Source organism: Papio anubis, chromosome 11, assembly GCF_008728515.1.
Source record: "Papio anubis isolate 15944 chromosome 11, Panubis1.0, whole genome shotgun sequence".
In the NCBI taxonomy this organism is placed as follows: Eukaryota; Metazoa; Chordata; class Mammalia; order Primates; family Cercopithecidae; genus Papio; species Papio anubis.
Genome location: NC_044986.1, coordinates 89,517,107 through 89,589,195, shown reverse-complemented (window position 1 = coordinate 89,589,195; position 72,089 = coordinate 89,517,107). Strand labels below are relative to the sequence as shown.

Below are 72,089 nucleotides of genomic sequence, written 5' to 3'. Positions count from 1 at the left end.
TGGTTACAATGAGATGCTAGGCCTCTCATCTAACCACCTGCTGCCTGTTGATCATCTTCCTTAATCCCTTTAATTCCTGTCTGTATAAACTCCTAGGTTTAGTTGGGAGAGAGACAGATTTGACGGTTAGACTGACAGTATCCACAATAAAGCTCTTCCCTGGCAATACTCGTCTTAGTGACTAGCTTTCTGTGTAGTGAGCAACCACACCTAGGCCAAACTCCTGGTGTTCAGCAACAATACATTTGTTCTACTTTATCCTCTGAGCTAATATCTTTGCCTTATTAAAACCTGCCTTACAGCCACTCAGGTCAGGGGATGCTCAATGAGGAAGAAACCGTTAAAGAACTATGTTATCCAATTTTGTCTGGGGCTGCTGTGATCGGGCCGTTCACTGTGCAGTGAGAAGCCTCCAGAGCAACATGCAGCAGCCCTGTCATCACCCTGTTTTCCTCCTCCATCTAGCAGAAATCTTCGCACATCTGTGAAGCCAACTATAGCCATAACTGCAGCCCAGGCCGAAGCTTTGTGCTAATAACCAATGAGCTAGAAAGGTGGGGTTGGCCTATTTCTCTGTGCATTGTATCTAAGCCCTGTAGTTTGGGCCCTAGAAAAGAGCTCTACCTAACAATGAGCTATTCTGCCAAACAGTCAACTGGGGATTTCAAAACTTGGACTTCTAGGGACTTTCAGTATTGTCTAATAAATATGCACTCTATGTCCATATCTTTTCATATTTTCAAGTGCAAAAAGTCAACATTTTTGCTCAAATATTCTAGTTACCAAATAATTCATATGACGGTATTGGATTGACCCCCAAATAAATGTAAGCTGAGAAACTGGGCAAGGCTGATATGTTCACCTCCTTCCATGTTCATGGAATGGGAGATGTACCTAGTGAGATTTGTACTTGTATGGATCTTGCTGCTGGCTTTTTTTGGACTAGTTTGAGACACTCAAGCCCTAGAATCCTTTAATAATCAATAAGGTCCAGATTGAGGACCCTCAGAATGTATGCTCTTTTCATTTTTTCACTTATGCCAACCACTTTCTTCACTGATGATAAGCACTCAAATTGCATTTCTCTCTTTAATACTAATATACATGTGTTAGAAATGAAAAATAGAAAACAAAACGTGTATATAATGTGTGTGATACTTGGTTTTAAGTGAAACTAGTAATGTTCCAACTAAGGATGTGCTTTCCTAGTGTTACACAGCTCATTCAGGTGGTGCATTTCTCTAAGTACACTGCTGGTATATGATGAGTATTTGCAAGGGGCCAGTTAGTAGAACACCTGGGTTAGAGGCTCTCCCACTTCCTCCTACATCTGTCTCTGGTTCTCCAGTTTATTTCAGGACCCCTTTCCTCACCTTCTCTAACACACCAAGCCTGCATCTACTGTCAGCAGGATGCCATTAACACAGAGTCAAATTCATGACTTAACAGAATTTGAGCTGAAGTAAATGTTTGCAGAAGTATAACAAACTCAATATAATGCATGCCAAAAAAGGTATGGCCGTAGTGCCAAGGAAGCAGAATGAAAGAACTGCATTTTCAGGTAGAACAAGAGCAAGAAAGTTACATGAAAGAAGTGACAATTTAAGCTGATTTTGATACTTGGGTATAATTCTAGTGGGCAGAAAAACACATGGGCAGTTGAAACTGAGAGACGGTGGTTATGTAATGTAATGGTTAGGGGATGTTTGGGGCTAATGTGAGTCATGCAGTTTGGCTGATGAGTGGGGAGAAAATGTAAGATCTATGTGGAGAATCTAGAAATTTGTGGTTGGAAACAAACTACTGAAGAACAGGGAAAGATATTCCCACTAAAGTGCGGGATGTAATTGTGTTTTAGAAACTAATCAGAAGATTTTAATATGCAATGAGCAATAAGAGTCTAGGGGTGAGGAAGTCTGATAGGAGATGTGAGAAGGGGGTTAATATAATAGGAGGGAGGATGCAGAGGACCTAACAGGCTTAACTAATTCATTAATTTATGTTGAGCCCTGGGGTTGTGTTGGTAAGCAAAAATAGCCATATTACAATCAAATGCAGTGGAAGAAATTAAGTAATTGCACACGGCTGAGCATAATCACGGCAGAGATGTGTACTCAATAGAAGCAATCTCAATCTAGGAAAATTTGAATACTCAGTCCTAGTACTTACTAGGAGTGACTGAGAATATTATACTTTCTGTCACAAATGATTCCCTGTTAAAAAGTTTGGGTTTTGTCTTTTCAATAATGAGACACCATTGAAAATTTTGGGTCAGGAACTAAAATTTAAAAAGTCATTTTTTCCATATTTCTTCCAATCATGTTTTCTTGTTTCTAAAGATGTGCATTACATGATGTGCACCATAACATTCTGGAAGCTGAGTCAGAGAGAGCAAATCGCATAAGTGCCTCTTCTATCCTGAGTTTACGTCCAGTGGGCATGAAGTGTTCTACTTTCATTCAATGAAATCCTTTTTTGAGACAGAGTCTAGCTTTATCACCCAGGCTGGAGTTCAGTGGCATGATCTTGGCTCACTGCAATCTCCCCCTCCCGGGTTCAAGCGATTCTCCTGCCTTAGCCTCCCGAGTAGATAGGATTGCAGGCACCAACTACCATGCCCAGCTAATTTTTGTATTTTTAGTAGAGATAGGGTTTCACTCTGTTGGCCAGGCTGGTCTCGAACTCTTGACCTCGTGACATGCCCGCCTCAGCCTCCCAGAGTGCTGGGATTACAAGCGTGAGCCACCACATCTGGCCAATGAAATTCTTTAAATAATGCTTCTGTGAGCACACCATAACTCATCCATAACAGTATAGAAACTCAACTTACATTGTAGCTTTCTAGATAGGGGACTTTTCCTTCCCTACATTGCATTGTTCAATTTTCTAGAGTTATAATTAGGCATATTTGGTTATATTTGTTGGCTGGTAAAAAGTCAAAATAAGAAGAGACATAGTGATCTTAAGAACTCCAGCCTGGGCTACAGAGCAAGACTGTCTCAAAAAAAAAAAAAAAAAAAAAAAAGAAAAGAAAAAGAAAAGAAAAAGAAAAAAAAAAAAAAAAGGAAAACATCTAACTTTGTTTTAGTTTTTATTTTTAATTTTTATTTTAGGTTCAGGGGTATACGTGCATGTTTATTATATAGGTAAATTGTGTGTTGCAGGGCTTCTTGTACAGACGGCCACCTTAAGTAGGCCCTGGTGTCTGCTGTTCCCTTCTTTGTGTCCATGTGTACTCATTGGCTTTCACTTATAAGTGAGAGCATGAGGCATTTAGTTTTCTGTTTCTGTGTTAAAAAAACTATAACTTGGCTACTCTGCCTATGGAGTAGCCATTCTTTTTCCTTTACTATCTCAATAAATTGCTTTCACTTAAAAGAAAAAAAACTATAACTTTAAAACATGTTTCTATGCATCTCATGAAATGGCCATTAGAGATTTCATGTATTAGGTTTATAATTTCCCACTATATTTAGGTACAATTTAAGTACTTGCCTTCAAATTTGTTGCCAAAAACCCCTTATCCCAACTAACATAAAAATCAGTATTCTTACTTATTCCATCCTGATTTCAAAATTGTGAGGATGATTTACTTTGATAAAACACACATAAACAATATCATTTAATCTATTTGTAAGTGTACAATTCAATGGCATCAAATACATTCACAAAGTTATATAACCATCAATACTATCTATACCTAAAATTTTTTCACTTTCCCAAGAAAAACTTGATCTACTCAACCGTAATCTTTCCTTCTGTCCTCCCCGTCCCTGGTCACTTCTATTCTACTTTCTGTCTTTATGGATTTGCCTATTCCAGGTATGGCATGATAGGGAGAATCATGAGATATGTGTCACTCTGTGTCTAGATTATTTCTCTAAGCATAACATTTTCGTGGTCCATCCATGTTTAGCATATGTTTAAAAATTAATTTTTATGGCTGAGTAATGTTCCTTTGCATGTTCATACTTTGATTTGTTTACCCATTCATCTGTTCATGGGCACATGGGTGATTTGTACCTTTTGGCTATTGCAAATGATGTGCCTGTGTACATTGATGTACATATGCCTGTTCAGATCTCTATTTTCAGGTTTTTATATGTACATCTTACAGCAGAATTGGCACTTTTATGTTAAAACTTCTGAGAAAACACCACACTATTTTCTTTTTTTTTCTTTCTTTCTTTCTTTCTTTTTTTTTTTTTTTTGAGACAGAGTCTTGCTCTGTCACCCAGGCTGGAGTGCAGTGGCATGATCTCAGCTCACTGCAACCTCTGCCTTCAGGGTTCAAGTGATTCTCCTGCCTCAGCCCCCCTCCCCCGCTCCAGGTAGCTGGGATTACAGGGGTGCACCACCATGCCAAGCTAAGTTTTTGTTTTTGTTTTTTTTTTAGTACAGACTGGGTTTCCCCATGTTAGGTAGGCTGGTTTCGAATTCCTGTCCTCAAGTGATCCACCTGTCTCCCCCTCCCAAAGTGCTGGGATTACAGGTGTGAGGCATCATGCCTGGCCCGCCACACTATTTTCAACAGCAGCTGCACCATTTTACATTACCACAAGCAAAGCACAAGTGTTCTGATTTCACCACTTTCTTGTCACCTCATGCTTTTTTCCATTTTTTTGTTAGCATACACATTTTACTAAGTAGAAAGGGGTATCTAATTGTGATTGATATTTGTACTTCTCTAATGACTAATGATGTTAAGCATCTTTTCAACTGCTTGTTTGTCATTTTTGTATATTCTTTGAGTAATGTCAAAGAATTTTCAAGTCCTTTTCTTGCTTTTAATTAGGTTATCTCTTTGAATGTGGTGGTGTTATTCGTGTTCCTTATATATTTTGGATATTACTATCCTGTCAGACGTATGATTGGCAATTATTTTATCATATTCATCTTTCTGAAGATTGTTTTAGCTATTTGGTACCCTCTGTAATTTTATATTAATTTGAAAATTAGCTTTTCCTTTTCTGTTAAAAGTGTTACTGAAATGTTAAAAGAAATTACATTGAATTTTGTAGCTCTCTTTGGGGAGTACTGGCATCTTAACAGTGTTAAGTCTTCCTATACACAAACAGGGATGTCTGCCCATTTATTTGTTTCTTCTTTAATTTCTTTCAGCAGCAGTTTATCATTTTTAGTATATAAGTCTTTAACCTCCTTAAATAAATATATTGCAAAGTATTTTTCTTTTTAGGTGCTGTTGTAAATGGAGTCACTTCCTAATTGTCTTTTTGGATTTTTCATCAATGGTATAGGAAACAAAATTGCTCATCTTGTACCCATAATCTTGCTGAGTTTGTTTATTAACTATGGTGGTTTTCTTTGGATTCTTTGGAATACTCTACATATAGGTTCATGTCATCTGCAAATAGAGATATTTTTACCTCTTTCTTTCTATTTTGGATGTTTTTATTTTTCTATCTAATAGCTCTGGCTAGAACATCCTGTTAAATAGCAGCAGTAAAAAGGAGTATCCTTGCCTTGTTCTTAGTGGGAAATCTTTTTAGTTTTTCACCACTGATTATGGTGTTAGCCGTGGGTCTTTCATAAATACCCTTTGTCATGTAGAGGAATTATTCCTTTATTCCTAGTTTTATGAAGGTCTATCATGAAATAGTGTTGGAATTTTTCAAATGCCTTTTCTGTGTCAACTGAAACGATCATGTATAGGTTTTTCCCCCTTTCTTCTATTAATAATATGTATTGCATTTGTTGATATATTTGTGTTGAACTACCCTTGCATTCCTGGGATAAATGCTATTCACTCATAATGAATAATTCTTTTAACAGACTATTGAATTCAATTTACTAATATTTTGTTTAAAACTTTTGCATTTATAATTGTAAGAATTTTGAGTTTCAGTACAATATTTAATAAATAAAGATAATTAACACTTTATTATAAAATAGGCTTTGTGGTAGATGATCTTGCCTTCCTGTAGGTTAATGTAAGTCTTCTGACCATGTTTATATGGGCCAGATAAGCCATGATGTTTTGTGGATCAGGTACATCAAATTCATTTTCAACTTATATTTTCAACTCTCCTTATGGAGATGTAACCCCATGGTAACTCAATGTGCATCTGTAGTTGGTTAATGTATTGTTCAACCTTTTTTTTTTTTTTTTTTAACTTTTCATCTATATGATTGATGTATTTGTGATTGTAAGTAGGGCACTGAAGTCACCAACTATAATCACAGAATTGTTTATTTCTCCCTTCCATTCTGTCAATTTTATGTGATATATTTTGAGGGTTTTTCATTAGGAGCATAAATGCTTATAACTTTTATTGCTCTATTGACTCTGTTAGTGATATAGTCTCATTGATCTCTTTTAAGCTTTAAGATTTAAAGTTTATTTTGTTTTAATATTATTATAGCCACTCAGATTTATTTTGCTTACTATTTGCATGTAATACATTTTACTATCCTTTTACTTTCAAATTATTTTTGTCTTTAGACATACAGCGAGTCTCCTGTAGATTTTGTATTAGTATTGTTGTATCGTTTCTTAAAAATTAATTCTGCCTATTGTTCTTTGATTGGAACCGATAATCTGTTCAGATTTAAAGTAATTGCTGGTGAGACGGGGCTTAATTTTGCCACTTTGTTGCTTGTTTATTATTATTATTTATTATTTTAAATTATACTTTAAGTTCTAGGGTACATATGAACAATGTGCAGGTTTGTTACATATGTATACGTGTGCCATGTTGGTGTGCTGCACCCATTGACTCATCATGCTATCCCTCCCCCTTCTCCTCACCCCATGACAGGCCCCAGTGTGTGATGTTCCCCGCCCTGTGTCCAAGTGTTCTCACTGTTCAATTCCCACCTATGAGTGAGGACATGTGGTGTTCGGTTTTCTGTCCTTGTGATAGTTTGCTCAGAATGATGGTTTCCAGTTTCATCCATGTCCCTACAAAGGACATGAACTCATCCTTTTTTATGGCTGCATAGTATTCCATGGTGTACATGTGCCACAATTTCTTAATCCAGTCTATCATTGATGGATATCTGGGTTGGTTCCAAGTCTTTGCTATTGTAAATAGTGCCGCAATAAACATACGTGTGCATGTGTCTTTATAGCACCATGATTTATAATCCTTTGAGTATATACCCAGTAATGGGATGGCTGGGTCAAATGGTATTTCTAGTTCCAGATCCTTGAGGAATTGCCACACTGTCTTCCACAGTGGTTGAACTAGGTACACCAGTGAGACATAGATTTGGTCTTTTCACATAGTCCCATATTTCTTGGAGGCGTTGTTCATTTCTTTTTACCCTTTTTTCCCTAAACTTCTCTTCTTGCTTCATTTCATTCATTTGATCTTCAGTCACTGATACCCTTTCTTCCACTTGATCAGATTGGCTACTGAAACTTGTGCATGCACCACGTAGTTATTGTGTCATGGTTTTCAACTCCATCATGTCATTTAAGGTCTTCTCTACACTGTTTGTTCCAGTTAGCCATTTGTCTAATCTTTTTTCAAGGTTTTTAGCTTCTTTGTGATGGGTTCAAACATCCTCCTTTAGCTCAAAGAAGTTCGTTATTACCGATTGTCTGAAGCCTTCTTCTCTCAACTCGTCAAATTTATTCTCTGTCCATCTTTGTTCAATTGCTGGCCTGGAGCTGTGTTCCTTTGAAGGAGTAGAGGTGCTGTGATTTTTAGAATTTTCACCTTTTCTGCTCTGGTTTCTCCCCATCTTTGTGGTTTTATCTACTTTTGGTGTTTGATGATGGTGACATACAGATGGGGTTTTGGTGTGGATGTCCTTTCTGTTTGTTAGTTTTTCTTCTAACAGTCAGGACCCTCAGCTGCAGGTCTGTTGGAGTTTGCTGGAGGTCCACTCCAGACCCTATTTGCCTGGATAACACCAGCAGAGACTGCAGAATAGCAAATATTGCAGAACAGCAAATGTTGCTGCCTGATCCTTCCTCTGGAAGCTTCATCTCAGAGGGGAACCGGGCCGTGTGAGGTGTCAGTCTTCCCCTACTGGGAGGTGCCTCCCAGTTAGGCTACTCGGGAGTCAGGGACACACTTGAGGAGGCAGTCTGTCCATTCTCAGATCTCCAACTCCGTGCAGGGAGGACCACTACTGTATTCAAAGCTGTCAGACAGGGATGTTTAAGTCTGCAGAAGTTTCTGCTGCCTTTTGTTCCTGTTGCTGGTTTTTGATATGTGTTGTAAGTTTTTTTCCCTTACTTCCTTCATTACTGCCTTTTTACATAATTTTTAGTTGTGAAAATTTGATTCTTATCTCATTTACTTCTGTGTATATTCTTTAGATATCTACTTGGTAGTTAGTATAGGGATTACATCTAGCATCCTAAAGTTATAAAAATATAATTTGAATTGATACCACTTATGTAAAATACAAAAACTGTTTCTCAGCTGGGTGCAGTAGCTCTTGCCTATAATCCCAGCACTTTGGGAGGCTGAGGCAGGCGGATCACAAGATCAAGAGATTGAGACCATCTTGGCCAACATGGTGAAACCCTGTCTCTACTAAAAATACAAAAATTAGCTGGGTGTGGTGGTGCACACCTGTAGTCCCAGCTACTCAGGAGGCTAAGGCAGGAGAATCATCTGAACTTGGGAGGCGGAGGTTGCAGTGAGCTGAGATCATGCCACTTGCACTTCAGCCTGGTGCCAGAGTGAGACTCTATCTCAAAAAAATGAAGAAAACAAAACTGTTTCTCTACAGTTTCATCCTACTTTCTGTTATTAATGATACAGACTGCATCTTTATTCATTGTGTGCTTAATAATATAGATTACTAATTATTTTTACACATTTGTCTATTAAATTTTATAGAAAAGAGAAAGATTACAAATCAAAATCAGAAAATAAAATTATTATTTGTAACTGTCCATGTATTTACTTTCACCTTACTTTTATTAAAAAAAAAAAACAAAAAACAAAAACATGGTGTATTAGTCTGTTCTCAAATTGCTATTAAGGAGGTATCTGACACTGGGTAATTTATAAAGAAAAGAGGTTTAATTGACTTACAGTTCCACATGGCTGGGAAGGCCTCAGAAATCTTAAAATCATGGCAGAAGGCACCTCCTCACAGGCAGCAGAGGCTAGAATGAGAGCCAGCAGGGGAAATGTCAGAAGTTTATAAAACCATCAGAGCTCATGAGAAATCACTCTCACAAGAACAGCATGGGGAAAACCACCCCCATGATTCAATTACCTCTCACCAATCCCTCTCACAGCACATGGGGATCATGGGGATTACAATTCAAGATGAGATTTGGGTGGAGACACAGCCAAACCATATCAGAGGCTTCAGGTTACTGCCTAACTTTCTTTCATTTCAACCTGAAAGAATCTCTTTAGCATATATTGCAGGGCAGGCCTAGGGAAAAATGAACACCTTTAACTTTAAAAACTTTTGTTGAAAGTGTCTTCATTTATCTCTCATTCATGAGATAAAATGGTTTTTCTGAATATAAAATCATCAAGTAAAAATTTTTCAAAGCGTTTTTTTTTTTAGATGGAGTTTTGCTCTTTATTGCCCAGCCTGGAATGCATGGTGCGATCTTTGCTCACTGCAATCTCCACCTCCTGGATTCAAGAGATTTGCCTTCCTCAGCCTCCAGAGTAGCTGGGATTATAGGCACCTCCACCACACCTGGTTAATATTTTTTTTGTATTTTTAGTAGAAACAGGGTTTCACAGATTCACCATGTTGGCTACACTATTCTGTTAATAACTAACTCCTGACCTCAGGCAATCCACCCGCCTTGGCCTCCCAAAGTGCTGGGATTACAGGTGTGAGCCACCACACCCAGCCTCAAAGAATTTTAAATATATTCAACCACTAACTTCTGGCCTCTTAAGGTTTTTTTATGAGGAATGGGCTGATAATGTTACTGATGGTTTGTTGTATGCAATGAGTCACTTCACTTTTGTTGCTTTTAGTATTCTCTCTCTGTCTTTTAATATTTTGATTATAATGCATCACAGTATGAGTAATATTGAGTTTATCCTATCTGGGGTTTGTTAAGCATCTTTGATTTGTAGATTCATCTTTTTGCATAAAATCTGGGAAATTTTAAGGCATTATTTATTCAAATATTCTTTTAATTCCAGTGTATCTCTCTTCTCCCAATGGGATTCCCATAAGCATGTTTTTGCTTGATGGTATCTCACATATTCTCTATGCTCTCTTCAGTTTTTATTACTTTTCTCCTTTCTTTTCCTCAGAGTCAATAATTTGAATGGTTCCTTCTTCAAGTTTATTTTTATTATTTTTGGCTTGCTTAAATCTGCTCTTAAACTCCTCTAGGCATTTTCAGTTAATGTACTTTTTATCTCTAGAATTTCTTGGCTCTCTTTTTATAATTCTTTTGTAACTCATACTTAAGTTCTAGGGTACATAGCAATGTGCAGGTTTGTTACATATGTATACATAAAGCTAGGTTGGTGTAAGCAAACACCCATTAACTCTTTCATTTACATTAGGTATGTCTCCTAATGCTATCCCTGCCTCTACCCTCCCTCACAGGCCCCAGTGTGTGATGTTCCCTTCCAGTCCAAGTGATCTCATTGTTCAACTCCCACCTATGAGCAGAATACGCGCCTGTTTGGTTTCGGTTCTTCTGATAGTTTGCTGAGACGATGGTTTCCAGCTGCATCCATGTCCCTACAAAGGACACTAACTCATCCTTTTTTACGGCCGCATAATATTCCATGGTGTATATATACCCCATTTCTTAATCCAGTTCGCTGTCACTGATGGACATTTGGGGTGATTCAGCAGTGCCTGCTATTAGAATAGTGCTGCAATAAACATGGTGTGCCTGTGCTCCTTTATAGTGTACACGGCAATCCTTTGGGTATATGCCTGTACGGGATGGCGGGGTCAAATGATATTTCTAGTTCTAGGATCTTTTGAGGAATCAGCCACACTGCTTTTCCACACAATGGTTGAACTATTTACAGTCCCACCAACAGTGTAAAGTGCCCTATTTCTCCAACTCCAGAACCTGTTGTTTCGATTTTAACATCTATTCTAACTGGTGTGAGATGGTATCTCATTGTGGTTTTGATTTGCATTTCTGATGGTGAGTGATGATGAGCATTTTTTCATGTGTCAGTTGACTGTATGAATGTCTTCTTTGAGAAGTGTCTGTTCATACCTCTTTTGCCCACTTTCTGATGGTTTTTTTTTTTTTTTTTTTTGCAACTGTATGCAGATCTGAAAGGTCCTATTTTCTTCTTCTTTTTTTTTTTTTTATTATACTTAAATTTTAGAACATGTGCACAACGCGTGTGTCATATATGCATACTCTTGCTGTGTTGTTGTAATTGCACCCATTAATCCTGCCATTTACATTAGGGTTTATTCTTAATGTTACTCCGCCCACAATAAGACCCAGTGTGTGATTCTCCTTCCTGTATCCAAGTGATTACTAATTCAGTTCCCACCCCAAGGGAGTGAGAACATGTGCTGTTTGGTTTTCTGTTCTGCCATAGCTTGCTGGAGAATGGTTTCCAGCTGTATCCATGTCCCACAAAGGACCTCTTTATGGCTGCATAGTAATCTCATGGTGTGTATGTGCCACATTTTCTTAATCCAGTCTGGTCACTAAGGGACATTTGGGTTGATTCCAAGTCTTTGCTATTGTGAATAGTGCCCTCAATAAATATAATACGCGGTGCATTTGTCTTTATAACAGCGTATAATCCTTTGAGTATATCCCCAGTAATGGAATAGCTGGGTCAAAATGGTATTTCTAGTTCTGATCCTTGAGGAATTGCCACACTGTTTCCACATATGGCTGAAACTAGTTTACAGTCCCACCAGCAGTGTAAAAGTGTTCCCATTTTTCTACATCCCTCCAGCACCTGTTGTTTCCTGATTTTTAACAATGATTGCCATTCTAACTGGGTGTGAGATGTCATCATGGTTTTGATTTGCATTTCTCTGATGGCCAATGATGATCTAGCATTTTTCATGTGTCTGTTGGCTGCATGAATGTCTTTGAGAAGTGTCTGTTCATATCCTCGCCCACTTTGATAGGGTTGTTTGTTTTTTTCTTGTAAATGGATTGAGTTCATATAGGTTCTGGATATTAGCCCCTTGTAGATGAGTAGATTGCAAAATATTCTCCCATTCTGTAGGTTGCCTGTTCACTCTGATAGTAGTTTATCTTTGCTGTGCAGCTCTTTTAGTTTAACAGATCTCATTTATTATCAATTTTGGCTTTGTTGTCATTGCTTTTGGTGTTTTGAAGATGAAGTCCCTCATCCATGCCTATGTCCTGAATGGTATTACCTAATTTTTCTTCTAGAGTTTTTATGGTTTTAGGTCTAATGTTTAAGTCTCTAATCCATCTTGAATTAATTTTCATATAAGGAGTAAGGAAAGGCTCCAGTTTGAGCTTTCTACTTATGGCTAGCCAATTTTCCCAGCACCATTTATTAAATTGGGAATCCTTTCCCCATTTCTTGTTTTTCTGAGATTTGTCAAAGATCAGATGGCTGTAGATGTGTGATATTATTTCTGAGGACTCTGTTCTGTTCCATTGATCTATATCTCTGTTTTGGTACCAGTACCATGCTGTTTTGGATACTGTAGCCTTGTAGTGTAGTTTGAAGTCAGGTAGCGTGATGCCTCCAGCTTTGTTCTTTTGACTTAGGATTGTCTTGGCAATGCAGGCTCTTTTTTGGTTCTGTATGAACGTTAAAGCAGTTTTTTCCAATTCTGTGAAGAAAGTCATTGGTAGCTTGATGGGGATGGCATTGAGTCTATAGATTACCTTGGGCAGTATGGCCATTTTCACGATACTGATTCTTCCTATCCATGAGCATGGTATGTTCTTCCGTTTGTTTGTGTCCTCTTTTATTTCACTGAGCAGTGGTTTCTAGTTCTCCTTGAAGAGGTCCTTTACATCCCTTGTAAGTTGGATTCCTAGGTATTTTATTCTCTTTGAAGCAATTGTGAATGGAAGTATATTCATGATTTGGCTCTCTGTGTGTCTGTTACTGGTGTATAAGAATGCTTGTGATTTTTGCACATTAATTTTGTATCTTGAGACTTTGCTGAAGTTGCTTATCAGCTTAAGGAGATTTTGGACTGAGACGATAGGGTTTTCTAAATATACAATCATGTCATTGGCAAACAGGGACAATTTGACTTCTTCCTTTCCTAACTGAATACACTTGATTTCTTTCTCTTGCCTGATTGCCCTAGCCAGAACTTCCAACACTCTGTTGAATAGGAGTGGTGAGAGAGGACATCCCTGTCTTGTGCCAGTTTTCAAAGGGAATTTTTCCAGTTTTTGCCCATTCCGTATGATATTGGCTGTGGGTTTGTCATAAATAGCTTTTATGATTTTGAGATATGTTCCATCAATACCGAATTTATTGAGAGTTTTTAGCATGAAGGGCTGTTGAATTTTGTCAAAGGCCTTTTCTGCATCTATTGAGATAGTCATGTGGTTTTTGTCTTTGGTTCTGTTTATATGCTGGATTATGTTTATTGATTTGCATATGTTGATCCAGCCTTGCATCCCAGGAATGAAGCCCACTTGATCATGGTAGATAAATTTTTTGATGTGCTGCTGGATCCCGTTTGCCAGTATTTTATTAAGGATTTTTGCATCGATGTTCATCAGGGATATTGCTCTAAAATTCTCTTTTTTTGTTGTGTCTCAAGGTGGCTTGTATCAGGATGATGTTGGCCTATAAATGAGTTAAGAGGATCTCTTTTCATTGATTGGAATAGTTTTTGTATGAATGTACCAGCCTTCTCTTGTAATTTCTGGTAGAATTCAGCTGTGAATCCATCTGTCCTGGAATTTTTGTTGGTAGGCTATTAATGTTGCCTCACTTTTGTTCGCTATTGGCATATTATTCAGGAATTCCACTTTCCTGGTTTAGTCTGGGAGAGTGTGGGTGTCCAGGAAATTATCCATTTTCTTCTAGATTTAGCTTATTGGCGAGAGGTGTTTATAGTATTCTCTGATGGTAGTTTGTTTCTATGGGGTCAGTGTGATATCCCCTTTTATCATTTTTATTGAGTCTATTTGATTCTTCTCTTTTCTTTCTTTATTAGTGCTAAGCATGGCCCATCATCAATTTGTTGATAAGCTTTCAAACCAACTCCTGATCTATTGATTTTTGGAGGGTTTCTTGTGTCTCTATCTCCTTCAGTTCTGCTCTGGATTCAGTTATTTCTTGCCTTCAGCTTTTTGAATGTGTTTACTCTTTTGGGTTTCTAGTCTTTTAATTGTGATGTTAGAGTATCAATTTTAGATCTTCCAGCTTTCTTTGTGGGCATTTATGCTCTAAATTTCCCTACACACTGCTTCAAATGTGTCCTACAGATTCTGGTATGTTGTATCTTTGTTCTAATTCGTTGGTTTCAAAACATCTTGCTTCTCTGTCTTCATTTCTGTTATGTACCCAGTAGTCATTCAGGAGCAGGTTATTCAGTTTCCAAGTGTAGTTGAGGGTTTGATTGAGTTTCTTTCCTGAGTTCCAGTTTCTGATTGCACTGTGGTCTGGAGAGAGTATTTGTTATAATTTGCTCCATATATTTGCTGAGGAGTAAGCCATCTCTCCACTATGTGACTACTTGGGAATAAGTGATGTGGGTGCTGAGTAGAATATATAATCTGTTGATTTGGGGTGGAGAGTTCTGTAGATGTCTATTAGTCTGCTTGTTGCAGAGGCAAGGGGAGTTCAATTCCTGGATATCCTTGTTAACTTTCTGTCTCCTGATCTGCCTAATGTTGACAGGGGTGCTGTGCCTCCCATATTGCATGGGTTCAAGTCTCTTTGTGGTGTCTCTAAGGACTTGCTTTATGAATCTGGGTACTCCTGTATTGGGTGCATATATATTTAGGATAGTTAACTCTTCCTGTTGAATTGATCCTTTGTTCATTATGTAATGGCCCCTTTTGTCTTTTTGATCTTTTGATGGTTTAAATTGTTTTATCAGAGACTAGTATTGCAACCCCTGCTTTTTGTTCTCTATTTGCTGAGAAGATCTTTCCTCCATCCCTTTATTTTGAGCCTATGTATGTCTCTGCATGGGAGATGGGTCTCTGAATATTACAGCACACTGATGGGTCTTGACTCTTTATCCTGTCAAGGTCTGTGTCTTTTTAATCAGAGTATTTAGTCCATTTACATTTAAGGTTAATATTGTTATAGCGTGAACTTGATCCTGCCATTATGATGTTAACTGTTATTTGCTCAAGAAGATGCAGCTTCTTTCCTAGCCTTGATGGTCTTTACATTTTGGCATGTTTTTGCAATGGCTGGTAACCGCTGTTCCTTTCTTTCCATGTTTAGTGCTTCCTTCAGGATGTCTTGTAAATGCAGGCCTGGTGGGTAGACAAAATCTTAAGCATTTGCTATCTGTAAAGGATTTTATTTCTCCTTCACTGATGAAACTTATAGTTTGGCTGGATATGAAATTCCCAATAAATTCTTTTCTTTTAAGAATGTTGAATATTGGCCCTCACTCTCTTCTGGCTTGTAGAGTTTCAGTTTAGAGATCTGCTGTTAGTCTTGTAGGCTTCCTTGTGGGGTAACCTGACCTTCTCTGTGGCTGCCCTAAGATTTTTCCTTCATTTCAACTTTGATGAATCTTGGCAATTATGTGCCTTGGAGTTGCTCTTTCTTGGAGGAGTATCTTTTGTGGTGTTCTCTGTATTTCCTGAATTTCAATGTTGGCCTGTCTTACTAGGTTGTGGGGAAGTTTCTGATGATATCCTGTAGAGTGTGCCTAACTTGGTTCCATTTTTCCTCCTCACTTTCAGGCACCGAGAATCAGACGAGATTTGGTCATTTTACATAAAACCCATACTTCTTTTGGGTATATTTTGTCTACTTTTTCTTCTTTTTCTTGTCTCTCTTCTCGCTTCATTTCATCTATTTGATCCTCTGAATTGCTGACACCTTTCTTCCACTTGATCGGTAGGTTACTGAAGCTCGTGCATTTGTCACGTATCTCTCGTCATGGTTTTCATCTCTGTCGAATTCGTTTATGGCCTTCTGCATTAATTATTCTATTATCAATTTTCCACTCTTTTTCAAGATTTTTAGTTTCTTGCACTGTACATAATTCCTCCTTAGCTCTCAGAAGTTTGATGGACTAGAGCCTTCTTCTCATCTCATCAAAGTCATTCTCCATCCAGCTTTGATCCGTTGCTGGTAATGACCTTGCATTCCTTTGAAGGGGGAGATGCGCCTATTTTTGAATTTCCAGCTTTCCCAGCTCCAAGCTTTTCCCCATCTTTGTGGTTTTATCTGCCTCTGTCTTGATGGCTGGTTATGTACTGATGGGGTTTTCGTGTGGGTGCCCTTCTTGTTTGTTAGTTTTCCTTCATACTGTAGACCTCAGCTGTAGTTCTGCTGGGAGATTGCTTGAGGTCCTACCCAGACCTGTTTCTGCATCAATAGCAGAGGCTGCAGAAGATAGAATATTGCTGAACAGCTAGTGTACCTAATCTGGATTCTGCTTTTGAAGCTTCCTCTCGGGGTATACTCCACCGTGTGAGGTGGGGTGTCGGTCTGTCTCCTAGTGGGGTATGTCTCCCAGTTAGGGCTACCTAGGGTCAGCCAGTGACCCACTTGAGCAGGCAGTCTGTCCGTTCTCAGATCTCAACCTCCGTGTTGGGAGATCCGTTGCTCTCTTCAAAGCTGTCACTGTCAGAGTCATTTGCGTCTGCAGAGGTTTCAGCTGCTTTTTTTTTTATTGTTGTTGTTGTTTAGCTGTGCCCTGTCCCCAGAGGTGGAGTCTACAGAGACAAGCAGGACTCCTTGAGCTGCTGTGAGCTCCACCCAGTTGGAGCTTCCCAGCCTCTTTGTTTATCTACTTAAGCCTCAGCAATGGCGGGCGCCCCTCCCCCAGCCTTGCTGCTGCCTTGCCGGGAGATCGCAGACTGCTGTGCCAGCAATGAGGGAGGCTCCGTGGGCATGGGACCCTCCCAGCCAGGTGTGGAATATAATCTCCTGGTGTGCCCGTTTGCTAAGATCCTTGGTAGATCACAGTATTGGGGTGGGAGTTACCCGATTTTCCACGTGTTGTGTGTCTCAGTTCCCATGGCTAGGAAAAGGGATTCCCTTCCCCCTTGAGCTTCCCAGGTGAGGCAGTGCCTCTCCCTGCTTCAGCTCTCGCTGGTCGGGCTGCAGCAGCTGACCAGCACCCACTGTCCCGCACTCCCTAATAAGATGAACCCAGTACCTCAGTTGAAAATGCAGAAATCACCTGTCTTCTGTGTCACTGGTGCTGGGAGTTGGAGACTGGAGCTGTTCCTATTCGGCCATCTTGCTCCGCCAATTTTTTTTTTTTTTAAATAAAGGCAGGTGTCACTATGTTACCCATGCTGGCCTCAAATTCCTGACCTGGGCTCACGGGATTTTCCCATCTCAGCCTCGTGAGTAGCTGGGACTACAGGCATGTGCCATCTTGCCTGGCTTCATCTTATGTCTATACATTCATTTCAGTGGATGAGAATAAAAGTAGAGGTAGGTAAATAGCCTAAATGCAGCAGTCAAATAAATGAGTTGATATATTTTTATAAATGATCACATCTTTTTTTCTTCTCTCCCTCTATAGATATACCTTTGGAGTCCAACCCTTCTGACCATCCAGAGGCAAGCAATAATATTCCTGAGAAAATCTCCAACAGATGGTGATGACAACATTGTCTTTTCTACAAGAAATAGAGAAAACTTTGTTGTTTGGATCAGATGGTGGCATGATAGAAAGTGTTTTAGAAACTCGTATTGGTTTGATTTTTTCAACTTTTCACATATTTACTTGTCTTATTTTAATGTGTTATATACTTTTCCTTAATTGTTACTGTGTCAATGAAATCATGTAAACTTTTTATCTCCACATTTTGCCATCTTTTTATCAACACAATTTGTCATGTGATGGAGGAGTCACAGATTTATCTTTATTTATAATTCTTTGCCCCTTCTGCCTTGCTCCAAAGAGTACATTTTAAAGATAGAACTTAGGCTTCAGCTTGGTTTCCATTTAAACAAATAAAAAAACATAGTTACTCATCAACAGAGATTGAGTCTGTGATTTTGGCCTCCTCTTGCACAGTCTCCTGATCACATGAGTTTATCACATCCAAGTTTATGCTTCCCGAAACTTTTAAGTTATTAACCTTTTCATCTGATGTAATTTTAAACATGCCCTACTTCTGCTTATTTTCCTTAATGTTATGTTAAATCCTCATTTGTTTGCTAAAAAGCCATACACAGCCAAGTTTTCCATTTGATTTAAGCAGCAAGAATACAAGTGAGGATCTATAATAAAATGGGAAGTAATGCAGCACAGTAAAATAGGGGAGTTTGTAATCTTTCTTTTTGTAGTTTGAGTACACTTTGCCTGTCTTGAGTCAGGTATTTCTGGTTAGAATTTGTGTTCATTTTTGCATTACTATAAAGAGATACCTAAGGCTGGGTAATTTATAACAAAAATAGGTTTAATCGGCTCATAGATCTTCAGGCTGTACAAACATGGCTTCAACATCTGCTTCTGGTGAGGGCCTCAGCAAACTTACAATCATGATGGAAGGCAAAGGGGAAGGAGGTGGTTCCACATGGTGAGAGAGGGAGGGAGAGGCAGGTAGAGGGAAGGTGTCACACTCTTTTAAACTACCAGAATGAGAATTTGCTTATTACCATGGGTATGGCACCAAGCCATTCATAAGGAATCCACCGCCATTACCCAAACACCTCCCACTAGGTCCTGTCTCCAATATTTAAGGGTCACATTTTAACATGAGATTTGGAGGGGGGGGGAAATATCCAAACCATATCAGAGTTGTTTTTCCCAGTTCCTTCCAGAGCTGTAGGCTTCTCCCACATGGAGAGCATGGAAGAGGTAAACAAAAGGTATTCCATGTCCCTCACTCTTCAGTGGTAGGAATGTTTGCCTGCAAGACCTTTCCACCATCAAAGGTGGAGGCAGTGTAGGAAACAAAGCATAACCCAATTCCTCTTAGACCTTTTATTATGCTGGCCTGTTTTTTGTTTTTTGGTTTTTTTTTTAGAAAAAAAAATGATTTTTTGTGCTGCGGACACCATGTCCAATCGGGGTTTGTATAGTCATTTTAAAATTTAAATTTAAGATCGGTTACTTTCCAGTTGTTTTGTTTTTAGTGACATATTAGTAGATAACCACTAAGTGTGGTTTGAGATGCTCACAGGGATTTTGGTGCATCTAGAGATATGTGCCTGGCCAGAAAGTAGTTCTTAGAGCTGTTAACTCTTAGATTCTGGTAAATGAGAAAATACTCATGGCTCATATATGCAACAGTTAAACTGCTTCATTAGCTAACTTTTTTATCTGGCCTCATTTTCTTTGCCCTTTCCTTTTGTACACAAGGATTCTTTCATGTGTATGTAATAGAAACAAAAAGTAAACTAGGTCAAGAAGTAAAACTAAGTTTTTAGATTTTACTTTATGAGATTTATCATGCCAGATAATTTAAATATAAATTGTTGAAAGTATTTTTAAATAGAATTTTTCCTCATTTAGGAGTGTTTAGTAAGACATTACTACTCTTATTTTATGGTATTTGTATCATAAGTGAACATGTTTTTTCATTCTTAGTACAAGAGAAAAAAAGCAACTATACAAATCATGTACGTAAACAGTCAAAACGTTAAGAAATTGATAGTTTGATATAAAAATATGTCTCTCTTGATTCCTTTAAATTATAATGGGGACTCAGTGGTAATAGCATGGACCTCTTTTTGTATTTTCCTAGGTATCAAATTTATTCAGAGAAAAGTCTGCAGCTTAGTGTGTCCACCTTTTAAGAGTTTCTGACATTTAAATTAAATTTCAATAGTCTGGTTGTGGTATAAAGATCTGCCTTAAATATTTAATCATATTTTTAATCAAATAACAAAAATAGAATAGCTAAGAAATAACAAAGAACAAAATAACAAATACAGAATAATAAATAACAAAAATAGGATAGCTATCAGCACTGTCTATTGACTTTGTCATAGCAGGTGAAAGCATACCTTCCTCACTACACCATGACCTTATTTTTCTCCCTCTGTTTCTTCCAACTGTAGCACACTTTTAAATTAAATCAGTAATATTTACATGATTATGACTATGCAAATTCTATTCACTGCTAAGTCATATGGTGTTTTCACTATGCCTCTGCATTATATGTCCTTCATTCTTTCTCTGAAACAGTTCTGAAATCTGAGCATTTCTGCACTTATTCTGGATCATCTCTTTCTTCCTATCCTATGTTACTTTACCCGGCCAAATGCTGTAAGTAGCCCCTGGCTGGTCTGTTTTCTTTCACATCCATTATTTTTTAGCATGAAGCTAATTTTCTGACTATATTCGTTTGCCTGTTTTATGACAGCTGTTTTCCCCCCAGGTGTTGTAGCATTTATCCCATGCCTTTCAAAGATACTTTCCATCTGCTAAAACACATCTGTTCCATTATTATTATTATTATTATTTTTATTTTTTTTTTTTTTGCCGTGGGTGGGGGAGCAACTTTCTTTGACATTTTGTCATCCCAGTTCAATATGGAGTGGCTTTCCCTAGATATGCTCTATGTCTGCTTTTCTGTGCTAGCTCCTTAAAGTCTTTTGGGATCTCACATAGCTGCCATCTTGTGTGGGATCACCTGAGTCCTAGATTCTGTTTCCTGCTGTCCTGTTATCCTCTCTAGTTGTACTTGAGCACATGTTCCTGGCCAGAGATGTTTAGGGATCTGGCTAGTCTTAAAATCCCTCCTTTTTGATAGAGAGTAAACTTCTAGGTTGAATCTAAACTTTAGGGTTCTGAAGATATTTCACAATTGTGCCCTCATTACAGTGTTGTTCTTGACTCTATTGCCATTGTGAGATATATTATTTATAACCAGGTTTTATGTACCTGTGGAAGCTTTTAGAAGCTTCTCGCTCACTGAGCTTCTGAAATTTCATAATAACAGCTTGGTGGGAATCTTTTCATTTTATTGAGGCTACTAAGTCTGAAGACTATCTCTTCTTGAGAATTTTTGTATTTTCTCTATTCCTTTTTTTCTGACAATCTTGTTATTCAGACACTCAGCTGCTTAGGCCAGTATACTTGCATTGGTTTTTAATTTTTCCCCTTTGATTTTTCAGTTTCTGTGACTTTGTACTCTAATATTTCTATTGAATTGTATATCTTTTTCAGTGTGTTTTTAGGTTTTCTTTTAAAGTTTTGCTCCTAATTTTGACTTGTCTATGAATTCCTTTTTTTCTGTTGTTTTGATCTCTCTTGTTGGAGGCTTCCCTCGAATGTGTGGTGTTCCCTGGTTTTATTTGGAAGCAGGACTTCTGTTAACTGGTGGCACTCAGTGTGTGGTTTTGGAAGCCAAACTAGCTTTTCATTTGCGGGACTTCGGTGTATTATCTGGGGATCTTTACTCGAGTCAGTTCAGTTTCTTCTGAGAAAGGATCTCCCAATTTTCCTGACTGGGAAGTAAAAGAATGTCTACTTGCTTTCCAAAAGCAGAGTTAGGGAAGCAAGTTGGAGTTCTATTTTTCCTGCACAGTTTTCTTTATATCTCAGGTTTAAGTCTTGGTATTTCTGAACCTAGAAATTCTCAGGTTTGGTATATCCAGAAAACACACATCTAAATTTCTTATCAGATGGGAGGACAGCTGGACTTGGGGCTCTAACCACAAATTTTCTGACATTGCTGGCTTTTATTTTACATTTTACCCTACTTTCCAAAGTTCTATTTGCCGGTAAGTTCACAGCCTGCCTTTAGTTCTACAAGACAAACTGGCTTGCTTCTCTTCCAGTCACTTTCTGTAGGGACCAAAGTTGTGCTTCTGTGTTATTTACCACTCCTTTATGTGCTTTTTATGTCCCAGCATTTATTAAAAATCATCTCTGTCAACCTTCTCTCCTGATCCTATTTGTAACCAGTATTTTATATATGACTAACGAGACTTCCAGAGGCAGAGGAAATACATTTGTGGTCAATCTATTGTATTTAATCCAAATTTAGGACCTATATTTACATGTGAATCAAAGTTTAATTTCAATATAATTAATGGTATTACCCCAGACATTTTTTTTGTGATGTATCTGTAATAAGCATATTATACTTTTCTCCTAAGGCCTTGTTTAATATTCTTATTCAAAGTTACACTGCCATATTATCCCATTACCTCACAACATAGATGGAGCTGTTTTCATGAATGCCCAATAGATGGAGCTGTATTCATGAATGCCCAAAATGTTAGAAATATTTAAATTAATTAAAATTTGTTTATTTTAAGCCTGGTCAACATAGCAAGAGCTCATCTCTACAGAAAGGTTAAATAACAAATTAGCCAGGCATGGTGGCATGTGCCTTTAGTTTTACCTACTCATGGGGCTGAGACAGAGGACCACTTGAGCTCAGGAGTTTGAGGCTGTAGTTAACTATAACTGCACCACTGCACTCCAGCTTGGGTAACAAAGGGAGATCGATCCTGTCTCAGAAAAAGAAAAAAGTTATTATTTAAAAACATATCTAAAATTTGTCCTGCCAAAAGGAGAGAGGAAAATGTAAACTTGAGTTTTCATTTTATTTTATATTTGCTGGGAAGAATGCCATAGTTTATTTATTTATTTATTTACTTTTATTTCCATAGGTTTTGGGGAAAACAGGTGGTATTTGGTTACATGAGTAAATTATTTAGTGGTGATTTGTGAGATTTTGGTGTACCCATCACTTGAGCAGTATCCACTGAACCCAATTTGTAGTCTTTTATCCCTCACCCCCTTCCCACCCTTTTCCTTGTGTCCCCAAAGTCCATTGTATCATTCTTATGCCTTTGCATCCTCATAGCTTAGCTCCTATGTATGAATGAGAGCATATGATCTTTAGTTTTCCATTCCTGAGTTACTTCACTTAGAATAATAGTCTCCAATTCCATCTGGGTTGCTGGGAATGCCATTAATTTATTCCTTATTATGACTGAGTGGTATTTCTTAATTCACTTGTTGATTGATGGGCATTTGGGCTGGTTCCACATTTTTATAATTGCAAATTGTGCTGCTGCAAACATACATGTGCAAGTGTCTTTTTTGCATAATGTCTTCTTTTCCTCTGAGTAGATACCCAGTAGTGGGATTGCTGGATTGAATGGTGGTTCTACTTTTAGTTTTTTAAGGAATCTCCACACTGCTTTCCGTAGTGGTTGTACTAGTTTCCATTTTTACCAGCGTTGTAGAGAAGTGTTTTCACCCCATCCAAACCAACATCTATTATTTTTTGATTTTTTGATTATGGCCATTCTTGCAGGAGTAAGGTGGTATGGCATTGTGGTTTTGATTTTCATTTTCCTGATCATTAGTAATGTTGAGCATTTTTTCATATGTTTTTTGGCCAGTGGTATATCTTTTGTTTTTTTGTTTTTGTTTTGTTTTTGAGACGGAGTTCGCCGTCGCCTAGGCTGGAGTGCAGTGGCTGATCTCAGCTCACTGCAAGCCTCGGCCCCGGTTCACGCCATTCTCCTGCCTCAGCCCCTGGGACTACAGGCCCCACCTCCGGCCTGCTAGATTTTTTGTATTTTTTAGTAGAGACGGGTTTCACCGTTAGCCAGATGGTCTCCTTAACTCCTGACCTTGTGATCCGCCTGCCTTGGCCTCCCAAAGTGCTGGGATTACAGGCTTGAGCCACCGCTACCGCCATCTTCTTAAGAATTGGTGTATTTATATCCTAGTCCACTTTTTTTTTTTTTTTTTAATTTATTTTATTATTATATTTTAAGTTGTAGGGTACATGTGCATAACGGTGGCGGGTTTGTTACATATGTATACTCTTGTGCCATGTTGGTGCTGCACCCATCAACTGTCATTTACATCAGGTGGTATAACTCCCACGTAATCCCTCCCTCCCTCCCCCATGATAGGCCCCCGTGTGTGATGTTCCCCTTCCTGAGTCCAAGTGATTCATTGTTCAGTTCCCACCTATGAGTGAGGAACATGCGTGTTTGGTTTTCAGTTCTTGTGGATAGTTTGCTAAGAATGATGTGAGTTTCAGCTGCATCCATGTCCCTAAAAAAGGACACAAACTCATCCTTTTTATGGCTGCATAGTATTCCATGGTGTATATGTGCCACATTTTCTTAATCCAATCTGTCACTGATGGACATTTGGGTTGATTCCAAGTCTTTATTAGAATAGTGCTGCAATAAACATAATGTGTGCATGTGTCTTTATAGCAGATAATTTATATCCCTACCTTATGGGATTGTTTGTTTTTTCCCTTGCCCATCTGTTAGAATTCTTGTAGATTCTGTGTATATTAGTCCTTTGTCAGATGTATAGATTGTGAAGATTTTCTCCCATTCTGCAGGTTGTCTGTTTACTCTGATGATTGTTCCTTTTCCTGTGCAGAAGCTCTTTAGTTAAGTCTCACCTGTTTATCTTTTTGTTTTGTTGTAATTTGCTTGGGTTCTGGTTATGAAGTCTCTTTGCCAGTTTCAATGTCTAGAAGGTTTTTCATAATATCTCTACACCTTGTCTCAGGTCAGTTTTATGTCCCTGATCCCATCTTGAGTTGATTTTGTGTAATGTGAGAGTTGAGGATCCAATTTCATTCTCCTGCACGTGGCTTTGCCAATTATCCCAGCACCATTTGTTGAATAGGGTTTATGTTCTTCTCTTTTTGTTTTAGTTGGCATTGTTGAAGATAAGTTGGCTGTAGGTATTTGAGTTTATTTCTGGGTTTTCTATTCAGTTTATTGGTGTTCTATTCTGACTTTTTGAGACAGAGTCTCATTTGTCCCCAGGCTGGAGGCAGTGGCGCCATCTCGGCTCACTGCAAGCTCCGGCCCCTGGGTTCACGCCCATTCTCCTGCCTCAGCCTACCGAGTAGCTGGGACTACAGGCTTCACCACAGCCGCCCAGCTAATTTTTGTATTTTTAGTAGAGACGGGTTTCACTGCGATCTCATCTCCTGACCTTGTGATCCGCCCACCTCGGCCTCCCAAAGTGCTGGGATTACAGGCGTGAGCCACCGCACCCAGCCTATTCTGACTATTTTTATACCAGTACCATGCTGTTTTGGTGACAATGGTCTTATTTTATAGTGTGAAGTCAGATAATGTGATGGCTCCAGATTTGTTGTTTTTGTTTAGTTTTGTTTCGGCTATGTGTCATCTTGTTTGGTACCGTATTTTAGGATTGCTTTTTCTAGTTCTGTGAAAAATGATGATGGTATTTTGATAGGAATTGCATTGAATTTGTAGATTGCTTTTGGCAGTATGGTCATTTTCACAATAGTGATTCTACCCATTCATGAGCATGGGATGTCTTTCCATTTGTTTGTCATCCATGATTTCATGCAGCAATGTTTTGTAGTTCCCAATGGCATATCAAAAAGATAATGCACCATGACCAAGTGGGTTTCATACCACAAATGCAGGGATGGTTTAACATATGCAAGTCAATAAATGTGATACACCACAGAAACAGAATTGAAAACAAAAATCACATGATCATCTCAATAGGTGCAGAAAAAGCATTTGACAAAATCCAGCATCCTTTTATGATTAAAACCCTCAGCAAAATTGTCATACAAGGGACATACCTCAATGTAATAAAAGCCATTCATTACAAACCCACAGCCAACATAATATTGAGTGGCAAAAAGTTGAAAGCATTCCCCCTGAGAACTGGAACAAGACAAGGATACCCACTCTCACCACTCCTATTCACTATAGTACTGGAAGACCTAGCCAGAGCAATCACACAAGAGAAAGAAATAAAGGCATGCAGATCAATAAAGTCAAACTGTCACTGTTTGCTGATGATATGATCGTATACCTAGAAAACCCTAACGACTCTTCCAAAAAAAAGCTCCCAGAACTGACAAAATGACTTCAGAAAAGTTTCAGGATACAAAATTAATGTACACAAATCAGTAGTTCTCTTATGCCCCAACAGCGACCAATCTGAGAATCAAACCAATAACACAACCCCTTTACAATAGCTGCAAAACAACAACAACAGCAAAACCCTTAGAAATATACCTAAGCAAAGAGGTGAAAGACCTCTACAAGGAAAACAGCTTTAGTGTTTTTAATGTGTTAAAATGAGAGGCAGCAGGTACAGTGGAATAAGTCAGTGGTTGGGCATTGGTGTCCAATGGGTACTGGACCTTTGATAGTAAGGCTTTGGTTTTGACTTACTAAAATAGGAGGTATGATTGTTTTCTAGTTTTTGTCATTAAACTTTAAAAGAAGTAAGTCATCCCTTCCATTTCTCATTAAAGACTATAAAATTTCATACTCAGATTTATGCTGACTGAAGTTAGATTTGTTTCTATTTTGTGGCTACCTTAAATAATACCTGTGAACAGTAATCTGTTAGTAGTGTTTTTGCTGTAATTAAATGTAATATAAGACTTACTTACCTTCGAAATTATAACTGAATTAATTTGTCAAATACTTGTTGAACTTTTTGATTTATTCAAAATTTTATGCTGAGCAGCTGGAGGTAGGAACAGTTAGGGCACTCCCTTACTCTTAGGGAGAGGCGTACTTTCTCATGAGGAGAATACTCTGCTAGAATTAGTATCTTGTATCTTGTAACTAGTTAGTGTAAAAAAATGTGTTTTGGTGAGGCTACTGGCAAAGAGATCCAAGAAGGTAGACACAGTCAAGCTCGCTGAAACAAGGAAGGAGAAAAGCATTATTCCAGTCAGAGAACAGGGGTAGAGCAGGAAAATGCCTAGGTGCAGGCCAAATGATTTATAGAATAAAATTAATTAAGTTTTGAAATGAATGGAAAGTATTTTCTGAGAGTCTTATTTGAGTCATGTCATGGCAGTCTTGTTTAAACATGAAGTGAAAGTTAAATTTTTTAAGTTGTCATCTGTTTTCAGGGTGTGAGAGAATATTTAAGTGTTACTCTTTTTATCCTCCACATAAGAAAACAGGACTAGAGAAAACTATGTCTTCCTCACTTTGAAATGATACATTTAGGATTAGTAACTTAGTAAATGCATTAGTCTTGTATTCATTGCAGTAAATGGTCTTGTACCAATATTATTTAATACATTACATTTTACTGTAGTAAATAAATAACAGAAATAGAAATTCTCAGCTGTTTTATGTCACTATAGAAAAAAACAATGAAATCTTATTTTAAACTTTTCTCATTATTTATAAAGGTAATTCATAAAATCCTTGTGAGGTTTGATGATAGGTACCATGTTAAAAGCAGCATTTTATAACCCATATCTCAAACATCATCTGTGGAAGTTAAGAGCCTCCAATGAGTTTTTTATAGAGTGCATATGATACCATACTTAGGCAGTTTATGGAGTGTAAGAAATATCATAGTGCTTTGAAAAATTTGACATTTTAACCAATGAAAAGGTACACTTTGATAAGTTTAACTTATACTTCCCTTCCCGTCAGGTATCTACTGAGCATTTTACTCAACAATACAGTTTATATTTGACAATATTCCTTGATGACAGCACAGCCAGTCAACCTCATCTTACAATGATACTAAAATCATGAGTACAACTATATTGCCAAGGGACAGACTCCTTTATTCAAAAATTATTTTAGCCATTTGGTTGTACTCTTCAGCAATCAGTTTAACAAATTGGAGTCAACTATATATTGATATCCAGATTCTAAATATTAAGTATCAATTTCTCTTTTAATCTTAGATGTTATGGTGGAAGGAAAAATCAGCAAGTAAGCAATCCAAGAAAAATGTAGCTATTTATTTGATGCCTTCGTGCCTTAATACAATATTGAATGCAATGAGAAGGATAGATTCCTTTTATTGAATGATTTTTGTAAAATATTAGTTTTTCAGTGCATTGCAGGCCTAAATCAATGTGTACTACTTTGGACATTAGTCTTGGAAGAAGGCACAGCTTTTTCTCTTCTGACACCACAGTGTATCTACATTTGATTTTCTCCCATTGTGCATGAGCACCTCATGGGCCACAAAAATGCATTTTGAGAGTATCCTGAGATGAACTTTATTTTAAAAGGAACTACAACTAACACCACCACCAGCTCCATTGGGTTTGTCTAGTGTACATCATTATCACCTCCTTGGGTTATGAGTATTGATTTTTAGAACACAATTTGGAAAGTGCTAATTTAGAATATTAATATCTTTAACTTTACTTTTCATTCTATAAACATAACTAGCTTATAAACAATTTTATTTCAAATGTTCTAGCATTTTTAGCTAATTCAATTGTCAGTAACTTTTACTTTAATTAAAAATGGCAGCTGGCTCCTGACTTGGAGACACCTCCCAGCAGGGTTCGATAGACACCTCATACAGGAGAGCTGGCATTTGGTGGGTGCCCCTCTGGGATGAAGCTTCCAGAGGAAAGAGCAGGCAGCAATCTTTGCTATTCTGGAGACTCCGCTGGTGATACCCAGGCAGATGGTCTGGAGTGGACCTCCAGCAAACTCCAGCAGACCTACAGAAGAGGCCTCTGAGTGTTAGAAGGAAAACTAGCAAACAGAAAGCGGTAACATCAACACCCAACAAAAAGGACAACAATCCAAAAATCCCATCAACTTCAAAAGGTCATCAACAACAAAGATCAAAGGTAGATAAATCCATGAAGATGAGAAAAAAAACCAGCATAAGAACGCTGAAAATGCCCCAAACCGGAATGCCTCTTCTCCTCCAAAGGGTCACAACTCCTCACTAGCAAGGGAACAAAACTAGATGGAGAATGAGTTTGTCAAATTGACAGAAGTAGGCTTCAGAAGGTGGGTAATAACTAGCTCCTCCAAGCTAAAGGAGCATGTTCCTACCCAATGCAAGGATGCTAAGAATCTTGATAAAAGGTTACAGGAACTGCTAACTAGAATAAAGAGTTTAGAGAACATAAACGACCTGATGGAGCTGAAAAACACAGCATGAGAACTTCGTGAAGCATACACAGGTATCAATAGCCGAATTGATGAAGCAGAAGAAAGGATATCAGAGATTGAAAATCACCTTAATGGAATAAAGTGTGAAGACAAGATTAGAGGAAAAAAAAGAATGAAAAGGAACAAAGCCTCCAAGAAATATGGGACTATGTGAAAAGATCAAACCTATGATTGATTGGTGTACCCGAAAGTGATGGGAAGAATGGAGCCAAGTTGAAAAACACTCTTCAGGATATTATCCAGGAGAAGGTCCCCAAACTAGCAAGACAGGCCAACATTTAAATTCGAGAAATACAGAGAACATCACTAAGATACTCCTTGAGAAAAGCAATCCCAAGACACATAATTGTCAGATTCAGCAAGGTTGAAATGAAGGAAAAAATGTTAAGGGCAGCCAGAGAGAAAGGTCAGGTTACCTACAAAGGGAAGCCCATCAGACCAACAGCAGATCTCTCTGCAGCAACCCTACAAGCCAAAGAGAGTGGGGGCCAATATTCAACATTCTTAAAGAATTTTAAACTCAGAATTTCATATCCAGCCAAACTTAGCATCATAAGTGAAGGAGAAATAAAATCCTTTACAGACAAGCAAATGTTAAGGGATTTTATCACCACCAGGCCTGCCTTACAAGAGTTCCTGAAGGAAGCACTAAATATTGAAAGGAAAAACTGGTACCAGCCACTGCAAAAACATAGCAAAATATAAAGATCAACCACACTATGAAGAAACTGCATCAACTAATGTGCTAAATAACCAGGTAGCATCATGATGACAGGATCAAATCCACACATAATAATATTAACCTTAAATGTAAACAGGTTAAGTGCCCCAATTAAGAGACACAGACTGACAAATTGGAAAAAGAGTCAAGACCCATCGGTGTGCTATATTCAAGAGACCCATCTCATGTGCAGTGACACACGTGGGCTCAAAATAAAGGGATAGAGGAATATTTACCAAACAAATGGAAATCAAAAGGAGGGGTTGCAATTCTACTCTCTGATAAAACAGACTTTGAACCAACAAAGATCAAAAAAGACAAAGAAGGGTATTACATATGGCAAAGGGATCAATGCAATAAGAAGAGCTAACTACCCTAAATATATATGCACTCAATACAGGAGCACCCAGATTCATAAAACAAGTTCTTACAGACCTACAAAGAGACTTAGACTTCCACACAATAATAGTTGAAGACTTTAACACCCCTCTGTCAATATCAGAGAGATCAGTGAGACACAATATTAACAAGGATATTCAGGACTTGAACTCAACTCTGGACCAAGCAGATCTAATAGACATCTACAGAACTCTCCATCCCAAATCAACAGAATATACATTCTTCTCAGCACTTATTCGAAAATGGACCACTTAAATGGAAGTAAAACACTTCTCAGCAAATGCAAAAGAATGGAAATCATAACAGTTTCTCAGATTACAGTGCAATGAAATTAGAACTCAAGATTTAGAAACTCACTCAAAACCGCACAACCACATGGAATCTGAACAACCTGCTCCTGAATGACTATGAACAACAACCTGCTCCTGAATGACTACTGAGTAAATAATGAAATTAAGGTAGAAATAAAGAAGTTCTTTGAAACCAATGAGAACAAAGGCACAACTTACCAGAATCTCTGGGACACAGCTAAAGCAGTGTTTAGAGGGAAATTTGTAGCACTAAATGTCCAGATCAGAAAGTGGGAAAGATCTAAAATTGACACCCTAACATCACCGTTAAAAGAACTAGAGAAGCAAGAACAAACAAATTCAAAAGCTAGCAGAAGAAAAGAAATAACTAAGATCAGAGCAGAACTGAAGGACATAGAGACCCAAAAATCCTCTCAAAAAAATCGATGAATCCAGGAGCTGGTTTTCCAAAAAGATTAACAAAATAGATAGACTGCTAACCAGATGAATAATGAAGAAAAGATAGAAGAATCAAATAGATGCAATAAAAAATGATAAAGGGGATATGACCACCAATTCCACAGAAATACAGACTACCATCAGAGAATACTATAAACACCTCTATGCAAATAAACTGGAAAATCTAGAAGAAATGGATAGATTCCTGGACACATACACCCTCCCAAGACTAAACCAGGAAGAAGTCGAATCCATGAATAGACCAATAACAAGTTCTGAAATTGAAGCAGTAATTAATACCCTAACAACTAAAAAAAGTCCAGGACCAGACAGATTCTCAGTTGATTTCTACCAGAGATACAAAGAGGAGCTAGTACCATTCTGAAACTATTCTAAACAATAGTAAAAGAGGGACTCCTCCCTAACTCATTTTATGAGGCCAGCATCATCCTGATACCAAAACCTGGCAGAGACACAGTAGGAAAAGAAAATCTCAGACCAATATCCCTGATGAACATCGACATGAAAATTCTCATTAAAATACTGGCAAACTGAATGCAGCAGCACATCACAAAGCTTACCCACCATGATCCAGATGGCTTCATCTTTGGGATGCAAGTCTGGTTCAACATATGTAAATCAATATATGTAATCCATCACATAAACAGAACCAATGAGAAAAACCACATGATTATCTCAATAGATGCAGAAAAGGCCTTTGACAAAATTCAACAGCCCTTCATGCTAAAAACTCTCAATAAATTCGGTATCGATGGAATGTATCTCAAGATAATAAGAGCTATTTATGGCAGACCCACAGTCAATATCATACTGAATGGGCAAAAGCTGGAAGCATTCCCTTTGAAAACCAGCACAAGGCAAGGTTGCCCTCTCTCACCACTCCTTTTCAACATAGTATTGGAAATTCTGGCCAGGACAATCAGGCAAGAGAAAGAAATAAAGCATATTTGAATAGGAAGAGAGGAAGTCAAATTGTCTCTATTTGCAGATGATATGATTATATATTTAGAAAACCCCAACGTCTCAGCTCAAAAACTCCTTAAGCTGATAAGCAACTTCAGTAAAGTCTCAGGATACAAAATTAATGTGCAAATATCACAACAAATCCTATACACCAATAATAGACAGAGAGTCAATTCATGAGTGAACTCCCATTCACAGTTGTTACAAAGAGAATAAAATACCTAGGAATACAATTTAAAAGGGACATGAAGGACCTCTTCAAGGAGAACTACAAAACATGCTCAAGGAAACAAGAGAGGATATAAACAAATAGAAAAATATTCCATGCTTATGGATAGGAAGAATCACTGTCATGAAAATGGCCACACTGGCCAAAGTAATACATAGATTCAATGCTATTTCCATCAAGCTACCACTGACTTTCTTCACAGAATTAGAAATACTACTTTAAATTTCGTATGGGAGCTCGTATTAGCCAAGAAATTCCTAATCAAAAAAGAACAAAGCTGGAGGCATCACGCTACCTTACTTCAAACTATACCACAAGGCTACAATAGCCAAACAGCATGGTACTGGTACCAAAACAGATGTATAGGCCAATGGAACAGAACAGAGGCCTCAGAAATAATGACACACATCTACAACCATCTGATCTTTGACAAACCTGACAAAAACAAGCAATGAGGAAAGGACCCCCTATTTAATAAATGGTGTTAGGAAAACTCGCTAGCCATAAGCAGAAAACTGAAACTAGAGCCCTTCCTTACACCTTATACAAAAATTAACTCAAGATGGATTAAAAACTTAAACCTAAGACCTAGAACCATAAAATCCCTAGAAGAAAACCTAGGCAATACCATTCAGGACATAGGTGTGGGCAATGACTTCGTGACTAAAACACCAAAAGCAATGGCAACAAAAGCCAAAATTGACAAGTGGGATCTAATTAAACTAAAGAGCTTCTGCACAGCAAAAGAAATTATCATCAGAGTGAACAGGCAACCTACAGAACGGGAGAAAATTTTTGCAATCTATCCATCTGACAAAGGCCTAGTATCCAGAGTCTACAAGGAACTTAAACAAATTTACAAGAAAAAAACAACCCCATCAAAAAGTGAGTGAAGGATATGAACAGACACCTCTCAAAGGAAGACATTTATGCAGCCAACAAACTTATGAAGAAAAGCTCATCATCACTGGTCATTAGAGAAATGTAAATCAAAACCACAACGAGATACCATCTCATGTCAGTTAGAATGGTGAGCGTTAAAAAGTCAGGAAACAACAGATGCTGGAGAGGAAGTGGAGAAATAGAAATGCTTTTACATTGCTGGTGGGAGTGAAAATTAGTTCAACCATTGTGGAGACAGTGTGGTGATTCCTCAAGAATCTAGAACCAGAAATACCATTTGACCCATCCATCCCATTATTGGGTTTATACCCAAAGGATTATAAATCATTCCACTATGAAGACACATGAACATGTATGTTTATTGTTGCACTATTTACAATAGCAAAGAGTTGGAACCAACCTAAATGCTCATCAATGATAGACTGGATAAAGAAAATGTGCCACATATACACAATGGAATACTATGCAGCTGTAAGAAAGAATGAGTTCCTGTCCTTCGCAGGGACATGGATGAAGCTGGAAACCATCATTCTCAGCAAACTAACACAGGAACAGAAAACCAAACACCGCATGTTCTCGCTCATAAGTGGATGTTGAACAATGAGAGCACGTGGACACAGGGAGGGGAATTTCAAACACCAGGGCCTGTCAGGGGGTCAGAGGCAAGGGGAGGAATAGCATTAGGAGAAATACCTAATGCACGTGGGGCTTAAAACCTAGATGATGGGTTGATGGGTGCAGCAAACCACCATGGCACACATATACATATGTAACAAACCTGCACCTTCTGCACATGTATCCCAGAACTTAAAGTATAATTTAAAAAAACATGGTGGCCAGGCATGGTGGCTCACGCCTGTAATCCCAGCCGTTCAGGAGGCCAACGCAGGCTGATCACTTGAGTGCAGGAGTTCGAGACCAGCCTGGCTAACATGACAAAACTCCGTCTCTACTAAAAATACAAAAATTAGCTGGTCGTGATGGCGGCTGCCTGTAATTCCACCTACTTGGGAGGCTGAGGCAGGAGGATCGCTTGAACCCAGGAGGCAGAGATTGCAGTGAGCCGAGATCGCACCATTGCACTCCATCCTGGGCAACAAGAGCGAAACTCTGTTTCTAAAATGAATAACAACAACAACAACATAGAGGCAAGTTTACACTCATAATAATGTCACTTCCCTCTCTCCCTTATCACAGTAGTAGTGATGAAATTGTGTTTCAGTAAAAATTGGATTCAAGTCCTGTATCAAGTCCTAAGCTTTGGGACCTATTGAGTAATCACTAAATGTCTGTATTCAGCCAAGCGTCTAAATCCTTCAGAAAAAAAAAAAAAAAAAAAAAAAAAAAGGCACTCTGGCTCATGTCCCTGGCTTCTTTTGAATTCAGAAGTTTTGATGTGTTAGCATACAATTTAAAAGGAGTTTTAAATATTAATCCATTAATCTTGCTCAAACAAATTTCATGTTTTTTTCCTCGTTATTCTAATATTTAGAAGTCTACTTCTGAAAGTAAAGTAAGTTTTAATTTCCCATCAAGTTTGAGAAATTATCATATGATATATTCACTATCAGTGAAATAAAAGTTTATTGAGCAAATTAATAGGGCAAATTGGCTTCAAGAAAAGATTTTGAAAAAATGTTTATTATAGGTTAGTAGTGCACTGTTGTCAATGGGGTAGATGAAACTCATTGGGATCACTTTTGCAGGTTTATTTTTCAAAATACGTGTCTGCAAACATTTGTATCTTCCCACCTCAACACTCTATTTCTAGGCACTATTTTTAGGAAAATAGGAATGGATGTGAGGCATCTTTATGTGAAGAAAAGCATCCCAGAAGATTCTGATTTTCACCCCAACTCAATCATTCCAAATTTGCTGCACCTTGAAATCACCAGGGAAATTTTTAACAACAACCCTGATGGCCAAAGTCCTACCCAATGCTAATTAATTAAATCAAAAAGCCTCAAGTTGAAAATGAGGCAGTTATTAAAGCTCCTCAGTTGATTTTAAGGTGCAGTAAAGTTTGAGAGAAACTGCTCCTATTTGGTGGGACCTTGGGCAAGTCAGTTTTAGGGTTTGTTTTCCTGATAGGCAAAATGAATGTTGGATTAAATGTTGCGGTCTTTGGTCCTTTCCAACATATAACTTCAAATTCTGTGATTTCAAAATGATTTTAGAGATGAAAACTACTTGAAGCACTATAGAAATATATACCTTAAATGCTAATGTTACAGGCTTTTTGAAAAGTGCTAATATTGTATAGACCTATTATTAAAATTCAGATTTACCTTCCCTCAGTTATTCTGAGCCTCATTCTAGATGCCGAGGGCAAATGGAAGCACATAACTTAGGTAAGAGAACCTCTTGTTTTGTGATGCGCAGAATCTGTGAGTAACTTAGGAATACAGTTACATATATCTGAAGAGGTGTATCTGTTCATAAATATTTTAGTTAAACTAATTGAAGGTACCTACCATTCACATTAGACTGTGTCCTGTTACACTGCCTTGTCAGCATGGCTCATTTTAGGATCACTGCACCTATCATTGATTTCCTGTGTGCTTATGTTTACTAATATATTTTTAATAATTATGCAAAATTGATTTCAAATAATGTTATTATAAAGCACTTTCATTATGTATTTTTAGGGAAATAATTAAAAATGGGTTATAGGAGATAGTGAACTAAACTAAAATGCAGGGCCTAACATCTTAAAAAAAGAAAACACTACTGTATGGCTTAAACATATGGACACGATTTATAGTCCTTTGGGGAGTTGATGGGTGCAGCACACCAACATGGCACAAGTATACATATGTAACAAACCTGCACATTGTGCACGTGTACCCTAGAACTTAAAGTATAATAAAAAAGAAAAGAAAACATATGGACACATAGATGTAAACTGCATGAGGCTGTGTGCGGTGGCTCATGCCTGTACTCCCAGCATTTTAGGAGTTCCGAGGCAGGCAGATCACTTGAGGCCAGGAGTTTGAGACCAACCTGGCCATCATGGTGAGACCCTGTCCCTACTAAAAATACAAAAATTAGCTGTGCATAGTGGCTCAAACCTGTAGTTCCAGCTACCTGGGGGGCTGAGGCATGAGAATTGCTTGTACTTGTGAGGTGGAAGTTTTGGTGAGCCAAGATCGCGCCACTGCACTCCAGTCTGGGTGACAGAGTGAGACTCTGGGTCAAAAAATTAATAAATGCATAAAATAAATTACAGGGGATGAAAGATTTTATGGGTAGAAGAGCACATAACAGGGAAATATGTTATTATTTATATATTATGATCATCAACAGAAACATGTCTTCTAAAACGTACTACCTTACATTTTGGTTCTCATATTTTTGCTAAAAGTCAAGAAATAAAAATAAGAAAGTGCCCTTATGGTACTGTCCTGAACTATAAGATTTGAATTTCAGAGCTGCTAGGAGTGTTTCCTCTACCCCTGTTTTAAAAAATGTCTTCAAGCCTAACAAATAACATTTATTGTTATGAATTTTTTTTCCTTCCACAGTGAGACCTTGGCGATATATTATCATATCAAGCAAAGGTGAGCATTTTTAAAACCTGTCTTGTTATTCTGGCTAATTACTTTGCATGATATCAAGCTCAGTGTTACGTCCTGGCTCTAGACATCATAAGCTGTATTGTGCCTACTAAAATATTGAAGCAAATTATTTGTGTTTTCTTTGGTCCTTGAGACTTTTTAAATTCTTAAATGATAGAGTATCCCAGTGAGTATGATTTTATATTGATTACATTGATATTTACTGTGATAGAAATATAAAATTGAGATTTTTGTCAAAATCTATTTTTAGTTTAGATTTCACAACCTTAACACTATTGGTATTATGAGCTAGATAATACTTTGTGAGGACTGTCCTGTGCATTACAGAAAGTTTAGCAATATTGATGGCCTCCACCAACTAGATATCAGTAGTAACCCATGACCCATGTTGTGACAATAGAAAATATTCCTTGAGAACAATATTGTTAACATAAATTTTTAAATGAAAATATAACTTTTCTATGATAAAAGATGGAGTAAAAAAGTGTCATGTATTTATATTATTGAAAATCTGTAGTGTTGAACTTAATAGAAGGCAGCTGGATTCTCTATCTCTTTCTTTGCAATTTGCTTTAAGGAAGCAATAAGATGACCTAGCCTCATGCAAATATGTAGTTGGTAAAAGGTGTATTTTTAAAACTTTGAGACAATTGTGGGTATTCTTTAATACTAAATCAAAGCTTCATAAGTGCTAGTTTCTTAAATTAGTTACAGTGGCATTTTACATATTAGCAAATGTATTCCATCAGTACTCACCGATCTTTCTTGAACAATAAATGGTTTTTTCCCCACATACTTGCATTTATAATATGCATTAGTTATTTGGAAAATATTGATGTATGTTTTATTGTATCAAAAATCACTTGTTTAATTTAACCACCCATCTTATTTTACAACGTCTTTAAGTACTGAGAAGCTGTCAAGCATACAGTAGCAGAAACAAGTTTTTCAAAGTTCTCAAGAAAGCTTAAATGCTATCTTTGGAAACAAGTACTTATTTTCCAGACATGAGTGATTACTCTGTGGAATGAGTGACAACTTCATTTATTTTTGAGAATGATAGTGGTAATTCTTTTTAGACTTGAGTTTTCACTCTGTCACTTTGGCTGAGTTCATTGGTATGATCTCAGCTCAAGCAATTTCCCCACCTCAGGCTCTGAGTAGCTGGGACCAGATGTGTTTCAAGTACGCCTGGATAATTTTTGTTGTTGTTGTATTTTGGTAGAGACAGGGTTTTGTCATGTTGCCCAGGCTGGTCTCGAACTCCTAAAGGAGCTCCAGTAATCTGCCTGTTTTGGCCTCCCAAAGTGCTGGGATTTTACAAGCGTGAGCCACTGCACCAGGAGGTTGTATTTTTAAATGAAATTGATGTTTTTCTTTAGTTCTCTGTAGTATATTCTCATGATGTATTTATTATTTTCAGTAATTTAAATTAAAGGAAGCTAGCAAAACTGAATCACATTTACATTTATTAAAGTTCTAAAGAGATTATTGCCCACCACTACTGCTTTGTAAAACGTTCTTGTGTTTCAGTGTGTGGTTAGAGGAGTGAAAATATGTTTGGTTTATTGTCATTGCCTTTTAGGGAGGGTCAATACTTACAGGCAGTTCTGACTGGTTATGGTATAAAAGACTTCACAGTACAGGAGAGGCTGTGCTGAGGAAGAGGAGGTCAGGAAACCCTCTGCAAGTCGGTATCAAGGAGAATTTGTAAAAACCGTTTGCTTCAGTGAAGTAAACACCAAAGCACATAGGCACATAGGAGGCATTATTTTACTAAACAGATATTATACTAAGATATTAACAGTTTTTAAAGTAATACACATTCTTATTTTATAGAGATGTAGATAGATCTTTGGACATTTTTTATGAATGGTTACACCCACTTACAATAAGTGTTATTTATTTATTTATTTATTTGTTTGTTTGTTTGTTTGTTTGTTTGTTTCTGAGATGGATTTTCACTCTTGTTGCCCAGGATGGAGTGCAATAGTGCCATCTTGGCTCTCTCGAACCTCCGCCTCCCAGGTTCAAGCAATTCTCCTGCCTCAGTCTCCCAAGTAGATGGGATTACAAGTGCCCACCACCACGCCTGGCTAATTTTGTATTTTTAGTAGAGATAGGGTTTCATCATGTTAGCCAAGCTGGTTTTCAATGCCTGACCTCGTCCTCCCAAAGTGCTGGGATTACAGGCATGAGCCACCGCACCTGGCCCAGGAAGTGTCACTTTTATTGAGTTCATATTTTCTTTCTTCTTCTTCTTCTTTTTTTTTTTTTTTTTTTTTTTTTTTTTTTTTTGAGATGGAGTCTCGCTCTGTTTCCCAGACTGGAGTGCCATGGTGCGATCTCTGCTCACTGCAAGCTTCACCTCCTGGATTCATGCCATTCTCCTGCCTCAGCATCCCAAGTAGTTGGGACTACAGGTGCCCACCACTACACCTGGCTAATATTTTGTGTTTTTAGTAGAGCTAATGGAGTTTCACCATGTTAACCAGGATGGTCTTGATCTCCTGACCTTGGGATCTGTCCGCCTCAACCTCCCAAAATGCTAGGATTACAGGCATAAGCCACCATGCTCAGCCTGAGTTTGTATTTTCATCATAGATTTGTATCTGTTTCATGCCCGTAGTCAAAGGCATCTTTCTTTAAGTCTTGTTCCCCATTTTGTGTGGCATCTCGTCATCTTATTTTAAAAGTGTTGTAAAGAGAACATGCTGGAATAAGAACTGATCTGCAGGTATGTTTAATTAGTGAGCTAATATGAGTAAATATACTATCCAAATAACAGAAAATGTATCTTTTTAAAAGATGATTGTCAGTAGTATCAAGCAATATAAGTATATGTAAATACTTTTAACACAGAAGCATGATTTTTATGAAGAGGGATAAAAATAATTTAAGTTCACTGGGTGCAATGCCTCACACCTTTGTAATCACAGCACTTTGGGAGGCCAAGGTGGAGGGATCACTGGGGGTCAGGAGTTTGAGACCAGCCTGACCAATATGATGAAACCCTGTCTCTACTAAAAATACAAAAATTATCCGGGCATAATGGCACGTGCCTGTAATCCCAGCTACTTGGGAGGCTGAGATAGAAGAATCGCTTGAACCCAGGAGGCAGAGCTTGCAGTGAGCCAAGATCACACCATTGCACTCCAGCCTGGGCAACAAGAGTGAAAATCCATCTCAAAAAAAAAAAAAAAAAAAAAAGGAAAAAGAAAAATTTAAGTTTAAATCAACTTACATGGCATAAAAACGTAAAAATATACTTCCTCAGGTACCTAATAGCCACATGTGGCTAGTGACTATTGTATCTATCAACACAGGCTTAGAGCCTCATGGTTACAGGAAACTATATTTTTTCAAAGTTTATTGCAGAGAAGAATGACATACAGTCAGTAAGACATTAAACCCTACTAGTAGCTTACATTTGGATGGAATTATGTGGGGGAAAGGGTTAAAAAAGAACGTAAATATTTTCTGAGCTTAAGCTCATATTATTACCCTCTCTTTTTCTTTTTTAATTATACTCTCCCGCTCCTGGTACATGTGCACAACGCAGGTTTGTTACATATGTATACTTGTGTTATGTTGCTGTGCTGCACCCATCAATTGCCAGCACCCATCAACTCGGCCATATTTACATCAGGTATAACTCTCAGTGCAATCCCTCTCTGCCTCCCATAATAGGCCCCGTGTGATGTTCCCTTCCGAGTCCAAGTGATCTCATTGTTCAGTTCCCACCTATGAGTGAGAACATGTATTTGGTTTTCTGTTCTTATGAGTAGTTTGCTGAGAATGGTGGTTTCCAGCTGCATCCATGTCCCTACAAAGGACACAAACTCATCCTTTTTTATGGCTGCATAGTATTCCATGGTGTATATGTGCCACATTTTCTTAATTTAGTATGTCACTGATGGACATTTGGGGTGATTCCAAGTCTTTGCTGTTGTGAATAGTGCCGCAATAAACATATGTGTCATGTGTCTTTATAGCAGCATGATTTATAATCCTTTGGGTATATACCCAGTAATGGCATGGCTGGGTCATATAGTATTTCTAGTTCTAGATTCTTGAGGAATTGCCATACTGTTTTCCACAATGGTTGAACCAGTTTACAATCCCACCAACAGTGTAAAAGTGTTCCTATTTCTCCACATCCTCTCCAGCACCTGTTGTTTCCTGACTTAATGATTGCCATTCTAACTGGTGTGAGATGGTATCTCATTGTGGTTTTGATTTGCATTTCTCTGATGATCAGTGATGACGAGCATTTTTTCATGTGCCTGGTGGCTGTATGCATGTCTTCTTTTGAGAAATGTCTGTTCATATTCTTTGCCCACTTTTTGATGGGGTTGTTCGTTTTTTTCTCGTAAATTTGTTTGAGTACTTTGTAGGTTCTGGATATTAGCCCTTTGTCAGATGAATAGATTGAAAAAGTTTTCTCCCATTCTGTAGGTGACCTGTCCACTCTGATGGTAGTTTCCTTTGCTGTGCAGCAGCTCTTTAGTTTAACTAGATCCCATTTGTCAATTTTGGCTTTTGTTGCCATTGCTTTTGGTGTTTTAGACATGAAGTCCTTGCCCATGCCTATGTCCTGAATGGTATTACCTAGGTTTTCTTCTAGGGTTTTTATGGTTTTAGGTCTAACATTTAAGTCTCTAATCCATCTTGAATTAATTTTCATATAAGGAATAAGGAAAAGATTCAGTTTGAGCTTTCTCCTTATGGCTAGCCAATTTTCCCAAGACCATTTATTAAATAGGAAATTCTTTCCCCATTTCTTGTTTTTCTGAGGTTTGTCAAAGATCAGATGGCTGTAGATGTGTGGTATTATTTGAGGACTCTGTTCTGTTCCATTGGTCTATATGTCTGTTTTGGTACCAGTACCATGCTGTTTTGATTACTGTAGCCTTGTAGTCTAGTTTGAAGTCAGGTAGCATGATGCCTCCAGCTTTGTTCTTTTGACTTAGGATTGTCTTGGCAATTTGGGGTCTTTTTCAGTTCCATATGAACTTTAAAGCAGTTTTTTCCAATTATGTGAAGAAAGACATTGGTAGTTTGATGGGAATGGCATTGAATCTATAAATCACCCTGGGCAGTATGGCCATTTTTATGATATTGATTCTTCCTATCCATGAGCATGGTATGTTCTTCCATTTGTTTGTGTCCTTTTTTATTTCACTGAGCAGTGGCTTGTACTTGTCCTTGAAGAGGTCCTTTACATCCCTTGTAAGTTGGATTCCTAGGTGTTTTATTCTCTTTGAAGCTATTGTGAATTGGAGTTCATTCATGATTTGGCTCTCTGTTTGTGTGTTACTGGTGTATAAGAATGCTTGTGATTTTTGCACATTGCTTTTGCATCCTGAGACTTTGCTGAAGTTGCTTATCAGCTTAAGGAGATTTTGCACTGAGACAATGGAGTTTTCAAAATATACAATCATGTCATCTGCAAACAGGAACAATTTGACTTCTTCTTTTCCTAACTGAATACCCTTTATTTCTTTCTCTTGCCTGATTGCCCTAACCAGAAATTCCCACACTATGTTGAATAGGAGTGGTGAGAGATGGCATCCCTGTCTTGTGCCAGTTTTCAAAGGGAATGCCTCCAGTTTTTGCCTATTCAGTATGATATTGAGTGTGGGTTTGTCATAAATAGCTCTTATGATTTTGAGATACGTTCCATCAATACCGAATTTATTGAGAGTTTTTAGCATGAAGCGCTGTTGAATTTTGTCAAAGGCCTTTTCTGCATCTATTGAGATAATCATGTGGTTTTTGTCTTTGGTTCTGTTTATATGCTGGATTACATATATTGATTTGCGTATGTTGAACCAGCCTTGCATCCCAGGAATGAAGCCCACATGATCATGGTGGATAAGCTTTTTCATGTGCTGCTGGACTTGGTTTGCCAGTATTTTATTAAGGATTTTTGCATCGATGTTCATCAGGGATATTGGTCTAAAATTCTCTTTTTTGCGTGTGTTTCTGCCAGGTTTTGGTATCAGGATGATGTTGGCCTCATAAAATGAGTTAGGGAGGATTCCTTCTTTTTCTATTGATTGGAATAGTTTCAGAAGGAATGGTACCAGCTCCTCCTTGTACCTCTGCTAGAGATCAGCCGTGAATCTATCTGGTCTTGGACTTTTTTTGGTTGGTAGGCTATTAATGGTTGCCTCAATTTCAGAGACGGCTATTGGTCTACTCAGGGATTCAACTTCTTCCTGGTTTAGTCTTGGGAGAGTGTAAGTGTCTAGGAAATTATCCATTTCTTCTTGGTTTTCTAGTTTATTTGCATAGAGCTGTTTATAGTATTCTCTGATGGTAGTTTGTATTTCTGTGGGGTTGGTGGTGATATCCCCTTTATCATTTTTTATTGCATCTATTTGATTCTTCTCTCTTTTCTTCTTTCTTAGTCTTGCTAGAAGTCTATCAATTTTGTTGATCTTTTCAAACAACCAGCTCCTGGATTCATTGATTTTTGGAGGGTTTTATGTGTCTCTATCTCCTTCAGTTCTGCTTGGATCTTAGTTATTTCTTGCCTTCTGCTAGCTTTTGAATGTGTTTGCTCTTGCTATCTAGTTCTTTTATTTGTGATGTTAGGGTGTGAATTTTAGATCTTCCCAGCTTTCTCCTGTGGGCATTTAGTGCTATAAATTTCCCTCTACATAGTGCTCTAAATGTGTCCCAGAGATTCTGGTATGTTATATCTTTGTTCTCATTGGTTTCAAAGAACATTTTTATTTCTGCGTTCATTTTGTTATGTATCCAGTAGTCATTCAGGAACAGGTTGTTCAGTTTCCATGTAGTTGAGCAGTTTTGATTGATTTTCTTAGTCCTGAGTCCTACTTTGATTGCACTGTGGTCTGAGAGACAGTTTGTTATAATTTCTGTTCTTGTACATTTGCTGAGGAGTGCTTTACTTCCAACTATGTGACCAAGTTTGGAATAAGTGTGATGTGGTGCTGAGAAGAATGTATATTCTGTTGATTTGGGGTGGAGAGTTCTTGTAGATGTCTATTATGTCCGTTTGGTACAGAGTTGAGTTCAATTCCTGATATCCTTGTTAACATTCTGTCTCGATCTGTCTAATGTTGACAGTGGGGTGTTGAAGTCTCCCATTATTAATGAAAGGGAGTCTCAGTCTCTTTGTAAGTCTCTAAGGACTTGCTTTATGAATCTGGGTGCTCCTGTATTGGGTGCATATATATTTAGGATACTTAGCTCTTTCTGTTGAATTGATCCCTTTACCATTATGTAATGGCCTTCCTTGTCTCTTTTGATCTTCGATGGTTTAAAGTCTGTTTTATCAGAGACTAGGATTGCAACCTCTGCCTTTTTTTTGTTCTCCATTTGCTTGGTAGATCTTCCTCCATCCCTTTATTTTGAGCCTATGTGTGTCTCTGCATGTTAGGTGGGTCTCCTGAATACAGCAAACTGATGGGTCTTGACTCTTTATCCAGTTTGCCAGTCTGTGTCTTTTAATTGGAGCATTTAGTCCATTTACATTTAAGGTTAATATTGTTATGTGTGGACTTGATCCTGTCATTGTGATATCAGCCGGTTATTTTGCTCATTAATTGATGTGATTTATTTCCTAGCATTGATGATCTTTACAGTTTGGCATGTTTTTGCAATGACTGGTACCGCTTGTTCCTTTCCATGTTTAGTGCTTCCTTCAGGATCTCTCATAGGGCAGGCCTGGTGATGACAAAATCTCTAAGCATTTACTTGACTGTAAAAGATTTTATCTTCCACTGATGAAACTTAGTTTTGCTGGATATGAAATTTGGGTTGAAAATCTTTTCTTAAGAATGTTGAATATTGGCCCCCACTCTCTTCTGGCTTGGAGAGTTTCCTGCCTTTGTGAAGTCTGCTGTTACCTGATGGGCTTCTCTCTTTGTGGGTAACCCGACCTTTCTCGCTGGCTGCCCTTAACATTTTTTCTCCTTCATTTCAACTTTGGGAATCTTGACAATTATGTGTCTTGGAGTTGCTCTCCTCGAGGAGTATCTTTGTGGTGTTCTCTTGTATTCCTCTGAATTTGAATGTTTGCCTGCCTCATTTAGGGTTAGTTCTCCTGGATGATAGCCTGAGAGTGTTTTCCAACTTGGTTCCATTTTCCCTCACTTTCAGGCACACCCCAGTCAGATGTAGATTTGGTCTTTTGACATAATCCCGTATTTCTTGAGGCTTTGTTCATTTCTTTTTCCTTTTCTTCTCTAGACTTCTTTCTCGCTTCATTTTATTATTCATTTGATCTTTTAATCATTGATACTCTCTCTTCCAGTTGATAGAGTCAGTTACTGAAGCTGGTGCATTTGTCATGTATTTCTCATGTCATGGTTTTTATCTCTGTCAGTTTGTTTATGGCCTTCTCTGCATTGATTATTCTAGTTATCCATTCTTCCACTCTTTTTTCAAGATTTTTAGTTTCTTTGTGCTGGCTACGTAGTTACTCCATTAGTTCTGAGAAGTTTGATCGACTGAAACCTTCTTCTCTCAACTTGTCAAAGTCATTCTCCATCCAGCTTTGATCTGTTGCTGGCGATGAGTTGCGTTCTTTTGGAGGGGGAGATGTGCTCTGATTTTTTGAATTTCCAGCTTTTCTGCCCTGCTTTTTCCCCATCTTTGTGGTTTTATCTGCCTTTGGTCTTTGATGCTGGTGATGTACTGATGGGGTTTTGGTGTGGGTGTCCGTTCTGTTTGTTAGTTTTCCTTCTAACATTCAAGACCCTCAGCTGTAGGTGTGTTGGAGATTGCTCGAGGTCCACTCCAGACACTGTTTGCCTGGGTATCAGCAGCAGAAGATAGAATATTGCTGAATAGTGAGTGTTGCTGTCTGATTCTTGCTCTAGAGGCTTCATCTCAGGGGTGTACCCCACCATGTGAGGTTTGAGGTGTCAGTCTGCACCTAGTTGGTGATGTCTCTCAGTTAGGCTACTCATGGTTCAGGGACCCACTTGAGCAGCCAGTCTGTCTGTTCTCAGATCTCAACCTCCGTGCTGGGATATCCACTGCTCTCTTCAAAGCTGTCAGACAGGGTCATTATCATCCGCAGAGGTTTCTGCTGCTTTTTGTTTTGCTTTGCCCTGTCCTCAGAGGTAAGCTCATACTATTTTTAAGTAAATGTTGATAAGTATTAAATCATGGTGGTATTTTAAGATCCTACTGTTCATATTGTAAACACTAAAAGACGTCTCACCAATCAAAATTATCGTAAGTGACACATGGGCACAAGTGTGAACACTGCTGTCTTAAGAGCACCTCAGGTTTTTTCTTCAATGGATATTTACTTTACATCCTTTCTTCTTTCAGTGAGAAGAGGTTTTGTAGGAATATTTTAAGTATGATCCTGAACACAAATTGATTTTCAGATTTGTTCGTACTCTGTTTAAAGCCATAAGGCTTTTTTTTTTTCTTTATTATACTTTAAGTTCTAGGGTACATTTGCACAACGTGCAGGTTTGTTACATATGTATACTCGTGCCATGTTGCTGTACTGCACCCGTCAACTCGTCAGCACCCATCAACTCGTCATTTACATCAGGTATAACTCACAATGCCATCCCTTCCCTCTCCTACCTCCCCATAATAGGCCCCGGTGTGTGATGTTCCCCTTCCCGAGTCCAAGTGATCTCATTGTTCAATTCCCACCTATGAGTGAGAACATGTGGTGTTTGGTTTTCTGTTCTTGCGATAGTTTGCTGAGGATGATGGTTTCCAGCTGCATCCATGTCCCTACAAAGGACACAAACTCATCCTTTTTTATGGCTGCATAGTATTCCATGTGTATATGTGCCACATTTTCTTAATCGAGTCTGTCACTGATAGACATTTGGGTTGATTCCAAGTCTTTGCTATTGTTAATAGTGCTGCAATAAACATACGTTTGCATATGTCTTTATAGCAACATGATTTATAATCCTTTGGGTATATCCCCAGTAATGGGATGGCTGGGTCATATGGTACTTCTAGTTCTAGATCCTTGAGGAATCGCCATACTGTTTTCCATAATGGTTGAACCAGTTTACAATCCCACCAACAGTGTAAAAGTGTTCCTATTTCTCCACATCCTCTCCAGCACCTGTTGTTTCCTGACTTTGTAATGATTGCCATTCTAACTGGTGTGAGATGGTATCTCATTGTGGTTTTGATTTGCATTTCTCTGATGACCAGTGATGACAAGCGTTTTTTCATGTTTCTGTTGGCTGTATGCATGTCTTCTTTTGAGAAATGTCTGTTCATATCCTTTGCCCACTTTTTGACGGGGTTGTTTATTTTTTTTCTCATAAATTTGTTTGAGTTATTTGTAGGTTCTGGATATTAGCCCTTTGTCAGATGAGTAGATTGAAAAAATTTTCTCCCATTCTGTAGGTTGCCTGTTCACTCTGATGGTAGTTTCTTTTGCTGTGCAGAAGCTCTTCAGTTTAATTAGATCCCATTTGTCAATTTTGGCTTTTGTTGCCGTTGCTTTCGGTGACATGAAGTCCTTGCGCAAGCCTATGTCCTGAATGGTATTACCTAGGTTTTCTTCTAGGGTTTTTATGGTTTTAGGTCTAACATTTAAGTCTCTAATCCATCTTGAATTAATTTTCGTATAAGGAGTAAGAAATTGATCCAGTTTGAGCTTTCTACTTATGGCTAGCCAATTTTCCCAGCACCATTTATTAAATAGGGAATCCTTTCCCCATTTCTTGTTTTTGTCAGGTTTGTCAAAGATCAGATGGTTGTAGATGTGTGGTATTATTTCTGAGGACTCTGTTCTCTTCCATTGGTCTATATCTCTGTTTTGGTACCAGTACCATGGCAATCGTTAAGTTTGGTAAGATTTTTTCTGTTTATAAAGCAGCTTTAGAAATTCTTCTTGTAAACAGGGTGATGTGGTTGTATTTTTAAATAACAGTTTCTGAAATTATCTCAAAATTTTAAGAGAAACTTATGAAAGCAAATACATTTTAGTTGAATCATCATTATGACTTAAAATGTCACAGTTGCTTTTCTCGTCACAGAACAATTGCTATTAAAGGCAGTAGGAGGGATTTCTGATTTCTCACCCAACGCTTCAGTAAATGCAGTGCACACACATCCAGGGCATATGGAGGGCTTGGAATGGGGAGCAGTAATGAAACCATCTGGCCAATGGGCAAGAAGAGATGCTGGTGTAGATCTAAGCTGAGTCCCAGGCTGTATCCCCAGGCAATTCTGATGCATATTGTCATTGACAGCTGCTGCCCTGAATTCTTTGTTCCTTGGATGATGTGTGTTAATCTGTCCCTGTTGATGACCTGTGCATGCTCATGAAGTTGCCCAGGAATGTGATTCCAGTTGGTCTACCAAACTATAGCTGTGTCATTACATTTACATTATCCCTGCAGAATTCCTTTTGTAAAACTATCATTTTTAAATAAAAATTCTGTTCAAGTTGTTAAAAATAGTCTTACTCCTCCCCACAACAAACCCATATAGGAAAGTCAACTGCATGGCCAGGAATGAAAAAATACTTATGTCAATACTTCTTTAGCAACCAGTTAGACTCTAACAGAGAAGGCTCCTGCTGTGCACTTGAATCAAAGCCCTGAAAGGGCATGGGACCAGATACAGGCCTTCTTGAGGAGCTGCAGGTCATTTAGAACTCTTAGCACGTGCTAGAGGGAAGCAGGATGGTGCTTCCAGATGTAGAGAGATAGATGATGCAGGAGGGAAAGCTGGATTGGAAAAGGGAGAGTTTTGTACATGGGCTAAGCTTGATGTGTCTTTGAGAGAGCGGAGTAGCAAAGTCTAGTCATCATCTGGATATACGAGACTAGAGCATGAATCTGATGTGGAGCTACAGAATGAAGAGCAACAGCGGCTGTTTAAATACCAAGGAAGTGTGTAGAATGAAATGGGACAAGTCAGGCATGGTGGTTTCATGCCTTAGTCCTAGCTACTTGGGAGGCTGAGGTGGGGGAATTACTTGAGCCCAGCAGTTTAAGTCCAGCCTGGGCCAGATGAGGAGACCCTGTATCTTTTTTTAAATTAATTAATGAATTAATTTATTTATTTACTTGAGGTGGAGTCTTGCTCTGTCGCCCAGACTGGAGTGCAGTGGCTTGATCTAGGCTCACTGCAAGCTCCGCCTCACAGGTTCATGCCATACTTCTGCTTCCGCCTCCCGAGTAGCTGGGACTACAGGCGCCCACCACAACACCTGGCTAATTTTCTTGTATTTTTAGTAGAGATGGGGTTTCACCATGTTAGCCAGGATGGTCTCAGTCTCCTAACCTCGTGATCTGCCTACCTCAGCCTCCCAAATTGCTGAGATTACAGGTGTGAGCCACCACACCTGGCCAAGACCCTGTATCTTAAGAAAACAAAAAGTAAGGCCTGGTACAATATCTCATGCCTGTAATGCCAGTATTTTGGGAGGCCAAGTTGAGAGGATTGCTCAAGTGTAGGAATTCATGAGCAGACTGGGCAATAAAGTGAGACTCATTTCTATAAAAAAAAAATTTAAGAAATTAGCTAGATATGATGGCACATGCCTGTGGCACCAGGAACATGGCAGGCTGAAGCAAGAATATCACTTGAGCCCAGGAGGTGGAGGCTGCACTCCAGCCTGGGCAAGTGAGTGAGACCCTGTGTCAAAATAGATAAAGTGAACAGAAAATATGTCTGTAAGGACTATTATCATTTGAGGGACAAGCCCCCAGTGGTGTAGCCACTAGAGTGGGAAGAGGAAAAGCAGAAGAGGATAATAAAAGGAGAAAGAGTTCAAGATAGGAGAAGCTGTGGTCACAGTGCTGAATGCTGCCAAGCAGTGACTTGATTCGTGAACTCTCATTGGATGCTGACTCTGTGCCACTCTTCTTAGTGCTGGGGTAGAGGAAAGGACAGGTGGAACACAGTTCTTGCTTTTATAAGCTTATGTTCTAGGAAGATTGAACTTAAGTATTTTCTCAGGTAGTATAAAACAGCAGGAAGAGGAAGCAGGATAAAGGGTTACAGAGTGATTGGGGGCTATTTTAGATAGAGTGATAAGGAAGAGCCTGACATTTGAAGAGTGACCTGACTGAAGGGATGACGGGCAAGAGTGCTGACATTGCAGGCAGCAGGATGACTGCCAAGACAGACAGAAGTGTGTTTCTTATGTGTTTGAGGAACAAACGGCAAGGTGACCAGCACGGTCAGAGTGAAGAATGAGGGAAATAGTGGATATGAGGCCCCACAGGCAGTACCATAGCTCACAGGGCCTTTGGCTTGTAGGCCATGGGAAGAAGTTAATGTTTTACTCCAGTTTGATGGGAAGCTCGTGGTAGATCTTGAACAGAGGAGTGCCATGCTCTAAATGAAGAGGTTACACTGGCTGCTTTGGGGACTGTAAGTCATAGTTAGCACGCGCTAGAGGGAAGCAGGATGGTGACTGTAAGTCACACTGGGAGGCAGAGTGGAAGCAGAGGAGAGGGTTAAGAAGCAACTAGGGTAATAAAGGTGAGCAGTGACAGACTGTGGGTCACCATCAAACCATGCAGACTACCAATGAAGGTAGACATAAGAAGCATTGCACACAGATTGGAGTAGGGGCTGAAATGCAGGTATTTGGCCCCAACACCTAGGCAAATGCAATGTATGCAGAGCTTTAGTTTGTCAGCATGAAGGCACAAGAGACAAAAGCCTGTTGGCAAGAGGAGCCTTGGGAGAGCCATATCAGCAGGGGCAGGCAGTGTAGATGAAGAAGAGATGGAAGACGAAGAGCTGGCATGAGGGGATGATGCTGTGAGCACCAGTGAGAGGACACAGTTGGAGAGGAGTGGGGAGTGGGATGGGGACAAAGGAAACACAATGTGGAGGAAATCTCTGGTAGAGAGGAAGAAAATCTTCAGAAAGAGGTGATTGTGGGAACAGTGTGCTGCAAAAGTGAGATGCGATCAACTGCACTGCGGGAAGAGTTGGCATCAGTGGGAATAAAGAATTCTCAAACTCACCCAGAAGGGCATGTGACATGGATGAGTGTCAACAGGTCAGCAGCTTAGCAGGAAAGGGGACAGGAAATAGAGGACTTGCCATGTTGTTTCAGAGGTCTCTGATTCCTACACAGTTGAACCCTGGCAGGGAGGTTCATTCTTGAAATACTTGAGAGCGCAGAGTTTGGGAGAAAGGGAGCAGAATCTGTAAAATATGTTCAATAGCCATTGGCAGTGTTCAGATCAGTGTCAGGTCTGGCAGTGTTCTGCAATCTGATACCCTTCAGACAAGATAGAAACTCAAGGTGAAATGGGGTGGAGGGTGCACCCAAGAAAGCCAAACAGCAACAGCTTCAGCCTTCAGCTCCCAGTGTGAGCAACACAGAAGAAAGGTGATTTCTGCATTGTCAACTGAGGTACCGGGTTCATCTCAATGGGGTGTGTCAGACAGTTGGTACTGGTCTGTGGGTGCAGCCCGACCAGCGAGAGCTGAAGCAGGGCCAGGCATTGCCTCGCCTGGAAAGTACAAAGGGGAAGGGAATTCCTTTTCCTAGCCAAAGGAAATTGAGACACACAACACCTGGAAAATTGGGTCACTCCCACCCTAATACTGCGCTTTACCAAGGGTCTTAGCAAAAGGCACACCAGGAGATTATATCCCACACTTGGCCTGGAGGGTCCCACGCCAACAGAGCCTCCCTCATTGCTAGAATAGCAGTCTGAGATCTAACTGCAAGGCAGCAGCAAGGATGGGGGAGGAGCGCATGCCATTGCTGAGGCTTAAGTAGGTAAACAAAGCCACTGAGAAGCTCAAATTGGGTGGAGCCCACCACAGCTCAAGGATGCCTACCTCCCTCTGTAAACTGCACCTCTGGGGACAGGGCATAGCTAAACAAAAAGCAGCAGAAACCTCGGCAAAGGTAAATGTCCCTGTCTGACAGCTCTGAAAAGAGCAGTGGATCTCCCAGCACGGAGGTTGAGATCTGAGAATGGACAGACTGCCTGCTCAAGTGGGTCCCTGACCCCTGAGTAGCCTAACTGGGAGACATCCCCCACTAGGTGCAGACTGACACGTCACACCTCACATGGCGGGGTACACCCCTGAGACGAAGCTTCTGGAGCGAGAATCAGACAGCAACACTCACTGTTCAGCAATATTCTATCTTCTGCAGGCTTTGCTGCTGATACCCAGGCAAACAGGGTCTGGAATGGACCTCAAGGAAACTCCAACAGACCTGCAGCTGAGGGTCTTGAATGTTAGAAGGAAAACTAACAAACAGAACGGACACCCACACCAAAATCCCATCAGTACATCACCAGCATCAAAGAGCAGAGGCAGATAAAACCACAAAGATGGGGGAAAAAGCAGGGCAGAAAAGCTGGAAATTCAAAAAATCAGAGCGCATCTCCCCCTCCAAAGGAACGCAGCTCATCGCCAGCAATGGAACAAAGCTGGATGGAGAATGACTTTGATGAGTCGAGAGAAGAAGGCTTCAGCTGATCAAACTTCTCAGAGCTAAAGGAGGAACTATGTTACCATTGCAAAGAAACTAAAAACCTTGAAAAAAGATTTGACGACTGACTAATTAGAATAACCAATGTAGAGAAGTCCTTGAAAGAACTGATAGAGATGAAAACCATAACACGGGAACTACATGACAAAAGCACAAGTTTCAGTAACCAACTCGATCAACTGGAAGAAAGAGTATCAATGATTGAAGATCAAATGAATGAAACGAAGCGAGAAGAGAAGTGTAGAGAAAAAAGAAGAAAAAGAAATGAACAAAGTCTCCAAGAAATATGGGATTATGTGAAAAGACAAAATCTACATCTGATTGGGGTGCCTGACAGTGAGGGGGAAAATGGAACCAAGTTGGAAAACACTCTTCAGGATATCATCCAGGAGAACTTCCCCAACCTAGTAAGGCAGGCAAACATTCAAATTCAGGAAATACAGAGAACACCACAAAGATACTCCTCGAGAAGAGCAACTCCAAGACACATAATTGTCAGATTCATGAAAGATGAAATGAAGGAAAAAATGTTAAGGGCAGCCAGAGAGAAAGGTCAGGTTACAAACAAAGGGAAGCCCATCAGACTAACAGCAGACCTCTCGGCAGAAACACTACAAGCCAGAAGAGAGTGGGGGCTAATATTCAACATTCTTAAAGAAAAGAATTTTCAACCCAGAATTTCATATCCAGCCAAACTAAGTTTCACAAGTGAAGGAGAAATAAAATCCTTTACAGACAAAAAAAAAAAAAATCCTTTACAGACAAGCAAATGCTTAGAGATTTTGTCACCACCCGGCCTGCCCTACGAGAGATCCTGAAGGAAGCACTAAACATGGAAAGGAACAACAGGTACAAGCCATTGCAAAAACATGCCAAAATGTAAAGTGCGTTGATGCTACGAAGAAACTGCATTAGCTAACGAGCAAAATATCCAGTTAATATCACATTGACAGGATCAAGTTCACACATAACAATATTAACCTTAAATGTAAATGCACTAAATGGCCCAATTAAAAGACACAGACTGGAAAATTGGATAAAGAGATCCATCAGTTTGCTGTATTCCAGAGACCCATCTAACATGCGGAGACACACATAGGCTTAAAATAAAGGGATGGAGGAAGATCTACCAAGCAAATGGAGAACAAAAAAAAGCAGGGGTTGCAATGCTAGTCTCTGATAAAACAGACTTTAAACCATCAAATATCAAAAGAGACAAAGAAGGTCATTATGTAATGGTAAAGGGATCAATTCAACAGGAAGAACTAACTATCCTAAATATATATGCACCCAATACAGGAGCCCCCAGATTCATAAAGCATGTCCTTAGAGATTTACAAAGAGACTTAGACTCTCATAAAATAATAATGGGAGACTTTAACACCTCACTGTCAACATTGGACTGATCAACGAGACAGAATGTTAAGAAGCATATCCAGGAATTGAACTCAACTCTGCACCAAGTGGACCTAATAGGCATCTCTCCACCCCAAATCAACAGAATATACATTTTTCTCAGCACCACATCGCACTTATTCCAAAACTGACCACATAGTTGGAAGTAAAGCACTTGTCAGCAATGCAAAAGAAGAGAAATTATAACAAACTGTCTCTCAGACCACAGTGCAATCAAAGTAGAACTCAGGACTAAGAAAATCAATCAAAACTGCTCAACTACATGGAAACTGAACAACCTGCTCCTGAATGAATGCTGAGTACATAACAAAATGAAGGCAGAAATGAAGATGTTCTTTGAAACCAATGAGAACACAGATACAACATACCAGAATCTCTGGGACACATTTAAAGCAGTGTGTAGAGGGAAATTTATAGCACTAAATGCCCACAAGAGAAAGCAGGAAAGATCTAAAATTGACACCCTAACATCACAATTAAACGAACTAGAGAAGCAAGAGCAAACACATTCAAAAGCTAACAGAAGGCAAGAAATAACTAAGATCCAAGCAGAACTGAAGGAGATAGAGACACATAAAACCCTCCAAAAAATCAATGAATCCAGGAGCTGGTTTTTTGAAAAGATCAACAAAATTGATAGACCGCTAGCAACACTAATAGAGAAGCTAGCAGAGAAGAATCAAATAGATGCAATAAAATGATAAAGGGATATCACCACCAACCCTACAGAAATACAAACTACCATCAGAGAATACTATAAACACGCCTACTTCAAATAAAACTAGAAACCAAGAAGAAATGGATACTCTGACACATACACTCTCCCAAGACTAAACAACAAGGAAGAAATTGAATCCTCGAATAGACCAATAGCAAGGGCTCTGAAACTGAGGAAATCATTAATAGCCTACCAACCAAAAAAAGTCTAGGACCAGAGAGAGATTCACAGCCTAATGATACCAAAGGTACAAGGAAGCGTATTGGTACCATTCCTTCTGAAACTATTCCAATCAATAAAAAAAGAGGTGGAATTCCTCCCTAACTCATTTTATGAGGCCATCATCCTGACACCAAACCCTGGCAGAAACACAACAAAAAAACAGAATTTCAGACCAATATCCCTGATGAACATCGATACAAAAATCCTCAATAAAATACTGCAAACCAAATCCAGCAGCACATCAAAAAGCTTATCCACCATGATCAAGTGGGCTTCATTCCTGATGCAAGGCTGGTTCAACATAAGAAATCAATAAAATGTAATCCAGCATATAAACAGAACCAAAGACAAAACAACATGATTATCTCAATAGATGCAGAAAAGACCTTTGACAAAATTCATCAGCCCTTCATGCTAGAAACTCTCAATAAATCCGGTATTGATGGAACGTATCTCAAAATAATAAGAGCTATTTATGACAAACCCACAGTCAATATCATACTGAATGGGCAAAACTGAAGCATTCCCTTTGAAAAACTGGCACAAGACAGGGATACCCTCTCTCACCACTCCTATTCAAAATAGTGTGGGAATTTCTGGTTAGGGAAATCAGGCAAGAGAAAGAAATCAAGGGTATTCAGTTAGGAAAAGAAGAAGTCAAATTGTCCCTGTTTGCAGATGACATGATTGTATATTTTGAAAACCCCATTGTCTCAGCGCAAAATCTCCTTAAGCTGATAAGCAACTTCAGCAAAGTCTCAGGATGCAAAATCAATGTGCAAAAATCACAAGCATTCTCATACACCAGTAACACACAAACAGAGAGCCAAATCATGAATGAACTCCAATTCACAATAGCTTCAAAGAGAATAAAATACCCAGGAATCCAACTTACAAGGGATGTAAAGGACGTCTTCAAGGAGAACTAAAACAACTGCTCAGTGAAATAAAAGAGGACACAAACAAATGGAAGAACATACCATGCTCATGGATAGGCAGAATAAACATTTTGAAAATGGCCATACTGCCCAAGGTGATTTATAGATTCAATGCCATCCCCATTAAGCTACCAATGACTTTCTTCACAGAATTGGAAAAAACTGCTTTAATGTTCATATGGAACCAAAAAAGGGCCTGCATTGCCAAGACAATCCTACGCCAAAAGAACAAAGCTGGAGGCATCATGCTACCTGACTTCAAACTATACCACAAGGCTACAGTAACCAAAGCAGGATGGTACTGGTATCAAAACAGAGATATAGATCTCAATGGAACAAGAACAGAGCCCCTCAGAAATAATACCACACATCTACAGCCATCATCTGATCTTGACAAACTTGACAAAACAAGAAATGGGGAAAGGATTCCCATTTAATAAATGGTGTTGGGAAATTGGCTAGCTATAAGTAGAAAGCTCAAACTGATCCTTTCCTTACTCCTTATACTTAAAAATTAATTCAAGATGGATTAGAGGACTTAAATGTTAGACCTAATACCATAAAAACCCTAGAAGAAAACCCAGGTAATACCATTCAGGACATAGGCATGGGCAAAGACTTCATGTCTAAAACAACAAAAGCAATGGCAACAAAAGCCAAAATTGACAAATGGGATATCATTAAACTAAAGAGCTTCTGCAATAAGCAAAAGAAACTACCATCAGAGTGAACAGGGCAACCTACAGAATGGGAGAAAATTTTGCAATCTACTTATCTGACAAAGGGCTAACATCCACAACCTACAAAGAACTCAAAACAAATTTACAAGAAAAAAACAACAACCCCATCAAAAGTAGGCAAAGGATAAGTGAACAGACATTTCAAAAGAAGACATCCATACAGCCAACAGACACATGAAAAAATGCTCATCATCACTGGCCATCAGAGAAAATGCAAATCAAAAACCACAATGAGATACTATATCTCACCAGTTAGAATGGCAATCATTACAAAGTCAGGAAACAACAGGTGCTGAGAGGATGTGGAGCAATAGGAACACTTTTACACTGTTGGTGGAATTGTAAACTAGTTCAACCATTGATGGAAAAACAGTATGGTGATTCCTCAAGGATCTAGGAACTAGAAGTACCATATGACCCAGCCATCCCATTACTGGGGATATACCCAAAGGATTATAAATCATGTTGCTATAAAGACACATGCACACGTGATGTTTATTGTGGCACTATTCACAATAGCAAAGACTTGAATCAACCCAAATGTCCATCAGTGACAGACTGAATTAAGAAAATGTGGGCACATATACACCATGGAATACCATAAGCTTCAAAAAAGATGAGTTTGTGTCCTTTGTAGGGACATGGATGCAGCTGGAACCATTCTCAGCAAACCATCGCAAGAACAGAAAATCAAACACCCATGTTCTCTCACTCATAAGTGGAACTGAACAATGAGATCACTTGACTGGGAAGGGGAACATCACACACCGGGCCTTTCTATGGGAGGGAAGAAGGGGAGGGATTGCACTGAGAGTTATACCTGATGTAAAATGACGAAGTTGATGGGTGCTGACGAATTGATGGGCAGCACACCAACATGGCACAAGCATACATATGTAACAAACCGCACGTTATGCACATGTACCCTAGAACTTAAAGTATAATAAAAAATTAAACCTAAGACCTGAGATATGAAACAACAAAACATTGGGAAAACTCTCTCTGATACTGACTCCAGCAAATATTTCTGAATATTTCGTACACAGGCAGCCAAAAGCGTAAAAATGCAAATTAGGTCACATCAAGTTAAAAACCTTCTTCACAGCAAAGGAAACAATCAACTAAATGAAGATACAACCCACAGAATGGGGGAAGATATTTGAAAACTATCTGACAAGGGATTAATTACCAAAATATTTTAGAAGCTCAAATAATTCCATAGAAGAAAAAATCTAATAATCTTATTTTTAAAATGGGCAAAATATCTGAATAGGCATTTCTCAAAAGAGGATACATTAGCCAGCATGATGACACGTGCCTCTGGTTTCAGCTGTTTGGGAGGCTTATTATTACCTGAGCCTGAGAGGTTGAGGCTGCAGTGAGCTTTGATTGTGCCACTGCACTCCAACCTGAGTGACAAAGTGAGACCCTGTTTCAAAACTAAGAAAGGCATACAAATAGCAGGTAGGTATATGAAAAGATACTCAACATCAATATCATTGATCTTCAGAGAACTGCAAATCAAAATTACAATGAGAGATCATCTCACCCCACTTAAAATGGCTTTTATTCTAAAGATAGCCAATAACAAATGCTGATGAGGATACAGAGAAAAAGTGACCCTCATACACTGTTAGTGGGAATGTCATTTAAGTACAACCACTATGGAGAAACGTTTGGAGTTTCTGAAAACTAAAAATAGAGCTACCATATGATCCAGCAATCCTACTGCTGGGTATATATGCAAAAGAAAGGAAGTCAGAATATCAGAGATACCTGCACTCTCATGTATATTGCAGCACTATTCACAACACCCAAGATTTGGAAGCATTCCAAGTTTCCATCAACAGATAAGTGGCTAAAGAAAATGTGGTACATATACACAATGGAGTACTATTCAACCACAAAAGAGAATGAGATCCTGTTATTTGCAAGAACATTGACGGAAATGTTCAGTGAAATAAGCCAGGCACGGAAAAACAAACTTCACATGTTCTTACTTATTTGTGGGAGCTAAAAATTAATTCATTTTTTTGTTTGTTTGTTTTTTGAGATGTAGTCTTGCTCTGTCACTCAGGCTGGAGTGCAGTGGTGCTGTCGGCTCACTGCAACCTCCGCCTCCTGGGGTCAAGTGATTCTCCTACCTTCACCTCACAAGTAGCTGAGATTACAGGTGTGTGCCACCATGCCTGGCTAATTTTTGTATTTTTAGTAGTGATGAGGTTTTGCCATGCTGGCCAGGCTGGTCTCGAACTCCTGACCTCGTGATCTACTTGCCTTGGCCTCCCAAAGTGCTGGGATTATAGGCGTGAGCCACTGCGCCTGGCCTCAAACAATTTAACTCATGAAGACATAGAGTAGGAGAATCGTTAGCAGAGGCTGGTAAAAGTAGTATGGGGGATGAGGAGTAAGGGGTAATGGTTAATAGATACATACATATAGTTAGAAAAAATAAATAAGATCTAATATTTGATAGCACAACAGGGTGACAACAGTCAATAATTATTTAATTGTACATTTTACAGTAACTAAAAGGGTGCAATTGAATTATTTGTAAAACAAAGGTATGCTTGAAGCGTGATGGATACTTCATTTACCCCGATGTGATTATTACACATTGTAGTCATCAAAATATTTTATATACCAACAAATATATACACCTATAATATACCCCAAAAACATTTTTAAAGACTTTCATTCAGAATTTCTACAATGTATATTTACAAGTGAATTGAGGATTCTTGTGACTAAGAAGAGACTCACTAGTGATGGTCAGTTGGTTTTGAAATGGCTGCTAAATTACTGCTTTGCTAATTGTAGAAACTGAGTTGTCATGGTGATATTGCTAGTAACCATTTTAGCAAAGGATGTAACAAAATGAATATGAAACAAATAGAAGTACTTTGAAAGTTGCAGAAGGTAAAATGCTCTTAATCACTACTGTCATCAGTCTGTAAATTGGTTTCTTGAAGGGAGCAAAATTTGTAATTATGAACACTTAGCTCTGCTATAATGGCACCTAAATTGTTCTCAAAACCTGCAGTGAATCCAGTAGGGCTCTAGTTCTAGTTACAGGGTCAGAGAATATGCAGAGAAATGTGCAGGTTTCCACAGATGTGAGCTCCAGAAGCAGTGGTGGCAGAAGCCAGCTCCAGTTCTACACAATGCTGTTTGTGAGCACAGAAGCACCCAGATCTATGCTCTGAGCAGGAGCTATGTTCAAGATTTTTAGAAAATGTAAAACATTGCAACAAAGTATGTAATGTACACTTATCTTGTCCCTCTGCTGTTGATTGTAATGATCTCTTTTGGACTGTAAATTGAACCATTTAAAAATTAAGTGTTTATCAGATTTTTCTTAAATCTTTTCAACATCTGTTTGTCTTGTAAGAATATATATTCCTTCAGAAACATAACTAATTATCAGGGAAATGCAAATAAAAACCACAGTGTGATACCACCTTACTCCTGCAAGAATGGCCATAATTTAAAAATTGAAAAATCGTGCATGTTGGTATGGATTTGGTGAGAAGGGAACACTTACACTGCTGATAGGAATGTAAACTAGTACAACCACTATGGAAAACAGTACTGCCATTCAATCCAGCAATCTCACACTGGGTATCTACCCAAAACAAAAGAAGTCATATGAAAAAGACACATGCACATGCATGTTGATAGCAGCACAATTTGCAACTGCAAAAATATGGACTGCCCATCAGTGAATGCGTAGATAAAGAAAGTTTGAAATATATACACCATGGAATAGTGCTGAGCCATAAAACAGAATGAAATAATGGCCTTTGCAGCAACTTGGATGAAGCTGGATGCCATTATTCAAAGTGAAGTAACCCAGGAATGGAAAACCAAATATCATATGTTCTCACTTATAGGTGGGACCTAAGCTATGAGGATTTTATATGTATTTATACACACACACACACACACATACACATACATACATACATACATATCAGTTAAACTGAGAAAATTTGCTGTGCCTGTAAAGGGTATGCTATTCAGCCATTTAAAAAACAACAAAAAACTAAGAAGATACATATCCTGTAGACATAATGGGTTTCTTCAGTAACTAAGCCTCTATTAATAAACATGTTATATAAAATATTGTATTTTATACATTTAAACTACGTTTGTGGAAAAACGTAAGAGATTATGAAGTGCATATATTCCTATAGTAAATTAAGTCCCTGATTAACTGATTATTAAAGCATTATCTGATTTACATTCCCACAGTCTTATGGTTATATGAATAGAAAATTAATGTTAGAAGTAGTTTCAGTGGGGTTTTCAGTTAAACAAATGAGAAAACCACATATCTGCTTATATCCTAACTGCTTTCCATACCAGAGGACATCAAGCATTTGTTGACTTATCCAATGGATACATTAAAACTTTAAAACCAAGAAACCTAATATATGTTGTTGAAATTATTGAAAATTGTTTTATACAATTAAGTCTTCACAAGGATTACTATGAAAGTGGTAAGATTACTCTAGTTTTATATTTATTTAAACATTTGACAAAGTGCTGCATACAGTGGCTCATGTCTGTAATACCAGCACTTTGGGAGGCCAAGGTGGGAGTATCACTTAATCACAGGAGTTTAACACCAGCCTGGGCAACAAGTGAGACCCTGTCTCTACAAAAAGAATTTTTAAAAAGTGGCATGAACATGTAGTCCCAGCTACTTGAAAGGCTAGGATCATGCCACTGCACTTTAGCCTGAGTGACAGAGCAAGACCCTGTCTCAAAACAAACAAATAAACAAAAATCTTTGGCCAGGACAGCTGAATAATCATGTGGCAGAGGGCTGCTCCCAGCCTGTTCCCCTCACTGCATTCAACTCATCCCCACATTCTGTTCTGGCCAGGGGTGACAGATGCGGAGCACATTGGGGTTTCATTTCCAACTTAGAGGAAACACTGTGTAAGGCAGCATCCTACAAAAGGTATGTGTAAAATGGGTTTAGTCTGAGCCAGGTGTTTTTCTCTTTTGATCTTTCTACCTGCATCTGAAGTATAAAATTGTTCCTGCCCATAATAGTGACAGTTAATAAGTAGCATCCATCATTTCTGAATTTGATCACTATTGCGGTGACTTGGGAGTATTGAGCATGGAGTCTGAGTTGTGCAATGGAACCCTCGAAATGGGCCCTGAGTCAGCTGCACAAGTGCAGAGAAGCCTGTCTGTTTCTTCTCATCCCAAACTTGGGGTGCTGGATGCAAGAATGGACTGCAGCAGCTGTATGTTGGACATTGAATGTAGGAATCCACCTGCATAGCCTGTATTTGTTTCAAAAAAAGAATTTGGAGCTATTCTAGTAGCTCAGTGTGATATTTTTAAATAAACAGAGAAAAATTTTATTAACTGACTTAACCAAAAAATACTGCCTATTAAATTCATTTAATATTGCTTAAGGAGTATCTACAAAATCCTGACCTCAAGTGTTTTCTTGCAAAAGAAGTGAAAGTGAGGACAGAGACCCTTTCAAATGAAGAATCACTAAGAAACAAAATATTTATAAGCAGTATAACATTTACTTATGCACATTTTTTAAGGTTATACCATAGTCAATTTGCATCAGGTCTGATATTTTAAATATACGGAGAAAAATTTTATTAACTGACTTAACCAAAAAAACCTGCCTATTCGATTCATTTAATATTGTTTAAGGAGTATCTACAAAATTCTGACCTCAGTGTTGTCTTGCAAAACAAGTGGAAGTAAGGACAGAGACCCTTTCAAATGAAGAATCACTGAGAAACAAAATATTTATAAGTAGTATAACATTTACTTATGCACAGTTTTAAAGATTATATCATAATCAATTTGCATCAGGCTCTCCAATTTAGGAACACTGAGAGGATTTCCCTGTAGGGGAAGTTTTCATATAAATGTTGAAGAAATTGTTAAAACTGAAAACTTTTCCATATTTGATAATCTACTGGGGTGCCAATCCAGTGTGCTGTCTTATATTTATAAGGTCTATCTCCAGTCTGTGTTATCATGGGTCTTGGAGCAAGTATCATGTAAATGAAGGCATTTCCATATTCTTTACATTCATAGGTTTTATTTCAAAAATGAGTTCTTATCTTCATGTGGAACTGGGACAATTGAAGACCTTACCACGGATGTTTGTATTTATAAGGGTTTTCTCCATTGAATCCTTTCATGTTTTTAAAGAATAGAAAAAGCTAAGAGATTTACCATGTTTTCTTAAGATTATGTCATTTTTCTCCCATATTAAATTCGAATATGTCTTTTAGTACATGGAAAATCAAGTTTATTAACACAGTTTTTACATTCATGTTGGTTTTGTTTTTCTAAGTTTCCAGAGAGAACTGGGAAAGTTGCATGCTTTCTTGTTATTTCTTCGATAGTAGGGTTCTGTACAGTGTGAGTTCTTTCGTGTGTTCTAATAAAGTAGAGCACATGGTGATTTTACCACATTTCTTAACATGAAATAATGTTTTTGAACTAACATTGTCCTGAGTTGGTTTTGTTGTGTTTCTCCTTCCCCAGGAATGAGTTGGAAAGGCAATTCTTAGTAATTAATTATAATATCGCGTGGCAGTCTTATGAATTCTGCTTCCAATATTCGCACCTTGGCACCGCGACAACAGCCTGCTTCTCCAGTTTATCTTCTTGACGGAAGAGCATGAAAGCTGGAGGTAAAGACTCTGAAGTTATAGTGGGTTTTCAGTCGAACACCAATGCCAACATCTGTGACTAGGTCATATTAAGTAGTGATTAGAAAAATGGAAAGCTTCAAAATTAACTAACATACTGAAGAGCTTATTACCTTTTTGGCATTCTATTTCCTGTATCTTTTGTAGTTTTTTACAGGATCCACATTATTGGAAAATTATAGATATTATCTTCTCTTTTGTGAGTATAATTCAGAATATTTTAATCAAATTTAGTTCATGTGTAATCTTTCCCTTGTGAACCTTTACCTTTTCAAATAATCATACATAAATGATTTCTTGTTACTGTATTCTGAGCAATGTCTACATACATAATGCACTTACCACTCGACTATTTTTGTTATTCAGTTTGCAAATTTATGTCATTTTCTACTGTACATACCACAGTGCAGTCAGTCCCATGGGTTTGTTAGACAAAGCATTAGTGCCTAAGCTGAGAGACCTGCACTTAGACTGTATAAGGTGTGTGTGTCTCAAGTACTGGATGCAGAAAGTTCATGGGATTTTACTGGAAATGATAAAATTTATGGGACAAAGTAATATTTGTGGTTTGTGACTTTTGGTAAGTACACATCAAAGTTACAGCTGACAAGGATGAACATTTAAAATAGGCATATTCTGTGGTACCTTGGAAGTTATTTTAAAATAATACATTTTCTATCATAATTAATGTACAAGTGAAATAGTGCCTTTTGATGCTTTAGTCATTAGACTTCTTTGATATTCCAATACAATCCAGCACATGCCTGCATTGTTAAAATTTGCTTTGAATTATATAATAACTACTATAGATTGGGTAGAGTTTGAATAGATTAATAAACTAGCTTTTTGCAAAAGTGTACATTCATCATGTTTAAGGAACAAGTACACAGGTAACAGATGATACTGCTGTTAGAAGCCTGTCACAATACTGTGACGTCTTTGGGAGCCCAATTTTTAAGTAACTAAATAAAACAAGTTCCCCTTTGCTCCAGCAATCTAATTCTAGCCCTGAAAGGAGATTACGGTAGTGAGTTGACAGAACTTGGCAGTGTAAACATCAGCCAAGTAGCTATAACTGGGCCGGGCGCTGTGGCTCATGCCTCTAATTCCAGCACTTTGGGAGGCCAAGGTGGGTGGATCACGAGGTCAGGAATTCAAGACCAACCTGGCCAAGATGGTGAAACCCGTTGCTACTAAAAATATGAAAATTAGCTTGGCATGGTGGTGGGTGCCTGTAATCCCAGCTACTCGGGAGACTGAGGCAGAGAATTGCTTGAACTTGGGAGGCAGAGGTTGCAGTGGGCCAAGATTGTGCCATTGCACTCCAGCCTGGGCGACAGAGCAAGACTCCTTCTCAAATAAATAAATAAATAGTAAAATAAAAAAGCAGCTGTAACTGAACTATTTAAAGGAGTTGCATGTGTGGCTTATCATCAGTGGTGACTGTTAAAAGTTGGAACCCTTTTAAATTGTACCTCTCTTTTCTGTTTGACATTCTTAAACTTTTTCAGGATGGAACAATACAAAGTTTTCTATAGTGTGCTGCCAGAAGCAGATCTTTGAGTGCTGATGATTTATTTCATCTTCAGCGTGCTAAGGCCATCCTCTTCTGAAGGAAGAAATGAGGGGTAATGTAACATCTGAACCCCTCATCAAAAAAGATGGGAAAATATCACTTCTGCTGGCTAAAGAACTAGAAAAGTTGGTATTTTCAAAAGAAGAAACACCTCAATTCAAGTAAACTCAAGGACAACTAAGATTGTACTTCATAGTAAAGAACGAGACCTTGTCAGGGTAACACCATCCATTCCTCCGGGCTCCTTCCATTCCCAGTGTTGGTTTCTTTCTGTTCATGTTCCTCTTTCCATTCAGATCCATTCCATCTTCCCTAAAGGAACAGACCAATTCCATTCATGGGCTCCTTCCTTCCTTTCCATTCTTCAGTTCTGGTGATTATCAAGCAAAAGCTGCCACATAACATTTGCCATTCACATCCTTTGTAAGCCCTTCTTATTAGCAGTTTAGCATGTTTGGGGTCATAAAAAGAGAAAATATTGGTTATTGATTATCTACTTTTATGAATGTCTGTGGTGTATTTCTTGTGAACTATAATGGTTCTCATTTGCTGATAAATTTCCTTATTGTCAAGTAAATGTATTCAAAGATGATTTCATAGTGCCAAGCAACATGGTGATCCAGTGATTATGTAAAAATAATAAAATATGAGGTGTCCTGAAAGTTTCGGGGCAGTTTTTAGCTTTAATATAGTGTGCCTGGGCCCTCCAGAAGTCTACAGCATATATGTACATGCTGTAAATCTTTACAAAATATCATTTGGAAGTGTAATTGTATTTATTCGTTTTATTTTTAATAGATGGTGCCTCACTATATTGCCCAAGCTACAGTGCAATCAGAGACACAATCGTAGCGCACCACAGCCTGAAAACCCTGGCCTCAAGCAATCTTCCCATGTCAGTCTACCAAGTAGCTGGGACCATAGGTGTGTACCACCGCCTCTGGCTTTATTTTGCAGAATTTGAATATTAAACTTTTAACATTTTGTTTCAGTCAATATCTGCTATCTTCAAGAAGGAGTGAAACAAAAAATCAAAAGCTTAATATTCAGGAGCTAGGCATGTTTGTAGTACCAGCTACTCACGAGACTTAAATGGGAGGATCACTTGAGGCCTAGCCTTGGAGGCTGCAGTGTGCTGTGATTGTGCCTGTAAATAGCCATTGCACTCCAGCCTTGACAACATAATGAGACCTTGTCACTTAAAAAAATGGCAAAACTAAATAAACGTTAAAAAAAAATACAACAGGCTTTTCAATGATGTTTTGTAAATGTTTGTAGCATTGTTACTTTTACAAGTATCAAAGCTTAAAATTACACTAAGACTTTTGGAATTCTTGTGTTTTTATAAAGTTCCCTTTTCTCTTGTAAAGTAGCTCTTTGGATGGCTTTTATCTGCATTGATAACCTCAAATTATTTTCCCTAGATGTGATGAAGAGGAGGATCTGTGTTAATTCACATATAACAAATTAGAAGGAATTGGACCGTAATAGTAGTAGGTGATATAATACATTTTATTATCCCACATGTTAACCTGGGTGCAGGTATCATATTTCATGTCCTGCTATTTAAAAAGAACCTCCATAAGCCTTAGGAACACTAGCTCCTGAAAAATGTCATTTATGGAATGCAGAACTTAGGGACTGAAGTATTGATTGCAGTTTTATTTTCAAAAGATAAATGCTACAATTGATGTGGTTTTCATTTCTCATGTTTATATTAAAAGAAAACCGAGTAAACTGTTTAATTAAAATGTGGCAAATGTGTTTATAACACTTCTATTCACATAGTGTTGCATCTCTGCCTAACTTAAATAGTTTAAATCAGTCTTGATATGTCTTAAAGCATTTTTGTAAGTTGCCTTGACCATACACAAATTGGTTTAATCCATGCCTGTATTTAAGATGTAATATCTCTTTTCTCTCTCTCTTTTTTTTTTTTTTTGAAACGGAGTCTAGCTTTCTTGCCCAGGCTGGAGTGCAGTGGCGTGATCTCGGCTCACTGCAATCTCCGCCTGCCGGGTTCAATCTATTCTCCTGCCTCAGCCTCCCGAGTGGCTAGGACTACAGGCGCACACCACCACACCCCACTGATTTTTTGTATTTTAGTAGAGACCAGGTTTCACCGTGTGGCCCAGGCTGGTCTCGAACTCCTGACCTCAGGGAATCCGCCCACCTCGGCCACCCAAAGTGCTAGGATTACAGGCATGAGCCACCATGCCTGGCCCTCAATTTTAAGAAAATTTATTACACTTAAAATAACTCTCTGGCCACAGTACTTAATGGCATAGTGCATTAGATGGCATCTTTGAATAGCTGGTTATTGTATCTGAGAGGAAAAACACATTAGAATATGAGATTAGATAAATATACCAAAGAGAAAGGATTTCCAGGAATAGTGTAGAATTAGAACGAGGGTGTTTGAAGTTTTCAGTTACACAGAAAAAATATGGAAGTACAGAAAGTAGAATTAAAGTTGCTGTACAGACGGTGACCTAAACTACATAATTTGACATTAGCACACTGTTTTCAAGCTTACATTTTAGTTAAAAATAAATCACTGTTTTTTCTGAATTAAAATTCTAGCCACTCAGCTTCAGTGATTCTCACTAAATCCTGATAATATTGGTATATTTTTATTCATTTTAATTATTTAGTACCTAAGGTAAAATCTTCAACTCATCACCTTATCTTGATAAATTGCAAACTAGAATCAATGATCTGCATTAAACTTAGAAGAAAAAGTATATGATGAATCCTTGTTTATAAGATGGTTTGCACCTTATAATATGCCATTAACTAAGTAGAAGTCCTGACATATATGAGTGGTCAGAGATTTAAAAAACAGTTTGGCAGAGGGACACTGGACATAAATTCGTGACTTCAAAAGTAAGTCAGGGCTGGACGCAGTGGCTCAGGCCTGTAATCCCAGCAGTTTGGGAGGCTGAGGCGGGCAGATCACTTGAACCCAGCAGTTCAAGACCAGCCTGGCCAACATGGCAAAACCCCTTCTCTACTAGAAATACAAAAATTAGCCAGGCATGATGGCAACCATTTATGGTGCTAGCTCCTCGGGAGACTGAGGCATGAGAATTGCTTGAGCCTAGGAGGCAGAGGTTGCAATGACTCACCCTTAACTTTCTCTGCTACTTTCCAATGTAGCAGTGTTTGATGTTTGTCACCCACCTCCCTCTCAGCTGAAAGAGCTTGTGAAAACTGCAGCTTCTCTAAATGCAGTATGGCATCCTGGATTTGATCCTGAGACAAAGAACATGAGTGAAAAACCTGATGAAGTCTGGAGTTAGTAGTAATGTGCCAACATTGATTTTTTAGTTTTAACAAATGTACCATGTCAATACGAGATGTTCACGTTAGTGGGGAACTGGTAAGGGCGTACAGAAACTGAGTTATTTTTGTGAATTTTTTAAGTGTCTTTTTATATAACAGCCTTTTGGGCCCCAGATCTAATGAATCTCAATTCCTGGCGCTGAGGCCTGGGAATCTAAAATTGTAACACATATCCTAAATGATTCTTAGATTCCAATTGAAATCCTTGTCTTGCCAATTTCCTTTTATTTCTTGTCTGAACAGTTGCCTCTCCCTTGTTTCACTTATCTTAATCCTTGAACTCTTCCAAATCCTAGGATTTAAGAACCGTTATCTGTTTTTCCCAGATGAGAAAACTGCATAGTAAGAGGTGGAGTGTCCAGGATCATAGAGTTCATAAAAGGTGAAGCTGGGACTTATATTCCCAATCAGCCTGGCTCCCAAGTCTGTGCTTACAGCCGCTCTGCATCAACCCTATTTCTATTCATGATAAGCTCAAGAGCTCTGTAACTAAATCAACAAAAAACACCATTCTTATCAATATTATCCTGGGTCCACCTATTTCACCTATTTCTCCACTTTTTTAAGCCCAGCAGCCCTTCTTGCTTCAGCATGTGGGCTTTGCCCTTTCCCTTTTTTTTTTTTTTTTTTTTTTTTGAGACGGAGTCTTGCTCTATTGCCCAGGCTGGAGTACAGTGGCGTGATCTCGGCTCACTGCAAGCTCGGCCTCCTAGGTTCACACCGTTCTCCCGCCTCAGCCTCCCGAGTAGCTGGGAATACAGGTGCCCGCCACTATGCCTGGCTAAATTTTTTTTGTATTTTTAGTAGATACGGGGTTTCACCGTATTAGCCAGGATGGTCTCTATCTCCTGACCTCATGATCTGCCCGCCTCGGCCTCCCAAAGTGCTGGGATTACAGGTGTGAGTCACCGTGCCTGGCCCCCTTCTTTTCCACTGGAGGAATATGAGCAATGGGAAAGCATGGGGAAGATGTGCTGATGAGAGCCCTGCACACAGAAGGTGGAAGGTGCAGTTGCCCCTCTCTCAGGACTCAGCTCAACAACAGCTCAGCTCAACTGTATTTTCTAGTCTGCCTCTCCCAGCTGCTTTAACTTAGATACTAATGTAATGAAGTTCACAGCACCTGCCTTGACATGAAATTACATGCTCTCATATATTGCTAATTCACTTCTCACTAGATTTATGTGGTCTCCCTGAAACACTTTAAGCTCCTAATTACGGAGTCATGTCTCCCACATACTGTATCTCAGAGTATGATGGAGAATGCTGACATACCAGGCCTTAAAGTGAGGTGGTGTTGGTAGATTGGTGGACAATCTTTATTTTGCCAAAGCAGCAGTCGGCAGAAGGTGGTATGAAAATAGCATCTCAGGCTCAGTAAGCATCTGGTTAGATTACCAGGGAGAAGCCAACCCTCAGTTTGTACCTAGGCTTCCTGATGTGGGTTTATAGCTCAACAGCAAGTTGTGGACCCAGCAGCTGAATAGAAAAGTTTTGGGAGTTTCTGTCTTCCAACCAGATGCACAAAAAAGCATCGTGTCTATTCAGATTATTTCACCATAAATGGAGCATTTTTAAAATGGAAGGCAATCTCAGGCAATTACTGTTTTTCCACATATCTTCATTTCTTCAAGTGGATCATGAAACAATAACAGGATTGCTAGGAGAAACCTAGGAAGTATATTCAATTAAAACATGTTTTAATTAGTTCTACTTATGTTATTGGAATTTGCTTGAGTATAAGATTAATAAAATTTTTGCTGCTTATATTTTAAGTACATTTGAAAAATCTGATTCTAAAATTAAAATCCACATCTCTCGTCACATATCCTTAGGAAGCAGTGTATCTGCATGCAAACATGAAGAGAAAGAGACTTCTATGGCATCTGTTTATTTTCTTTGCTATCGCTTTAATATATTTTAAAATTAATGTACATTAATTGGGAACAAAGAAACAGAAGCACATTTCTTTTTATCGTAAATAACTAATTTCGATATTTAACAGAAATCTTAAATCATTTTACCTTTCTACAAATACAAGCAAAACTTTTTTTGCAAATAATAAAGTTAACATAAATATATGGGACTAACATAACAAAATACAGCTGCCATTCTACTAACTCTCAGGAAAAAATAAAAACAAGACCTACCAAGATGCTGTGGGTAGATATAGAACTAGAAATACCATTTGACCTAGCCATTCCATTACTGGGTATATACCCAAAGGATTATAAATCATGCTGCTATAAAGACACATGCACACATATGTTTATCACAGCACTATTCAAATAGCAAAGACTGGAACCAACCCAAATGCCCATCAATGATAGACTGGATTAAGAAAATGTGGCACATATACACCATGGAATACTATGCAGCCATAAAAAAAGGATGAGTTCATGTCTTTGTAGGGACATGGATGAAGCTGGAAACCATCATTCTGAGCAAACTATTGCAAGGACAGAAAACCAAACACCGCATGTTCTCACTCATGGGTGGGAATTGAACAATGAGAACACTTGGACACAGGGTGGGGAACACCACACACTGGGACCTGTCATGGGGTAGGGGGAGCGGGGAGGGATAGCATTAGGATATATACCGAATGTAAATGGCGAGTTAATGGGTGAAGCACACCAACATGGCACGTGCATACGTATGTAACAAACCTGCACATTGTGCACACACCCCCTAGAACTTAAAAGTATAATAAATTATTACTGGTAGGTGATTATAAATCTGCTTTACCCTTTATCTAAAAAGCTAAATCCTTGTGGCATTAAGATTTTCTTTCTCCAACCCCAGTTTCCATTACTTGGAGACACATTGCTGGTCAGCCAATTGAATGGTGATATTTCGGGGAAAGACAGAAATAATTCCTACCATCTGGATTTTTTCAGAATTGGGAAAGGAGAAAAACTATCCCCAAAGACAATGAAAATCCATTCTAGCAAGATGGTGCAACATTCCAGTAAAAGAAAAATACCGCACTCCAGGCACACCCAGAGGCACAGTGCAGAGGCTCTCCAGAGGCTGGTCATTGAGTACTTCGGTGAACAGAATACGGGTGGAAGCATCCACGTGATAGGATATCCTGACTTGACACTAGAGTCAGGCCCAGCTTCTAACATTCCAGCCAGTACTGCAATAACTCTGAGTGTGTCATCTTGTTGATTTCGTGTTTTCTTATTTCAACTTGCATGTTTATTAAGTATACAATGCATTTTATTGACAGAGCTTGAAAGATAGGAAAATACTCTCAAAAAAACACAAGAATGTGACTATCAGAAAAAATCTAATGATATTTTTAATTTGTTAAAAATTCTTATTTTATTTGTTCTACTCCTGAGAATGTGTAATAAGTATCTGAGGTCTGTACTTTCCGGGGGTGGTTTCAAGCAGAATCTCAGGGCTTAGTTTTAGGGATATTACTGGGTAAGAAGGAAAAATTCTTTTCCTTTATATCTGCAGATAAATTAATACAGTTGCACAAGAAATTGTGGTAGGTCAATTGGTGATTTACAGAAAATAAAAATAAAAAATTAAAAAAATCAGTTTCTCTTTTCTGTATGGTGGAGTATTTGTGAGAGTGGATAAATCTATTCTGTAGGTGGGTGCGGTGGTTCACGCCTGTAATCCTGGCACTTTGGGAGGCCGAGGCAGGTGGATCACCTGAGCTTGGGAGTTCGAAACCAGCCTGACTAACATGGAGAAACCCTGTGTGTACTAAAAATACAAAATTAACCAGGCCCACACCTGTAATCCCAGCTACTCAGGAGGCTGAGGCAGGAGAACAGCTTGAATCCGGGAGGCGGAGGGTGTGGTGAGCCAAGATCATGCCATTGCACTCCAGGCTAGGCAACAAGAGCAAAACTCCGTCTCAAAAAAACAAACAAAAACTAAACGAATAACCTTGACTGGAAATCAGAGACCTGAGCCCGTTGGCTGCAGGCTAAGGCCAATCGACCTGTCAAATGAGATCATGAATAGCACAGTCATTTCTTCTTGGGGAGCTTCCCCTGCAGCTGTCCCAGCCTGCTCAGAGCAGCCATTGAAGGAGCTTTATATTGAGTGAAGCTACAGAGCCTGGGAAAGCTGGGAATGCACAGGCAGACATGGTGAGAGCTGAAATGCGAGGCGGGTTGTGATGTCCTCTGTGAGGGTGTAATTGTTATTCTCCTGAGGGTGTTTCTTGATACTGTCAAATTCAGATGTAGGTAAAAAGCGACTTTATTCTAAAGGAGTATTGCAATGGGGAAAGCGCCAAGCATCAGATCTACAGGCATCTCAAAAGAGGCAGAAAAGGGCTGTGTTTCATATGGAGAAGCAAACAAGATTAGAAGGAAGGTGGGAGAAAGAGAGGAGAATGGAGAATGGCAAAATCAGATTCAAGGGTAGAGAATGTTTCACCCTAAAGTCAGCCTTTTCTTAGGAGAGACATAAAGGCGGGGTGTATATCAGCCTTTTCTCTGG

General features: G+C 38.6%; 1 long non-coding RNA gene across 1 annotated transcript; it reads left to right on the top strand.

Annotated features, from left to right (window-relative positions):
- Positions 1 to 17,351: 17,351 nt before the first annotated feature.
- Positions 17,352 to 62,552, top strand: LOC103881180. Its single transcript, XR_004177045.1, has 5 exons — positions 17,352 to 17,504; positions 17,596 to 17,671; positions 35,212 to 35,264; positions 36,438 to 36,473; positions 62,529 to 62,552. It is a non-coding gene; the product is annotated as an uncharacterized LOC103881180 (long non-coding RNA).
- The last annotated feature ends 9,537 nt before the right edge of the window (positions 62,553 to 72,089 follow it).